The sequence below is a fragment of the Phyllopteryx taeniolatus genome, chromosome 16 (genome assembly GCF_024500385.1).
Source record: "Phyllopteryx taeniolatus isolate TA_2022b chromosome 16, UOR_Ptae_1.2, whole genome shotgun sequence".
Taxonomy (NCBI): domain Eukaryota; kingdom Metazoa; phylum Chordata; class Actinopteri; order Syngnathiformes; family Syngnathidae; genus Phyllopteryx; species Phyllopteryx taeniolatus.
In genome coordinates this window covers 17,869,718-17,938,150 of record NC_084517.1, presented here as the reverse complement: position 1 = coordinate 17,938,150, position 68,433 = coordinate 17,869,718, and the positions used below count along the sequence as shown (strand labels likewise).

Genomic DNA, 68,433 nt, shown 5'->3' with positions numbered 1-68,433 from the left:
TTTTGCCTCTGGTTGGTTGTTTTTTCCTTGAAAGCTGTTTTTATTTATTTACAAATAATGACAAAAAGTTCATTTTTTTAAATTGCAAAATCACAGTTTAAGGGTTTATTGATGGTGACAGTTTGTGCCTGAAATGGATGAATTCACTTTAGGTGATCTTCAACCGACAAAATTGGGTTTCCATTAGAACAACTCGGAAGTTAACCAGCACCATAGAATGTCCACGCTAATAACCCCCAGCCCCCATAAGGCGGTTGCCATTTCCACCCCGGGGCCGATCGACACGCCCATTAAAGCTGGGCGGAGGTGAAGGTGTTGCCACATTTCCTCGGACTCCCCTTTAATGGACATTTCAGTAGTACCCCGAAGAGGTAACAAATGAGAGGTGTAAAGTTAAACGTCCTGTGTAATCATCCCATCTCGAAACAAGCTGCCTTTACGGCCTCGGGAGGTTTCTGGCAGAAAATTATCTTCCCAGAACACACACACAGACACACACTTTCTGAGTGACTACAGGTTCGCTCACTTACAGATGTTTCCGCTAAGTCGGAGGCCAAGATGGCGATGGCGTCCCCCCGGGTGCCCCCTCCCTGCCTACCCGCACCCCTGCCCCGAAGAGACGTGCTCGCCAGCCTGGCTCACTTCCGTGCCGGTAATCTGTCCAAAGCACTTTGGATCAAATGAACGCAAGCAGGTGTGCACCCCGCGGTGGGCGCCCAGGTGACACCTGCTACCTCCCCTTTAATTCGAGCTAAAACAGCTGTTTCACCAGGAGGCTGCGCCGGTGAGTCGGCGGGCCTCGCTCGCCGCTTGATACCAGTCACATTCGATTAGGAGTGCAAGGCTTTGTGGTAATGGATGTATCAATACTTGGCGAGTTAAACAAAATTAATAAATAAAACATTTGGCAAGTAACCGGACCCACGCCCGGTTCCCCTCTGTTTTGACTTTCTATCTGCAAGAAGTGGCACGAGACCAAACAATATGAGCAGAGAAAAGGTGAAGATAAAAAGCAATTTTCACATTGTTACTCTAATCATGCCGAGCTACGAGCCAGAGTGGTGATTTGGGATAACTTTGATCTTGGGAAGAAGAAAAAAACTAAACAAGCGAGCACCCATCTTAAAACGCAATTTGAGGCATCTTTCAAGCGGCTCCACAGGGAAACCTTCTGGCCCCGAAGAGGTACAAGCTCATTGGTTAGAGGAATCTCCACAAAGTTCTCAAATGCGGTGAGTCATCGCAGCCAAAAGGTGGAGGATGGTGCATAAGTGTCATGGTGGTAACTGGCTTCCGGGACAAGATGGAACATTTCTCTAAATATTACCCCCACGCGGAAAGGAGAAGATCTCTTGATGTGCAAGCAAATATTATTGAATATGCTGTGGAGTCATTTCATGTCATGTTAGTGATGGACTATATAGTGTATGTTTGTTATCTGATAATCCATCTATGTCACCATTCCTATGTTGCAGTAAATAAATGCATTCTGTGTTAGTTTGGCTGTGGATTGAATTGCGTTCATGTACTGGTAATTCTCATGAGAATACGGAAGGATTCATGCAAAAGTACTGTAGTTAACAGGAATGTTACATATTATCTGATCAGCTATCAAAGATGATTTCGCCGTCTTCATTTAAATGCATAATAAGTTTGGCTTTGAAGTGAATCGGATTCATGCAATTCTCATGAGAATTTAACTGGATTTTGTACAAAAAGCACTGTATTAAGCTGTCAAAGATGATTTCACAATATCAAGTTAAATTCATGATGTTAGTTTGGCTTTGACGCGAATCCTGTTTGTGCAATTCTCATGAGAATTTAGCCGGATTTTGTACGAAAAGCGCTATAGTTTGCAAAAAATGTTACATATCCTTGAAGCTGTCAAAGATGATTTCACAGTCTTACGTTAAATGCATAATGAGTTAGTTAGCCTTTGAAGTGAATCCCATTCATGCAATTCTCCTGTGAATTTAGTAGGATTTTGTACAAAAGCACTACAATTTCCAGAAATGTTACATATTGTCTGATAGGCTATCGAAGATGATTTTACTGTATTAATTTGAATGCATTATGAGTCAGATTGGCTTTGAAGTGAATCGTGTTTCTCTTGAGAATTTGTTAAAAAAGTACTGTAGTTTGCGGATATGTAACATTATCTGATAATCTATTTATGCTTTCTCAATGCGCTCCAGAAGGTGGAAGCTCGTGCACAGGTTTCACGCTGTGAACTCACTTCTAGGACACGACGGAATATTTTTCTAATTCTTATCCCCTTGCTGTCTACTTCTAAAGCTACACAAAGGAAAGGAGATGATTGACACCAGCTGATGCACGTGCAAATATTGTTCAATATTCTACAGTGGAGCCACATCACTTCACGTTGATGCCAGGTCAGCAGTGTGTGTGTGTGAGTTCTGCTGGGGGAAAAAAAGTTTGTTTACCAGTAGAGTGCAGTGTTGTGGCAGCCAAGCGCTCCTCCATTGTGGATACACTGTCAGTATAATGGGATCCAATACAAGAGCTGTATGAAACAATCAGCCTCTACACTGGCTTGATTGACACTGTCAGACAGGTATTAAATCAACAATATGTTTATTATGGTGCTTGTCGTTTGCACGCACAACTGTATGTCATGAGGTGTGAGGGGCTGTGGGGAGAGGGGGAGCCTATTAGACATAAGGCATTTATTGGAGGGGGTGCCTCTGTTGGCACTTTGCCCCCCACATTAATTAATTGTGATACTAACTTAAAATGGCACATTTTACAAAATAATAAATAGTAAAGTTGGTATGTACAGTATATTTTATTAATTCATATTGCACTGCCTTGGTCACAGTACAGTTGAACTCAAGTGGTATTTCTAAAATTTTGGTTTGGGTTAAACAGAATATTAGATATACGATGAGACTGAGGTTGCACACCGCTGCGATTCAAAGTCACAATGATTCACCGATTGTTACTGTAAAGAAATGCATACAAGTCTTTGATACATCTTCAGGGTAACCGTAACACCTAACTCTAATTTCATTCCCTAACCCCAAACCCTAAATCCTAACCTTCTAATCTAAACCATAACCCATCCATCCATCCATTTCAACACCGCTTATCCTGGTTAGGGTCGCGGGACGCTGGAGCCTATCCCAGCTAACTTCGGGCGAAAGGCGGACTACACCCTGAACTGGTCGCCAGTCAGTCGCAGGGCACATAAACCATAACCCCTAACCCTAAAACCAAAACCCAAGTCTACACCTCCCAACACTAACTCCACACCAATAACCCTGACTCAAACCCTAAATCCAAACCCCTACCACCCTCACCCCCTAACAAAAACTCCAATTGTAATCCTAACCTCACTCACCACGAACACTAATCCCTGAACCATAACCTGTAACACTAACCCATTACCCTAACCACCCACGCCCCTATCCAAAACCACGAGCCTAACCATAAAACCCTAACTTCCCCAACGCCAAAAACTAACCCCTAGTCCCTAGCCCCAATCCTCACTGTAGCTATAATTTTAATAATCTTATGATTATATACCGTAAAGATGGATGCAACAGTCTCTCAACTTGTTGCTAAGTAATATTAGATGTAAACTGTCCAAGAAGTTGCTTAGTGACTGCGCCAAGAATGTTTTAGCTGTGTTGTTATTTGTTCATCTTGTGAGTCTGACCTTGGCACACGGCACCCACTTCAAAGTGGGTCGGCGTTGGCTTCCTTTGAGCGGAAACTTGAATTCAAAACGCTCGCGTTTGGGGGTCAAATACATCCTCCGGGATGTGTGGTGCACCCTCAGAAGCTGGTTCATTTTGGCAGCACCCGTGACCGGACATAAACAAATAGCTCCGCGGGTGGAAAGGGAGGCCTGTGATCTCCCCCCCCCCCCCCCCGCACCCCCCTCGCCTCCCGTCCCGCCCCGTCTTTCCGGGTATGCAGAGGCCCGCCAACAGGTAATGACGTGCTATCGATCTGGAAAGCTGAGGAGCTGATTGATGATGCTGCCCTCCTGGCCGACGCGCAGTAATGAGTTGCCTTCTCATTGGCTCCCCCACTCCATCCTGGACATGTCACATTGACGCTACACACAGGAGAAAGTCTCTGTCATTTCCGTCACCATATGCCATCATTCTTCAAAGCCCAAGCAATGCATATGATTAGTCACCTGGAATTAAGTCTTTACCACGTCCCCAGTCAGTACAGGACAGTGCAGACTTTACAAAGACATTTCTTTGTTTCCCTTTCCTTTCCACACACGCAGTCGGCCCATACTCCTAACACTTTTATCTTCACATTTGCTCGCCATCAGCACGCTCTGTTGAGCCTCACCACTCCGAGAAAACAAAGAACAAAAAAAACAAAACAAAGCCAAATACATGGTATCCTTGGAAACTGCAGACTTGTTTGAAAATGTGAAATAGTTCGCCAATTTTAAGATAATGTATCTAATTCTGATGAGAATTTAGTAGGATTTTCTATAAAAAGCAGGATAGCTAGCATACATGATACATGTTGTCTGATCATCTAAAATGAGTTCACTAATCTTAGATTAAATGCATTATGAGTTAGTTTGTTTTACAAGTAAATCCTGTTCATGCAATTCTCATTAGGACCTTGTTCAAAAAACCCTACAAAATTTGTTATCAGATCATCTGAGATCATTTCACCATTATTGAAGTCAGTGCATTCAGATTTATTTTGACTTTAAAGAGAATCACATTCATTTAGTAGGATTTTGTTCAAAAAGCAATATCATTTGCAGGCATTTTATCTTTCACCTAACATCAATTTAAATACATTTGACCTACAAGTTTGCTTTTTTTGAAGTCTTGAACTTACTAGACTCCAAACAAGAATGGCAGAGCATAGGGTTTCTCCAATTCCAATGAGACTTTAGTAGGATTTTGCAGAAACGCGTAAGTAATGGACTGTAATTTATAATTTGTAATGTAATTTGTCCATATTTTTAGGCTTACTCTTTGTCTTTTTTTGTTAAGAAAAAAAAACATCCATGGTAACCTTGGAAACTGCAGTCTTGTTTCTACTAGTTCAATGCATTGCTAGTATAATTTCGATTTTGTAGAGCCTTGTTGAACTTGTTAGGATGCAAATAGACAGACGAAAAGGGCTTTTAGAATAATTTAATAGGATTTTGTCCAAAACCTGTACTTTACTGTAAATAGTGGATAATGTTGGTGTTTATTTTAAATACTATACTTTTAAAAAGAATCAATAATATAATGAAAATGCCCATTCGTCCATTTAGCGGGTGAGCTGGAATCCATCCCAGCTGACGAGGTACACCCTGGACTAGTCACCAGTAAACATAGGGCACATAAAGACAACATATTCACACGTTTATACCAATGGACAATTTTGTTTTTAGAAGGTGGGAAGAAGAATCCAAATACCTGGAGAAAATCCACGCAAGCACAGGGAGAACATGAAAACTCCTAACAGGATGGCCTGACCTGAGATTCAAACCTAGAATCTCTAGACCAGTGATTCCCTACCACTGTGCCATGGCACAAACAGGTAGTGTGATGTGAGAGATCATCAGGTGTGCTGCAAGAAATGATAAAATTTTACTTAATCGGTCAGAAATGATTATTTACTGCAAATAATTTATCTTTGTTCATATGTCTATGCCAGCAACATATAGCGACTGGCAGAACAATTGAATGCTCCTTCACTAGATGGCAGAAGGTACTATTATCCTATTTATACCTCTTTTGTCATTCATTCAACAGAATTACAGCAATGTATTCAGCTAAACAGGCCCAGATTTTACACGAAGTACATTGAGATGGAATAATCATTATTTTTAACCTAACAACCACTAACCCCTTGTCCACCGTGCTGCCAGTCATGAAAATATCCTTAACCTCAGTTAAGGATGGGCATGACTACTTGGTGCTGATGATTCAGCCTCAACTATTTTGCTGTCTAACTACTTTTCCTGCTCCATCATCTTCTCCAATCTGTACCCAGCGCTTCAGTCATCCCAAACACGTCATCCCGACTCCCTGTCCGACATATTTCAGCCTTCCCCTCCATTTATAATCCTCAGCACAACACCAACACATTTCATTTCTCCCAGACGATGACACACTGGGGCGTGATCTGTGTGATGGAGACATTTCCCGTTCCGACTCAGGGTCCCCGCCTGCCTCCAATACGGCACTGCCATACATCTCGTCGGCATCCGGGCCGCTGTGATGCTCGGAGAGCCCGGGTGGGGGGTGGGGGGGTGGATGCTCGCCCTCAATCGACACTGCATCTTTTGTGGCAAGCTATCAACAGCAGCCTCACCTTTTTTAAATTCTGATTTACAGGGAGAGTCGAAGGGGGGGCGCTGATGATACGCTACTTCCACCTTTGAACAAAAGACACCGCAGAGACTGACTCTTGCGGAGACACATGAATCATCGCTGACAAGGCTCCTCCCACCGCGATGTTGTAGCCATGAATAATCCACCTCGGCTGAGGCCTTGATCAATTAGTCAATCTCTCAAGTGCACCTCTCAATTAACGAGGTGATTCCCGGCGCTGCCGACGCGCTGCTGCCCTACTTGTCTCTGCCAATTTAGGCCGCGGTCCAAGCAAAGCTCTTGGCTGCATGGAGATTCATGAAAATACGGGTTAGAAACAACTGATTGAGATTGATTTTTTTCTTGCACATGACCTTTCGCTAAGCCCCCTTAGTCACTATGTCTGTTAAACTTTCTGAATTAACAGTCAATAACGGCTACACTCCCTGGAGAAGTCACCACCATCATCATCATCATCATCCAGGTTTCGGCGAAACCTCCCAGATCAAGGAAATCATGCAAAACAAGCTGAAGCAAACACATTACATTGCCTGATGATGTAGATTATGAAGCAGCACTCTTGCAGGGAAAATGACTAGCTCACTATTAAGAGCTCTGTTTCCAAAAAATCTGCCCTGGACACCAGTTTCACCAAGCAACACAAAGTTAGGTGGACGTGTGTATCAAAACAGGATGCACCAAATGTTCTCAAGGACCCATGCCTGAAACTAAACAGGAAGTTGGCAATTTTGTTTTGAAGCAGCCATTCTGGGCGATTTTCAAGGGTGAGGGTGAGCTGAAGCCTATTTCAGCTGACTTTGGGCAAGAGGCGGGGTACACCCAGGAATGGTCACCAGCCAACCACAAAACATGTTTATGAAGTGTGGGAGGAAGCCAGAGTACCTGGAGAAAACCCAGCAACAAGTGGGCAACATGAAAACTCCACGCAGGAAGCCAAGGTTCGAATACCGAACCTTAGAATTAAGACAAAGGCAAACGGGACACTTTGCTAGAACCAGGTATCTTAGACTGGGTGACAATGATAATTTGACCAGCAATCGACCTATATCAGTGTCACAACCAGGAACACGTAGTAGCTAGCCACATTAGCTTAGCTTGAATAGTAGCTTCGTATTAGCAGCATAATATTATGATTTTGGTTATCGAGCAGACAGCTGACATACTTTGCTTACAATGGAGCATACGAATGATTGAACTGACTATGCGAACAACCACATACTGTGGCCTTATCCAGAGACTTTGTTTGACTTGGTTTGTTTCGGGTTTTGGAACCTGAACAAGAAAGACATTTCCCTCCAACTCCTCTGGATAAATTCTGCGTTTTCAGGGGTGTTACAGGGGTCAATTCGGGTGCCTATCACCTGCGCGGAGGCAGCTGGACACGCCCAATCTGAACTTAATCTGCGAGAAAAGAAGCCTGTAGGTTTAAGGGAGCGCCTGTTGGTCTTCTCCAGCCAACCCATGGCACTCGGCACTCAGGAGCAACACGCCACTACTCCAAGTCCTCTCCAGTAGAGCGTTGCATGTGTTAGTAGGGGGGCTGCGGTGCGTGAGGCTGGCTGTAATTGGAGAAATCCGTTCCCTTCGCCCCGGAGGCCCCAAAGGCCATTGGAATGCTGCCTAACCGTCCTCGGTTCCCATTCTCACTTGAAAAGCTTCCGAATGTTCACCGCCTCACCGTGACGACCTCTGACATTTGCTGTGCTGCAACCTGTCAGACGACTGACATCACTTCTGAACGCTTGGACCATCACTGCTTCCTGAGCGGTAATGTTGGTGCTTTTCAAAGAGCGTTTTTAAACAGTGAATAGTAGGTATTTTTAATGGACAAAATCCTCTGTCCATACCAATGAAAAGAAGAAAGAAAACATACTTTCTTTTCCTCAAAACAACAGACAGTGATGCTGTAACTCGGAACCGTAAGTGCCATTTTACCAACCAGTCAGGCCGGGGAGAACATGCAAAGTCCACACAGGCGGGGCCGGGGATTGAACTCCAGTCCTCAGAACTGTGAGGCAGACGCTCGAACCAGTCGCTCACCGTGCCGCCCGTACAGGTACAATAATACTTAAATATATTTATTTTTTCATTTGTACCTGTGGATGAAAAGGCAAACCATTGGAGAGTCCCTGTCGTAGAAATGCACGAATACAGACAATGAATGGAGCCATCAGGCTATGTAATAGCCACACCCTCTCTTTTTATTTTTCACCAGTTTCCTCTCTTTGCATTGTTATAGCTACAGCGACGAGGGCAAATTGCTTCTTACTTGACAATTGTGGCATGTTGTTTGAGCCTCAATAAGATAAAAGGAAAAATACAGTGCAGTATATGTGGCATATCAAACTACTGTATCCCAATTAGAAGTGGGGGGCGCAGTTTTTCCATTGCAGGGAGTTGGTTTATATGTGCAAGGGTCTGATGTGCGGTGGGGAGTCGTCAACTCTATTTTTAAGTTAAGTTACTTTCGGCTGCGTTGCTCGGTCTGTGGTGGATTTAAGATATGAAAACTAGGTATGTGTGTAAGCCGATCTGGATGTGGAAGAAAGTCATTTCACGTAAAAGGCATCATAGCAAATATGGGCAAAAGGGAACTAATCAGTGTGTGTCCTCCTTGAATATCACAATTCATTATAAAGTTAACAAAAGCAATAACAAAAGAAAATAAAAGCACACAAAATCGACACACAAATCCTGAAAAGTTGTCAAATTCTTGTTGTGATCTACAACAAAAATCTTTATTCTCAGGAGGAAGGCAAGAAATAAAAATATAAGGTTGAATACTGCAGGGTATGATAAGTGTACGGTAAATGCGAATTGAATCAGAATCATCTTTATTTGCCAAGTATGTCAAAAACACACGAGGAATTTGTCTCTGGTAGTTGGAGCTGCTCTAATATGACAACAGACAGCCTTTTGACAGAAAATGCTTTTGAGACATAAAAACACAATACCGAGAGTCACTGAGCAATGAAAGGTTACCGGTAATGTGGTAATGCCGATACAATTATTTATTTATTTTTTGACATCATTTGCACAATTGTCAAAAAAGTATGTCCCAGACATTTATTATGACACCTGGGAACTGTTTTAAATTGCGTAATGAGGTTCTCAATGCGATGTGATATGAAATTGATGGACGTTAATCAAAAATTTCCTCTACAGTTTGAATGTGCATAAAAGGCCAAAACGCATTGAAAAAGTAAAAATACATTAACAAGAAAGAACTGCATTTGTGCGGAAATGGCGTTATTATATATGTATATCCAAGATGCAACCCCAGAAAGCAGTATTTTCTGAGAGCGCTCAGCCTGAGGTGCTGCTTTCGCAAAGGTTCATCTCTGAATTATTAACCACGCAAACTTTCCTCATGAATATGTCAAAGCCAATCGGACCTTAACTGACAGGGGAAATAATAAGGAGGTGACTGTGGATTTACTTTGAACTTTTAGCATTTAAACAATCTGCGTGTGTCCTGTTAAGATGAACAGCAGTGTTTCCAGACAAATGTTATGAATGAGTGGCAAAAGCCTCGTGAAGGCTTATCACTTTTGTCCAAAAAGTAATTTCAGTCTCTCAAAAAGCATCTTTGTCTGCTTCAAGGTAAGAACTTTATTTTGAATATACGTATGTAAAATTATGCTTTGTTTGCAGAAATGGAAAAAAAATGATCAATGGCTAATGGAAGGTCTTAAAGACCCTGTAAACTGAATTTGGAGATTTGTTTCTGAATAAATTGTTAAATAAACAGTGGTTAACCATCACATTTAGTAGCTTAGGCCCACTGCATGCAGAGCAATGTGGCCGAAAGCCTCTTTGCTGCACACGAAGTGATTACCATCACACATCTACCGGCGCGCTGCAACACAAAAACTGTGAACCAGTATCTGGTTTTGAGGCTCCACATACAGTACAATAATGTATACTGTAGTGTATTATTTTTCATTGAACCATGCCAAATCATGGTGCAATTGTCATGTAAGTAGTGGGTGGCAACAAAGTTTGTTACTTCCCTCCACTGCATTTTTCCCACACCCAGGTTTGACAACTGCGCTCAGACTTGACCAATCGAAGGGTGAAAGGGAGCTGGAGTTCAATTAAAAGGGACTAAATGGTGCTAATGTGAAAGCAGGCCAAGATGCTGTTGCCATGTCGACAAATGGGCGCTCCGTAATTAGTTTCTTCACGGCAAACGCAGCCGCTTTTAATTGAATTAAGCAAACAAACCCTCCATTAGCTGTTTAGGGGAGGACCACGAGAGCCCCTGCCGTGCATGAGCTTGAGCTTGAGAGTATGGCACCGCTCTTGTATTGTATCATCCAAGCTGGCGTGGCCAGATGCGCGACATTTCCGGGCTCATCGGAAGCCTTTCTCTCGCCACTTTTCTTCAATTTAGTCACGCTTCGTCGGAAGGCCGTCTCCAAACAATTGCGGCGCTGAAACTCAAACGTTCAGCTGTCATTTCACATCGTTACCCTTACCAGCCCTTCCCGCTGAGAACATGCAGAGATGTTTGTCCTAGCGTTAGCTGTGGTCTTTTATCAGGGTGAGTCCAATTTACCCATTTAAGTTGGGGTAATTGCATTGAAGTACCTGGGCATTGCCGTCGTGCTGCGATACTGATAGGAGGATTAGCTTGGTCGTGTTCCCGCACTCAGACGAGTTGACACTAGGCTCAGCGGGATGCCGTCTGGATTTACCTTTACCGTTTACCTTGAAGTGGCCAGAGGGCGGAAGCGATCACGGGCCTCCCGTGGTTCTCGAAAGGACCGAGAACACTGTATGTGTTGTCTCGTGAAATCATCCAGAAATGTAATTGCTGTGTAAATAATACAGAGTGTATTGTGCTATTGAGTATCTATATGTATACCTTGCATCCACTGATGTGACTGTCTCAGGCTGAAAATATTTCAATATTTACTGTTAAATGATATTTTCTACGTGGCAGCACGGTGTGCGAGTGGTTAGCGCGTCTGCCTCACAGTTCTGTAGTTCTGGACTTTTGGAGTTTGCATGTTCTCCCGATGCTTGCGTGGGGTTTCCCCCCACAAAAAAACTTGCATGCAAGGCTAATTGAAGACTCTAAATTGCTATTTTGTGTCATGTGATTAGGAATACTTGTTTGTCTATACATGCCCGGTGATTGACCGCCGACCCGTCCAGAGTGTACCCTGCCTCTCGCCCAGACTCAGAGAGCTTTAATAATGTTTGCAAGCTGGGCTGTCTGTGGTAACATCAGAGATGCTTCTCAAATGGGTTTGAAGCTGTTCTTATATCCCAATGCTTCAAGCTCAGACATCAAGCACTGAAGAAAATTTGTGTGTTCTCATCCTCCCAAAAAGTGGACGGCCAGTTCAAGTGCCGGCAGAGTGACATTTAATCAGACTGCAAATGTTCACCAAGGCTGAGAATTCCCCCCACTACCCAAAAACATTGCAGCATGTTGTTATTTTCCCTCTTTTCTTTGTACTATGCGAACCAAACTAAAAATGACTGGACCAAACTGCATTTATTCTTACTGACAACAACAACAAAGTGGCGCACGGCATAAAGGTCACTAAGTTTTTACTCTTGAAGAAACGATAACTAGTGCAGAAAGAGCGCATTTGCCAACGCTCTGCTGGATGTTTTTCAGCGACAGTCCACGGGTATTGTATAACTGGAGACGACGACTACAATGTATCTCACCGGACCTTGTTTCCGATTTTCTCTCATGCATTCCACAACTCAAGTGGACAAAAAGCACAAAGGATAAAGGTTACATACATCATCTCTTTAAAATGTAGCTTTATTGGCTATAAATAGGCTTCTGATTATTTTTTTTTGTATGTGTGCGGGTGCGCCATCTTTGACGGGGTGTTGGCAGCGCATGGCAGCGCATGGCGTAAAATACTTCAATAACACTACAAAAAGTTGCTAGATTTGTTGTAAGTCACTTTTTTTTGGAAGATTGCAGGTAGAGGGGTTGGAAAAGTTGCCAAGTTGGCAACATTGACTAGCCGTTCACTTCATCTCAACACCCAAGCTTCGCCCCCTGGTCGTCATGGTAACAAAAGCCATACTGTGCATTTGCATGAGACAGAACCGACGACCAAACTTTTTTAAGTTGTGAAAAAAGCACGTTTCCTTTGATAGGAAATATGCTTTCATTTTTCTTTGACTGAAATTTCTATTGTAAGTGTACAGCAATGACTTTGAATATCAATCAAGACTTTTCAAACTAGTGAAAAGAAATTCGCTTGTAAGAAAAAGATTAAATTTAAGGGAATCATTTGGTAAAGTTACAATACCTCCAGGAGCCTCACGTAGAGGTTTTTTGTATAAAGAATAGTGACTTAACAGAATACAACTTTGGTAGGAGTTAAAAGTCACTTTGTCGAATATTACTTGAAGTGGCAGGTGGCCAATAGAGGGCGCCAGGGCACCGCCCAACTGCTAACCAAGAGTAAAACAAACAAACAAATGAAGTAAGGAAATATATATATATATATTTTTTAAATATATGTGTATCTATTTTTAGATGATCATGATAAATATTATAAAGTTAATGATGAGAAAAGTTTCATTTATCTGTGTTGTCTGGTTTTGTGACGTATTTCCCATCTAGGGGGCGCAAAAATCCTTACCCATAAACTTTTGTTAAAAGTTTTACATGCTCTTCAATACAAGTGATCGCAACAGCTCTTTGAACACAATCGCTGTGACAATATAATAATACAATACAATTGTCTGTGAAAAGCGACTAATATTACTGCACCTTACTGAGTCACATAGTTGTCAAACTCTTCTTCGTTTGTGCCTGTATGACTATTATGCTGCCCCCCAGTGGCCAAGGCGCACACACGGGAAGGAGCACAGGGGCTATAACAGATTAATGGCTTTTCCATTCATTTCATCTGGGAACATTTGTTTTAGGAAATGTAGTGGAGTAAAACTGAAAGTTGCCAGAAATATGAATGTGTGAAAATCCTACTTAAGTATTTGTACTCCGCCTCAAAACAAGACTGAGTTCAGGCAGCAGTCAGTGAGAGTGTTTTTCTCCACTTGTATTTTCTATTAAATGTTGCAGCTTCCTGCTTTGTTTCGTCACGCGTGGCTGCCGTCGTGTCGCCTTCCCGTCATATGTGTTCTGAAGTTTGCAGGCTGACTTGTTGGCCTTATGCTTTCTTTTCCCTTCTCTTCAGGTTGTCTTTCCGTAGCTGTGGGTTGTGTGTGTTGTTATTTCGCCCTCCTCTGTCAAGGCACATTACGCAATGTTAGGGCCGTGCAAACAAAAGCCGACCTGTCTCCACAAGGCTTTTCCGCCAGGAGCATCTCATGCCAGTGCAGAATTTACGTATAAAGGTGAGTGTGTGGAAAAAAAACCCCCAAAAAACAACAATTCTTAACAATACATACTTGAGATGTTGGCGATGAAGGCGTATTGAGGCCAAGAATTATGAGGGGAAAAAAAAAATTATGTTTGGGGAATTAAGGAGGAATATTACATGAAAAATGTGTCATGTTACGAGAAATAACGAAAATTACATTGTAATGCTATGGGAATTCTGTTAGAAGGTTATGAGAAAAAGATTTTGGTCATAAAGGTCCAAGAATAATGTAGACCCGAATTGAGTCATAATGTGAGAATAAACTTGTAATGCTACAAAAGTCCAGTTGTATTGTTATGACAAAATGTCACATAATGTTACGAGGAAAAAGTCAAAGTATTATGAGATAAAGTTATACAAAGCAAAACAATGTTATACTCTTCTATTTCCCAATCCAGTAACTTTACAAATGCATTTCATAACATTACAAATTTACAGTATTTTCATATTATTACGACTTTGAAATGGAGTCACTTACAAACTGCTGCAATAAGAGTTTGTAAGTGACTCCATTTCCTATGGCATGAATAAATCAGTCAGACAAATAGCGAACGGTGCTTTTTACGATGAATCCTCATTTTTGAGTGCTTTTGTCGCGTCTGGAAACGTCACATTTGCGACTTTATCTGAGCCCTTAATGGACCTCTGTGAATCAGCTCCAAGTATGTCTTTTTGCCTGCAGTGGAGTGTCAAAGCAAGTGTGATCAGAAATGATGGGGCCACAAACTTTTACTGGCACCACAAGTGTAATTCTCGCAGATCCTCTGCTGTCAATTTAAGCGGCCGTTGTATCATCATTACCGGCTTAATCGAGCTTATTGCACGACTTCTGAGGGTCCACTTTACGCCGCCTTGTGGGCCCACTGGTGCCCTAGTGTTTACCCCGTTTAAAACTCATTACATTTGTATCTAAGCAGCCTTAAAAAACACGCAGAGAATGAGTTCGGAAGTGGCTTTTTTTGACAGCGGGTGTTATTTACAGGCCGTGAAGCCGCTGTGACTAATAACAACGGGCCCCAGCTGCGCGACTTCAGCTCACATTAGCCGGTAATGAACATTAGTGTCACAAAGCGGGTCACCGAGCAGCTTGAGAGCCGAGAGCTCCCACGTTTGGTCGCTTCGCGCCTGGAGAACGCTCGTGTGCTTTCTCGCTCGCTGCAGTCAAAGTGAGTGAATGTCAGCTTTATGACATGCCGGTGAAACTGCATGCATTATGTCCTCCTATGGAACCCCTGAGACAAAGTGCTGGGTTCCCAACGCATGCAGGACTCTACTTTTTCTCAACAACAACTGACAGTAAATACAGGCTTCAGTTAGTAATATTCGAACAGGATCCATCTTACTAGGTAAGAGGAGGTCAAGTGTCATCCACATACTGTAGATAGAGTTTAATTTGTTCTGTTATGGAGCTAGTAACTTTAATGTATAATTACTTACAGTATATCAAATCAACATTCTCGAATGAAATGAATTGAAATGTCATCAATCCTGTCCAGCCCCCCAAACATAAATAGAAATAAAGTGGTTTAATAAATGTAATTACAGCACCTACTCTAATACAGTGTTGACTCGCTATGTCACCTGTTGTGGATTTAGTGCATTGCGAAATTGTTTGCATATTCATATGAATAATTCTCCATATTGCGGGATTTTGAATGTAGGCTGGCTCTTTTTTTTTTGTTGTAAAATAAACACTTCCTAGCCTAAAACAATAACTTAAATTAGATGTTTCCATGTTACTGTAAATGTGATACATTTAATAACAGGATATATAAATCTAGTGCAGCGCGGTGAACAAGTGGTTAACACTCACAGTTCTGAGGTCCCTGGTTCGAATCTGGTCTTAGGCCTTCCTGTGTGGAGTTTTCATTTCCTTTTTCGCCCACATTTAAAAAAGATTCATGTTACGTTTATGTAAGACTTCATAGATTTGAATATGAGTGCAAATGTTTGTGTTTCTGTATGTGCCCCTCGCAGAGTGGCCTGACAAAAAGTTCAGGGTGTACCCCTCCTCTCTCCACAAAGTCTGTTGGGATAGGCTCCTGCTCACCTGTGACACTAATTAGGACAAGCACTATAAAAAAAAAAATTACTGAATGGACATATACAGTAAATCTAAGATATTAGTGCCTGAGCACCAGGCAGCGCATAGGCCCTCTTGGAATTGTTGTTGCAGTGTAATTAAGAGCAAGAAGAAAAAGCAGAGAAAGTCCCCTACTGACCTACAGTAATAGTTGTTGCCATAGAGCAGAGAGAAGATATGCCTGTGAGTATTGTTGTATTCTCTGTTTGTATGTGTTGCTGCTCCGTGTGCGTTATCACGGCAGTTGTTTGAAATCCTCCTCAGATCTCATGGGATCGAGTTGGTTTGCATTGTTGGCCAGCGTGGCTGATCAAAAGGAGTCACATATCAATAATGGACACACAGCATCACAGAGCGATGTCGCGTGAACTCTTTCTTGACAGAAGTGTGAAAAGAGTCTCGGTGTAGTGCAAGAGCAGGAGCAAACTGCGGTGTTTTGGTGATGTCATGTTAGCTTCTCTCGCCGAGTGCTCTAAACAATGCATTATTTATGTGTGATATGGTGTTGTTGATTTTTTTTATTCTTCTTCATCTGACTGAGTGAGGAGCTTCGGCTTTATGTACAAACGCTTGAGGGAAGTGCCTCCTCACCTTGTCTCAAAACACTTTGTCTTGGCACATGCAGATTGTGCAAAGAGCGAAGGTGTGTAGCAAGAAGTTGAACACTTGATTTTTGCCTGGCGGCTATTTCACATAATTGGCTGCCTCTCTGCCTGGCTTCTCTGCTCATTAAATGGTAATTATAATTCAGCACAGTCCTTTTTGTTGGCCTTATGAGGGCTGCAATATCAATAAAAAGTTAGGCAGATATCTAAATTTAAATGTGTTCATTTAATAATTCAATATGTTTTCAAAGTACGAAATACACCGCCTTGCAACGCTGACATTCTTGACTTGCTTCCACCTGCTGCCACTGGATGGTGTTACACTCAGATATTTTTATAAAACATACCAAAACATGTTGTTTTCACTTCTGCCAATTTTTTTTTCATGTGTTCTATATTTTTCTGCATTTTTGTTAACAGGATTACATAAAAGTGGGGGAAAAAAATATATTGTTTTTTGATTAAAAAAAAATCACTCAATGATTTTTGTATTTTGATTAAAAGAAACCATCAAATTAAAGCTGCGCGCAGCAATAAACGGGCTCCTGCATCCCTTTTCCGCCTATGTATCAAGCACTCTATACCTGCTAGAATGCGTAGTAGCCTAGGTATGAGCCTTGGAATTCACTTAAAAATGTCTGCTTCAAACCTAAATGGCTGACTTCATGTTCAGCTGCAGGCATGGGTCCTTGAGGCGTTATTATGAATCCCACTTGAGTTCCAAGCAGGACACGCCCCACTGCAATATGATTGGCCGCTGCATCGCGGGAAGGGCAGGCTACACAGATTCAACGAGATTGCCATTTCAAATGTGTATCACATATGTACAAAGGGAAAACAATCAGTTTTGTTATGGTTAGTGGGCTTCACAACAACGTGTATTTGAGGCGTTTTCATGCGTCTTGTTATAGTAGACAATTCCACCCAATTTCATGTCGATTGGTGAAACCTGTGAAGGTAGGAAAAAAAAACCCAAAACTTTCCAGGGGACACTACCAGTGAGTTAACAAAAAAATGAAGCAAAATTACATACATTGATCTGCCATTTGTTGGGCGGGGTATGTTACAGACCCAACCGCAATAGGTGAAAATCCGCGATATAGCCACCATTTATAGCAGGGGGGCGGAAACGATGAAACGCAAGATAGCGGACAACACTGTATTCCGTATTTGCATCTGCAGTGTGATACAGCCTCAAATCTTGACACTTTAATGTGAGTCTTGATATTGACGCTGATATGAACACAAAGAAGGCAGAGTGTATAACATCTCCATTGATGTATGATCAAAGCATTCTCGCTTTTTCTCACTCACATCCACAGTCTATTTTACCGATAGAATTGTCATGTCTCTCTCATGCGTCGCACGCTGTGGTGAAAAACACCTCGTGTAATGATTGTGCCGACAGACTGTTGTCTTCGTCGATGAGACTCAAACGTTCACAGCAGGTAGCCCCAATGTCTGCGGCAAAAGCACTCAGCTCTTCTTTAACGCATGTTAGTATTTTGCAGGTGGCGTTTATAAATTAATATTAGAACTACCACTGACTACTAATTGTTAACAAAGCTACCTACAAAGTTAGCTAACTAGCTGGCTTACTAACTAACTAACTATTTGCTCACTAAAAAAACGAATTACCACCGACTAACTTTTATAAATTCAACTAACAAAGCTAGCTAACAGAGTACGACTAATGAAGCTAGCTAGCTAACTACAGATGTACAACTGACTACTAACTACTACAAACTAACAAAGATGGTTGGCCATCCAAATACTATTAAAGTCAGAAATTTAACTAACAATCTATTGTTGAGTACAAATGATTACGAACAAAGCTAGTGTATAACGAACTTAATGAAGCTAACTGACAAAGCTTGTTCACTAGTTACTACCAATAATGCTAGTTAGCTAACTAACAAACTAACTACCACTGTCTACGACTAACAAAGCTCACAAACAAATATAGCTTATTATCCAAGTATAGCCAACAAAGCTAGCTAACTTACACCTAATGACAACTGACTACTAACTTCTACTACTACTAATGAGCTAGTTAACTGACTCCTATGAATGACACTAGATAGTTAACTACTACTGACTACTAAGAAAGCTAGGTCACTAATACAAACAACTAACACAGCAACGAATACAAACTACTACTGACTGCTGACTACTGTTAACAAAGCTAGTTAGCTAACATAATTACAAAACTGATGAACTAACTGTAGTTACTACATCAGTGATAAAATGTCTTCTGTTTTGTCTTGAATACATTCAGTATAACCCCAACTCTACAATAATGTACGTCTGTGAGCATGTATACAAGTTGTGGTGACAGAAATGGTAGGAAACATATGAGCCTTCAACTTTAATCATGCTAGGGCTTGCTAAAACATCATGAAAATGTTTCCAGGGGCTGTGCTGTTTCTCATGAGATATGCATGGATTATTCACAGAGACATTACATTTGGGTAAAGGGTGCCTCAGTTATGATGCAATTGCGTTAAACGTGTCAAATCATATCGAATTTATAGTCCAGCGTGAAGGTGTGTGACACTCTGCTCGCCAGCAAGTGTCACTTTCGGTGTATATTTTCCCCATTTACACTCAGAGGGAAACAATTAACTTAAGATACTTTCACATCAGAAGCTACCGCTCATTTTTAATATGCTAACTCGTTTAGTACAGACATCATTTAGAATGAAAAAACTACACACGCACTCTCTTCAAACGTGACAAATGAGGTTGGAGATCTATTCGAGGCCAGTTGATATGGTGAAAAACACTTTTAAGCTATATCTTAACAATTCAGTATTAAATTGTTCTCAGTCTATGCAGGCTTTTAGCACTTGCCTTCAAACATATTTAATTTATTTAGAATCAAAACGCGTAAATGACTTTGAGCAGCCTTTGGACAGCACCATCTTATTACAGATGTTTAACAATTAACTAAATTAACTACTATAACTAAATGAAGAAACAAAAAAATCAATATGCTTACCATAAGCATTGTTAAATTAATTTATCATGCACAAGAGTAAAACCCAGCATGCAGTGATGTGAGGAAGCAGCCATTAAATTTCAGCAGAAATCCGCTTTACATTGCATTAAAAAAAATGCCCATTTTTAACATTGAATTGGACGGGAGTGTGTGTCCTCCAAGTCTCCCTCTCCCGGGGGGATTCTCAATAAGCCTGCGGCTTCGAAGTGGAATTCCTACAGGAGGCCCAAGTGTCATCGGAATTCTTGTTAGACAAAACTTTGGGGGTAAAGTAAAAAAAAAAAATAAAATAAATAAAAAACACACAAAGTCAACGCTGTCGGTGACTGGCAAAAAAACACCCACAGCAGTGGGACAAGTTTGGATCCTATAAAAACACAAGTTTTTTCAAAACACAACATACTCTTTATACACTCCTGCAATCTATCCCTCTCATCTTCTGTTGTGCTGTTATCCTCATTAAGGTTGCGTGTGAGCTGGAGAATCCCAGCTGACCCTGAACTGGTCACCAGTCAATTACAGGGCACATACTGTACATGCAAACGTGTTCACACCTATGGACAATTTAGAATGAACCTAACATGCATGTTTTTGGAATATGGGAGGAAGCCAGAGTCACCAAAGAAATCATACACAAACATGGGGAGAACATGCAAACCCCACACAAGAAGGCCAGGATTCCAACCCAGAATCTTAAAAGTCTGAGGCCGACTTGCTCACACTGTAACATTATTCGCAGATTGAATATTAACACTGCGCTTAGATATATTAAAATATAAAAACTGGGCTTTTATGATTATTTAATTAAAATATATTCCACATAAAAGTTCACGATTGTGCCTCAATAAATGTTTAACAAAAACAGCTCTTAAAAATTAAATGCAAACGCATTGAACTTAAAACTTAAGTACTGTACAACTGAACTTAGGCAGTGATTCTTTCATGTACCACTATAGGGAGCCCATGTACCACTAGTGATACGCATACCGCATTTTGAGAATCACTGGCGTAGCGAATCCATGCATGTAGCGCAGGCATCGCCGCCAAACACATTTTCAAAAAGAGGCAGAAATAGACTAATAGATAATAGATTTGCGTGTTTAATTTCACACTTAATAGGTGGGAACGCATTCCAGAGAGCCAAATATTTGGATACAAGCTATTAAAAAGTTGCCTTCACTGTACATAATTTGTTCCCTATAATCTATACCTGTTTCAAAGCGTCAATCAGAACTGAGTTGTCGAAACTGTGACCACACTTTTATTCTTTTATAATATCAGCTAATATTACACAAGGGACCAAACGTCTGCGCCTCACACCTCCGCATTGTCTGTAAGGCTGTAAAACAAAAGGCTCGTTCACCGCGGCAGCTTGGCAACAGAAGTGAAAACGTGGAGGGTCTGGGCCATCACGAGATGATAATGCCGTTTAAATTTCATGCAATGCAACTGTTGCGACGTGCCGCTCCACTGTATTGCCGCAGATTCACAGAGTCATGATAATGAATAGTGCATCCTTTGCAGGAATTTATTTCAATTGCCTCTTCATTAACATCCTGAAGTAGTGTTTTCAGGAATTACTGGTAGCTCTTGTGTATTGATGGAGAAAAGTTATACAAACGACACCTGAAGATGCTATTTTAACAACAACAACAAAAAAGAGGCCAACCTCAGGATATCCCACTCATTTATATAATTCATTTTGAAGCTCCACTGCATTAGAAATTTTCTGAGGGTGACCAATTCACACCTTTTGATTGATAAGCAATATACTGTAAACATTCTTCGTTTCCTATAATGACCTTAAAAGGAGAAGTACAGCAAAAACAGAGTTAATTTCCGCCGCTGTCTGTCCTCCAACTCACTTAATTCCGAAACGTGTTTGAAATATAAAGCTTCAATAGATAAAGAGAAAACACCATAATTATATTCCCTAGTCGTTTGTCCTGTGGACTGATAATTTAGTTATTTTCGTCACAGATTCATTGTTTACTTCATTCTATTTTAGTTAGACTACCTGCCGGTAAAGACGTGAGCGTGAAGCCAATCTGCGTCCGTGATGGTCATTTTGATTAATGACGAGCTACAGATTAAATTCTTAGCAATTAAAGTCGATTGGTAATTATCCCTCGACATCATTTGACACGCAAACTCCAAAGAGTGGCTGGGGTGGTTGGGGTGGTGAGAAAAGGAGAGTTAATTTAAGATTAATTTCCTTATTGATTAATTAACAGAATCCTATTAACAAGGTTCTGTTAATTTACAATTAACTGAATCCCATTATCAATTCCCCCATCCACTTCATGTCCAAAGGCAGGAAAACGATTTCACCTTGTTGATGGCGAAGCCCATACGCTCAGTGTTATTGTGCCCAGGAGGACTTGGAGAAGTGTGTGTGTGGGGAGGGGGGGAAGGGGGATTATAGCGCAACCATTAATTTGCCATCTCCAGAAAATGGCATCAGTGATCTGTGAAATCACTTTGTTCGTTTGAGGTGGTTGCACTTTCTTTTCATTTACGTTTGATAATGACTTAGATTATCTGAATCTGCTCGTCACTTCCTGGGCATCTGCAGGATGTCGGACAGCGACATTATCCGTTTAATTCCGCTCCTGACAAAAGCCTAAAGAGCCTCAACTCTTAAACCAAATCAGTCGAAGAACGGAGCAGGGGCGCGCCTTCTGTTGAGCGAGTCCCGGTTTTGTTTGACCTGGTCCATGAAATAATCTTTCAATGGGATAGGAAATGTTAAAGCACTCCCATCGATTCCATTTTTATTTATTTTTTTATTGTCAGTGTTCAGTTCTGCTCATGCGGTTTTTATGGCACCGCGGGAAGTCTCGGCTCAGCCATCTATTGTTTCACAGCTTCTGCCTCTGTGTGGGAAGCCTTAGATGTACACTAACTACTCTTTAACTGTAGCTTTCTGCTTTGGCAAGTGCGACTTTTTAAATTTCACACATGCAAATTATGTAATGTTCTTCTCATCAGGCCAACAAACCAACCCTTACTCAGACAATTCACTGTATGCATGTAGAATGTATTTAGAAACACATCTCTGAATTCACTTTACAATAACATGTCTTTTGTCAAAATACCCCAATGATCAAGAATTGTCACACACTTTACAGGTCGTGTCCTCACCCCACCACACTCTACTCGCGCTGATGCCGAGAATGGCTTTTGTAAATTTTACATAATAAGCTCCCTTTAGGCCATGAATTAAAGTATTGTACCGCACTGTTGGGCTCCAAGGTGACTTATATTACCTTTTCCAGGTATACTCCCAAGCAAGAATCAAGTATCAAGGACTTTTGAGGGTACCACAAGGGTAGCACGCGAGTGATGAATCACTGCACCCCAAAAGGTAGGATGAAATCCTTTTTTTTTCCCTCTGGGAGTTGTTCAGAAATTGGAGGAAAGTAGGTAGTCCATTTCTGAAATAATTAACAACCAACTTTGGACTCTAAGGTAACCGTGTGCATCGTTTCCAGTACCAAAAAGCATAAAGGAGCCATGCAAGTCATGTGTCTTAGGTACAAAAACAGCCAGTGGGCCTCTAAAACTATAACAATTTTTATTATTATTATTTGTCGAATATACTTGGAAATAACAGAACTGAATATGTCCCTTCAGGCACAGTTAATAATTATACACCCCAGAGGCCTAATTATTGTACTGTAAGGAGAATCATACTACCCCTTTGCAGGGCCACAGATGTACAATAAGTCCCCAAGCTGTTGGAGAGTGTCAAAAGTGTCAAGGGTTTAAAAGCAGCAACTTTGAGGGTACCACCCCAGTGACAAGCCCTAGAATGACCAACCATAATTTAGTAAGCGTCTCACAATCGCCTCTAATGTACCACAAACAAGCCAATGATTGAACTACAAGATAGCGATTACTACTCTTTCCAGTAGCAGAAAAGTACAGGTATGATCCCAGGCTGTACAAGTCAAGGGTAGAAAAGCAGAACCTTTTCAGGCTAACACTGCAGTGATAATCAATCAACATTAATGTACACCACGAGGCTAATTACATGATTGGACTCCAGGGCCAAAAAGGTACAGGTAAAGACAAGAGGCAGGCAGAATCTTTGGAAGATTCTTAAAGGTGTGATGTGCTCTCTGAAATTTGGGTAAATTAAGGCACAATCCACAGGAATGTACTCCAATAAGGTAATTGGACTCCAGGGTCCTGGCTGTGTCATTTTCAAGACCAAAGCAGTACCCATAAACAGATAAAACTATACATTATTGTAAGGTTCTACGATAATCTGAGTGCTTGTTTCATCATGAGGTGTTTTTCCCCTTTAAAGACCCTGTAAAGTGAAAACAAATTGACATACCACAGAGAAGAGTGTTGTAAACAAGTCTACAAAATTTTAACGAGTGAAGTCGAGAAAATGAGGCTCATTTTCTCGCCAAGTCGAGAAAATGAGGCTCCAAAATTGTGAAAAATAGAGCCCTCCTGCCTGCTCTCAGACACTGTGGACGTGTCCACTGAATGCGCTGAAAACACGCCCAGCTCGACCTTCACCGTCGTCGGTCTGCTCCTTAGCTAGCGAGCTTGCTAGCTCATGACCTAGTGAACGTAATCTGCTATATGCGTAACGTCAGGTGACCAAACCCAGAACAAGGATTAGCAGTCTTCCTGTTTATGCTGTGATAATGAGCACAACTACGGGTTGATGACATGATGATTATAGTCGAAATTTTCTTTCTTTATGGTGGGTGTCTTCAGACAAAAGTTAAATACTGTACATGTTTACAATATATTTATACCAATATGATATGATGTCTGCACAGCTACGCCTTGGATATTGTCATCTTTTGTAGCTCTTGAAGCCATCTTGTGTAAAACAAAAGACATTGTCGATGCGACGTTTAAAGTTCCTCCTGGTGCTTTGACGACTGAAATGGTGAAAAAGAGTTTAACTACATATCTCAACAACTCAGTACTAAATTGTTCTCCGTGTTTGCATGTTTTTAGCACTTTTTATTTAATGTGTTTAGAAACAAATCACTGAAATCCCTTTACCTGGGTCTTTAAATGAACAATCAAATGACACCATGTAATGTGGAAGATGTTCCGCCTGCTCATAAAACCGTGAAGATTTAGCTCTGGCTCTGTTCAACGTTTTTAATGCTCATTGTTTTTGCTTTTAGAGGGTGCAACTTTTACAGTGTTAGTACAGTGTTGATTTCCTCTAGCTGCAGTCACACACACAAAAATTGCTATAAACCAGACAGTGTGCTTTTCGAATAACCTCACAAAATGGCTCGAGAGGATACGATGGCTCAAATGCAGTGGGAGTGTGGTCAAAACATGACTCGGAATGAATATTGATGTTTCCGGGGGGTGTGGGAGAAGACATTTGCTGGGGAATGTGTATCAATATGCTTTGTCGCAATTTATCTGGAAAAACCTTTTGGGGAACTTTTCCATTTCTGTCATAATTAGTGAGATGTGATGTGTTGTACCTTTGTTCTTTTTTTTCTTTTACTGCCGTAATTAACAGAACACGTACCAACTGTACAGCTACCCAATAGAGCACAGACCTCCGTCAAGGGCAAAAAAATCCTAAACATGTCCCGTCTGACTCATTTTAATGAGCAAAATAAATAAATAAAACAAATCTCAAGTTCTCTAGGTGACGGTAAAAATTCTCTATCCCGTTTAATAGACAAAATAAATAAATAAATTAATTAATTACAAAATCATCTGTCTGCACTTCTATCCAGACCTAAGTTCTTCTGGGGATTTTTTTAAAGTGGAATTTAACATGTTGTGTGATCTGCTAGCTAACATCCTTTGTCGCATAGTGTAATTTATCAGTCACAACAACCAAAGCACAATTACATTCCCAATACCTGCTATTTACATTTAATTAGAATACTATAACGGAAAGGGGGTTGTCACATGTACCTATCTACAGTATTTACATATGTAGTCATTTAGGAAAAAAATGAAGCCAACCAAAATACTTTTATTTCTAGTCCAGTTAAGGTTTTACTCCTTTCTTTGGTTCACTAGTTCTCCTTGTGAACTCTCTCCATAGCTACTGCTTTGGATTATGGGTAAATGTCATTGGGTTGCTAGTTGGTACTGTCAATGTACTCACCATACTTGTGTAGTTTTGTGTGTCATTTGATTAGCCTACAGACTGGAGGAACTGCCAACACATAATATTGATTTCCCTTGAAAAGCTACCTGCGGAAGAGACCATTTGAAGTGTTTTTCATTGTTGTGAAACATAATGTGAATGCGTCCAAATATAGTGTGGAAGAGTAGAATCTTTTACTGAATGGAGCGCAATCCACCGAAAAATACAATACCTACTGCTCAATGAGTCGTGTAAAAATGTGTTCTTCTTAGAAGTGAAAGATTTGTGCATCATCCATTCCAAGTGTTTCCTCATCGGTTTTGTAGAATGCAAGTTTAAGGGAACCAAATACAAGTTTATCCATTACATTAAGAACCTGACAAGGGCAGTGACAGCGCGAGACTACTTAACAGTATATTCAAGTGAACACAAAAGGTGGGGTACACACATACCAATATTTACAATATTATTGGCTGTCTCTAAAAGTTTACCCTGAGTGATTATTCTGTAGTGTGGGGTGTGTTAAAGGGGAGGGAAAAAAATATGGAGGTGCAATAATATGTTGTATGTGCACCCACTTGATTAATATTGCGTTTGTGGAACAAGAATTTAACAGATAAATTCAGCAATTTTCACCAATCTCAGGAGGCACGTTGGTTTGAAAAATATTCAAGCAAGTTTTGGTTCAAACCATTATCTAATCAACCCGTAGTTTTGCTAGTTATCGCAGCTATCCTGAGTTCCGGGTTTGGTCACATGACGTTCGCAAGCACGAGGGTGATGTTAATTTCATTCGACAGCAGAGGGCGTGATTGCCCAACATGGCGCCCCTCTGAGATCAGTGAAACTTGATGAATTTATCTGTTTAATTCTTATTCTACGACCATAATAGTAATCAGAATATACTAAACATACAAAATATTCTTGCCCCCAAACTGTTTGCGGTTCCTTCCCCTTAGTTTTCTAATCCGTTTTTTCCTTCCCAATCTGTTCATAAAACACTTCATCATATATGTTAAACCTGTCCAATATTTACAGCCGCAAATCCTTGTGTCTGTGGTGAACACTGAGTTGGATCTATGCCACTGACTTTGTTATTGTCTATAGTTGACTCTGAACTTGCGCTGTTGCTGGACACAAATTTTGGAGCAACTGGTTGTGTTGAGTGTTTGTATAATATTTCACAAGTCGTGAAAAAACGTGAGTAATTGACACCCCCCCAAAATGTTTATAATTGCTTCTATTAATAGTTTAAAAAAAATATACAATAAACTATGATTCTAAAACATTTTAATATCATTTTAAACTCACCTTAAAACATTACCCTTAAAAAGACATGCCTTGCAGATTATTTTATTTTTTTAAAATGTATCAGAAGTGCCCACGTACATACACATGTAGCGAGAACGCTGCGTAACTTCCACTAAGAACATAACATCATATCTCTTCCCCAACATACAAAGATATTCTCTCAGTCGAGATGTATCACTTCAACAGTACTTCCTTGACACCAATTAGTACTTTGCTCTTAGTCATGGCTTCGGTGCCGTTTTATGGCGTTGCAGAGAGAGCACAAAATACCCAAATTGGTGAGTTTTTGAGCAAATAGCCAAGGATAGGTTCAACAGAAAAAACACAAATAGGTGAATATACGAATCTACGGGGATCACTGTACCAGTTACTTGCTTTCGTAGCCGGGAATCATGGTTTTTCAACAGGTCACTTCCACATTACACAAGAAATATGGCGGCACAGAATTGAGAAGGGGGTGAGGGGAAAATGGAGGCAATCTGGGACAGTTTCTTCGCTATTCCATCACCACTAATGGATATTGACGACGAAGTCACACTGGCTGAAGAAATGCTGAGGTCATACTCCACGATTGGCAAGATGACAAGGGCGGATAATTTAAATAGGCACAATGAGGAGGAAGCGGAATTCTGCTTTGGAAATAATATTTTAATTGTATGTAACTTGGACAACTTGACATTTTTTTTCAATATAAAGTAGCCATGCGCCAAACCCAGCACTTACCTCGGTTATTGTTATCACTTGCCAAAAGGTCGACATAAATATGGAGCATAAAGTTGTTTAGGTTCACAGGCCACAGATGGAAAACTGAAAATCTCCAAGCGGTGGAGACTTTTTAACAGATAAGAAAAAACGTGTACGCTTGCTAACATCACAATAAAGCAATTTTTACAACACAATGCTTGCCAGCTAAAGCTGAAGAAAGCACAATTAACCCCCGATGCTGCCGAGGAAAAAGTGCAAGCCTTTCGGCAGTATCCTCCAACAAGACTCAGGGGATCGCTCTGTTCTATTAAAGGGAATACGCCCTGATCCACCACACTTTTCTAATTAAAACCTTTGGGAATGACTTTTGCGCCTCCAGGAGAGAAAAAAAAAAGAAGCATACATGTTGGGAGAGAGGCCGAGAGGCTGAAAGGATCACGCGTGGGGAAAAACGTGTGCTGTAAGGATGAAGAGGCAGTGGAGCTACATAGATTGTCGCCGTGGTAACACATTGATTTTCTTTTGAATATTGCCACCTCAAACGGCCGACTTAATGGATGAAGAAGATGGATCAGCGTCTGCTGTTTCCAACGCTGTGTCGACTCGGTACGGAAAGGTCAAAGGAAGGAGTTTTATTAATAAGAGCGACTTCCCTCACTGCGGGACAAATAAAGGATTATGTGATTTTAGAGGATTACGTTACCTCATTAAACATGAGACGTTAAGAAGGCTTGCCTAGCAAGCTTAAACAGCATTGTCATCAAGTCAAATTAAAAAAGTTGGAAATAGGTGAAAGAGTCCTTTGTTTGAGAAAAAGTCTGATTATGTCAATGTACTTTTACATCACAATGCAGAGCCATGTTTACTATTATACATTTATATATTATATTGACTATTCTAGTAACTGTCTGACCTTCTTTTTGAAAAATACTATATACATATAAAAATACAACAGTGTTACTCAATAATGCAAAGTATACATGGCCTAATACGCTTTTGTATTATTATACCTTTCTTTGAGTGTGATGTTTGCTATTAGGTATTGCATGAATGCTAAGAATCCAACATTTTCATACATTTTCATTTCCATTCATTTAAATCTCCATTAGCTTTGACTGTGGCCATTCCTATTCTTCCTGCAGTCCAAATCCACCATTGCTATCTTTGCACAGCAGTACATGATTAGTTGTAAGCACAGTTCATAAATGGTCAGATGGATAGATGTGTATCAACATACATTAACTAAATACTGTACCTTTTTTAAAAAGGTGCATGTGGATGTCATCAAATAGTTTACATTTACATTCATTAATTCTACACAATAGGTAGCATCGACTACAAATCAGTATTCCATGTTACCATGGCTCGGTACATTACAATACTTGTAAGCTTGTTTGTTTTCACAATTAAGTAAATCGGCCTTCGGTAGCATGCCTGGTTTTGTACACGTCGAAATATAGATGTTTATATAATACTCTGGGTAACTTCATCATCAATATTTTCCTTCTAAAATTAGGCAATAAAGCAATAAATCAGTTTTTTTTTATTTCACTGAATTAACATTTAATTCTGGATTCATTTTTAGATTTTTTTTGGAGGGGAATAAAAATACAATTAATGAATTGTTCTAAAAAATGCTGAATGTTTATGCATTTTTTTCATTTTAATCATATTTTAGTGTGTACAATAAATCAAAAGACAATTTTTATGATACAATGAAAAATGTATAAATACTTCTCAAATAACCAGTTTTAGGGAAAAACGTACCAAAAATGAATGCACCATTTTTTTAAATTATGAGAGTAATTTACAACACACCTGTTTAGTCCTCTTTTCTATTGCTTTAAAGATGTTTCTTCATTTGATTTTAATTAGCATAAGATGAGTTTGGTCTTTCTGTTGACACAAATGAGCTTTTATAAAATGCCATAACGTCTTTGCATACAAACATAATACTTATCCAGGCCCCAAATCTCAGTTTATCCGAGTACTTATGTGTCTTATTTGCAACATTCTACAGATAGCACAATTTACCTGTCCATCTTCGGCAACGTGGAGAGGAGAAGCAAAAGAACATCAAAGGTGAAAGCGAGGTCGTCAAAGGAGAATTAATGAGATTGGTGACAGAAACATTTCCCGGAGAGATGGAAACGACAGATAGCAAACACTCAGTTTGACTGTGGCTTACTTAAGAAGGTGGCGGGAAAGAATTCATCTTTTCGACAGTCAAACTATTTTCATTGTGTCTAACCACTAGCTGTTTAAATCAGCTTTAATTGTACATGTTCACCACAGTTCTCCTGCTTTGGCAGTGTCGGCTGCACTTCTTCATCAAATGACTCCAAAACAATTAAAGACCAGGAAAGACGTAGTAGTTCATAGGATGTGTGTGTGTGTGTGTGTGTGTGTGTGTGCGCACGCGTGTGTGTGCGTGTGCTCTTAAAAGTTTTCAAATGAAATTGTCTGGCAGAACAACAAGTTCTCCCGGTGGAGGTTTCACATTAGCAAGTCTTGGGGTCAGGCAGAGGCACTGCGAGATGCTTTCGGCTAAATAACTGACTCACTCTAACTTGCAAAAAATACAGGCTTGTTACTGCACAACATATCAAAATAAGTGAAAAGTTTTGCCGCTGTTTCTAGGAAGCATCAAATGGATGAGCTCGCTGGATAATGAGTATTGCTGTTAGTTGGCAGAATTGCACAGACGTTATTTCGCTAATGACCTAAAACATTTTGTGAGTGTTCCTTCAAGGATGAAATCATTGAATTTTGTTGCAGATTTCTGATAAAAGAGCCTATTATGGAAATATGTTTTGACACAGCAAGATGGGTAATTTTCAAGCCATTTCTTAATTTCACAATCAATAATAATAATCATCATAATCATCATTAAAAAATTGATTTGCCTTGGTTGAGTTTATTTTTTTTAATGTATTTATTTATTTTCTTTCTTTTTTTAATGCATATACAGTACTTGATTGTGGGTGTGTGGGGCTCAGGCCTTCCTGTGTGGAGTGTGAATGTGAGTGTGAATGCTTGTTTGTTTATGTGCCCTGAAATTGGCTGCGAACCACTCCAGGGTGTAGCCTGCCTCTCGCCCAAAGTTAGCTGGGATAGGCTCCAGCCCACATGCAAGCCTAGTGTGGAGAAGTCGTACAGAAAACTATTGATGACTTAACAATGTTGACGTACTGCCAAAAGCTTATCATTGGCTACGACGTCCGCTAGCCAGTATCTGAGCTGCACTGTAATTGTTTGAGTGTCTCGAGCGTGAGGCAGTTACACTTCCTGTCACTTACCTAAAGTGTGGGAAACGTTATATTTATATTTTTTTAAATTTATATACATGTACCTAGCGTTTCACCGCTAATATTTTAAGGACGGTCGCACTTGGTGCGCTGTACCGACAGGGTGCTTCCAATGCGTCACCTGAAAAATCACCAGTTCATTTGCAGTCACACTTTAAGCAGTCCTTATTTAATTGTAGCAGCCAGTTTGATTTAAAGGTCGAACTGGGGATAATTAGGCTGAGTCAGCCCACATTCACGCCAATAGTGAGGAGGCCTATTGATTTAACGAAGATACGTGCAGGCAGTAATAGAGTGTCCTTTAAATACACACACACCCTCGCCACAAACCGATGTGGCCGGCACATCGTTTTCCCACTTGGTTACTACCTCCACAAAGCAAACCTTTACAGAAACTGTTTGTAGCTTTGCTTATTCAATACCAACCCAACTCTATGGCCCTATAAAGCAGTGTTGCATCTATCCGGAATCAATGTAGGGTGCTGTTTGAAAAACAGATTGAATCGCTGAGTTGTCAGAGCCGTCTGGAACGACAACTGGGAACGTCTAAAAATATGTTTCTGGCAACATTTTATTTTGATGTGTTTTGTTAGGAATGTATCTGTTAATTAGCCTACATTTCACAGTGTTCAGCCTTAAGAGATGATTTTTTGGAACATTTTGAAAATTGGGATAAAATGATGCCAGGATTTGAGAATTTTCAGAACGTTTTAAGGAAAGACATTTCCTTCAAAAGTACACCACCACTGTGTTTTGTTATTGAAGGGTGAGGCCAGGAGCAAAAACATTAACTATTGTGCATCTCAGTGTCATATAAAGGTTCATTGAACACATAAGAAAATACATTTCGGCGTTGCAATTTCTAACAGATTTCCATAATAATGAAACTCATTTTAATTCTTTCTTATATAATATAACAATTTCTTGAGATGGTGAATTTTGGGTTTTTGTTAGCTGAAAGTTACAATCATAAAATGTATTTTACAAATTAAATTATAATATACTGTGTATATCACTCTACGAATAGTGAATCTACATATTGATTTTTTATTTTTGAATTTAAATAAATCGAGTCTCCTCAATATTCTAATTCATTGAGTTGTACCTATATTTATGTTCTCACACCCCCAGCAAAAGTAAAATCTCATTTGAATATTTAATGTATATCATAAATTGAGCAAACAAATGTTTTTTTTATTATTATTATTTCATTCAAGACAAAAAAAGTTAGTTCTTGTAAGAATGTACGTAGATTTCTTACCAAAATTAATTTACTGTAATTACCACAAAAATCTACAATGTGTGACTGATTAAACCTTAGTTTCATGAAAATAATTATGGATGGGCGAGTACTGATACCAGGTATCGGGCCGATACTGATACTGACCTTATTTCAAGGTATCGGGTACCTGTGATGGCTGCCGATACCAACCACTGATACTTAAGGCAAAAATAAATGTCACATCGGCAAGTCCTCCGTGCCAGGACTTGATGCTACACTGCGGCGGTTTGACAAATCGGCGAGTCATCATGTGTGTCAGAAAGAAAGAAAGGTCGTTGTTCACAATTTCTGCCATTGAGATCATTTAAATTGTATGTATCAGTACTAGTGGTATGGTTACTCGCTATCGGTGAGTACTCAAGAGTGAATATTTTACGCAGAGTATTATATGAACATCTATATTTTCGACATGTATCCCTAAAACTACCCACATGACAAAATACCATGGATACTCTGAGGTCAAACACAATCCAGGATATCCATCGTAGTTGATTTTTTTTTTCACGATTAAATCTTTTTTTCCCCATAAAAAATAATGGAAATAGGTGATTTAAAGTAACATTTGACCATGCCTAATTGTGAACAGCTAGCGACTGCTCCTAAATCCTCATTGTAGTTAGGTATTGTACAGGTAAAATCCATTGAGTGAGCATTCCTCAAAGTAGACAAGATTATTTTATGCATCTAATGATCTAGATTTACACGTAGTCCCTTTTGCTGTATAAATCAACCACATCGCATGCGTTACAGTTGAATGGAGCTGACTAGGCCGTTGGCCGTGGGCCTTGGGAACGTTATGGATTTCAAATTTTCCAGAAGTCATTGTGTTTGACTCCCCGCTGAGAAACAATCCCATCCCATAAAAAGAATCTACTGGACTGTGCAATTTATGTCACCTGCTGCTCTCTAATTAGCCTCCTGCTTTCTTCCAGCGAGGTTTAAAAAAAAACAAAAAAAAAACTATATATATATATATATATATATATATATATATATATATATATATATATATATATATATATATATATACACACACACACACACACACACACACACACACACACACACACACATAACAAAAAAAGAGCGGGAACGAGAATTGTTGTTTTCCAAAGTGGAATTTAAGAATATTTACCGAACAACCAAGTTGACTGAGTTGTTTTCATTTTTTAGTTGTGGTGGATAAATTCTGATGACAGGATGAAATGACTGCTCTCCATGATGATGTATGAGCCACGGTTGCGCACAGAACAAAAATTGCAGAATCACTTAAAACAGGCTATTACCACCATACTTGTAATAATATCTCGATCCAGCGATTAAGGACTCATGGGATACGGGGGGCATTGGTTTCGGTTGACGTTTGCGCGGGACTAATTTGCCCAATGGTGTAAAAATACATAGTCATGCTGCACCAGAAGCCGCGTTCAGTTACTGCTGTAGTGACTGTTTTTGATATGATTGTCTAATATTCATGGCCTAGAAGTGTTTTCCATACAATTATTTACTGTAATTAGGATTTGACTGCTACGTTAGCATAGTTTAGTTATAGTCGAACAAATATGGGGTATGTCGCCGCCATAGGATTGGAACTCTGTCATAAACCCAGGACCTCCTGTTTACATTAATCTCCGACGAACCGCTGAGACCTCCTGTAAACTGCGAAAATTCGCCAATAATTGACGCCCCCTAAATAGTTTAGAATTGCCAATAGATGCCACAAGATGACGCCAAAGCATTACTTTTATTTTAGCCAGTTTTTCTTTTCCCCCTGTCTAATAGATTCGCCTCCCTTCACTTTTTTTCGATCACTTTTGCCCCCCCCCCCAAAAAAAACCCAGAGCCATGTCTGACAAGCTTACAATTCTCCTTTTTGATTTGCAACCCTTTCCCCAAAAATGTGAGATGCCAGAGTGCCATCTTCCAGTTAACACCGATGCAATGTCATCGCCAGGCACACGGACACGTCCACCTGTCACTTGCTCACCTGTCCGACACAAATGTTTGATCAAAACATCACAGCAATAACTGTAATTTGAATGAGAGGTTGTCATATCTATCATTTAAAATAAAACCTTTGTAACCTTTAGAATTCTACATCTCAGCTTACGTTCTTTTCTTCAAACTCTGCAGAACTCTTTTTGTCATTGTTGAATTATTTATAATGTATACTTATTTTGATGAATGTCAGGTCAATATACGCCCTAACATCTAGCCCTGACTATAAACTTCGAAAACTACTTCAAAATAAATGGCAACGTCTTGCCATTTATCATTTTTTTAGTGCTGGTTTTGTTTGAAAATTATGAAAAATATACAGGGGATTCAATAATTAGTGTAATATAATCGATTTAAATAAAACTAAATATAAGAAACAAAACCCTGAATAATAAAAATAGATAAAATCAATCAAATCCATCCATCCATTTTCTGAGTCGCTCACAAGGGTCGCGGGAGTGCTGGAGCCTATCCCAGCTGTCATCGGGCAGGAGGCGGGGTACACCCTGAACTGGTTGCCAGCCAATCGCAGGGCACATACAAACAAACAACCATTCGCACTCACATTCACACCTATGGGCAATTTAGAGTTTTCAATTAACCTACAATAAATTAAATAAATCAAATAATTTTTTCAGTACATGTTGCACCTAAAAATTCTGACAATTTCAAGATCATTTATTTTCTATTAAGTTTTGTCTATTTTGTAAGAAAACCTATGAAAATTTCTCTAGCACACAAATGCGCTAAAACAATACATTTTCCCACAAATAATCAATTTCAAAATTTCAAAAAAGATAAAGTTACAGAAATATAAAGCAAACTTAACCACCAAAAATGTAAGTTTTCTATTAATTACGCCACATTATGTTTGCACACAAAATTCTCCTCTACTGCTGTGCTTGTGAATGAGCTGAAAAGTAAAAAGGCAATTTATGATCTGATGTGTGTACAACATGGATTGCTCATTAGGAGTAGATTGTGTCGGCAAGTGATTAATTGCAGCAAACGGAAAAAACGTCTGTTTGTGTCAACCTGATGTATAATGCTTTTTTTCTTTCTTTCCATTCTAATGAACTGAAGTGCATACTCTGCATCTGCGAGGCCTTGACTCATTTCAGGATGCATTGTGCTTACACAGGGACATTTTAGAAGGTATTTTACTTCATTGAAAGGGACATCTGGTGATACCATACACCGCAAACACAAATATTCTACTAACTTTTCTTTCTACTGTAAGTAGAATATTTGTATCCATTTTGTTTTACAGTTATCACCACAAATTTTAGTTTTCCTAAAAAGAAGCATGCAAGCAATGCAATTTAAATGTTAGGGTTAGGGTTAAATGTTATACAAAAGAGACTTTTTTTGGACTCTTAAATTGTTTAAATATAATTTATTGCATGTCAATACAACTATTAAATCAACAATGTGATTTATGTTGCCTTGGACCTTTAACAGTCAAAGGTCATTGTAAAAATTGCATTTTAACTTTGAGTATGATATTTTTCACAAAATCAAAATATCAAATATGTATATTCTATAAAGACCCTGTAAAGTGAATAGAATGTTTATTTCTAAATACATTATATGTTTGAAGACAGTTGCTTAAAACATGTAAAAAGAATGAGAACTATGTCGTAGTGATTTGTGGCGAGCGTTAAAACTGTTTTTCACTATTTCAGTTTTCTTGATTTTTTTGCGGGGGAGGGTGGGTGGTGTCGTGGATAAAACAGCACCCAATGATGTACTTGGGGGTCTTGCATGAGTGCCTCTTTTTCCTTTTATTTTTTCCTTAAAAAAAAGATCAATGAACGTTATTGGTATACATACAGTGGGTACGGAAAGTTTTCAGACCCCCTTAAATTTTTCACTCTTTGTTATATTGCAGCCATTTGTTAAAATAATTTAATTCATTTTTTTTCCTGATTAAAGTACACACAGCACCCCATATTGACTGAAAAAAAACATAATTGTTGAAATTGTTGCTGTTTTTTTTAAAAAGAAAAACTGAAATATCACACAGCCATAAGTATTCAGACCCTTTGCTGTGACACTCATATATTTAACTTGGGTGCTGTCCATTTCTTCTGATCATCCTTAAAATGGTTCTACACCTTCATTGGAGTCCAACTGTGTTTGATTATACTGATTGGACTTGATTAGGAAAGCCACACCCCTGTCTATATAAGACCTTACAGCTCACAGTGCATGTCAGAGCAAATGAGAATCATGAGGTCAAAGGAACTGCCTGAAGAGCTCAGAGACAGAATTGTGGTAAGGCACAGATCTGGCCAAGGTTACCAAAAAAAATTCTGCTGCACTTAAGGTTCCTAAGAGCACAGTGGCCTCCATAATCCTGAAATGGAAGATGTTTGGGACGATCAGAACCCTTGCTTAGAGCTGGCCGTCCGGCCAAACTGAGCAATCGGGGGAGAAGAGCCTTGGTGAGAGAGTTAAAGAAGAACCCAAAGATCACTATGGCTGAGCTCCAGAGATGCAGTCTGGAGACCTGTCCAATACAGTCCCAACAATGAAGCATGGTGGTGGCAGCATCATGCTGTGGGGGTGTTTTTCAGCTGCAGGGACAGGAAGACTGGTTGCAATCGAAGAAAAGATGAATGCGGCCAAGTACAGGGATATCCTGGACGGACACCTCCTCCAGAGTGCTCAGAAACTCAGACTGGGCCGAAGGTTCACCTTCAAAAAATACAATGACCCTAAGCACACAGCTAAAATACCGAAGGAGTGGCTTCAGAACAACTCCATGACTGTTTTTGAATGGTCCAGCCAGAGCCCTGACTTAAACCCAATTGAGCATCTCTGGACAGACCTGAAAATGCTGCCCACCAACATTCACCATCCATCCATCCATTTTCTGAGCCGCTTCTCCTCACTTGGGTCACGGGCGTGCTGGAGCCTATCCCAGCTATCATCGGGCAGGAGGCGGGGTACACCTTAACTGGTTGCCAGCCAATCGCAGGGCACATAGAAACAAACAACCATTCGCACTCACAGTTACACCTACGGGCAATTTAGAGTCTCCAATTAATGCATGTTTTTGGGATGTGGGAGGAAACCAGAGTGCCCGGAGAAAACGCACACAGGCACGGGGAGAACATGCAAACTCCACACAGGCGGGGCCGGGGATTGAACCCCGGTCCTCAGAACTGTGAGGCTGACGCTCTAACCAGTCGTCCACCGTGCCGCCCGTTCACCATCCAACCTGACTCCAATCTCCAATCTGCAAGGAGAAGTGCAGCTGATCCCCGAATCCAGGTGTGAAAAACTTGTTGCATCAATTCCAAAAAGTCTCATGGCTGTACTAGCTCAAAAGGGTGCTTGTACTAAATACTGAGCAAAGGGTCTGAATACTTATGGGTGTGTGATATTTCAGTTTTTCTTTTTTAATAAATGCAAACATTTCAACAATAAAAATAAATTTCTGTCAATATGGTGTGTTGTGTGTACATTAATGTGGAAATGAACTTAAATGATTTTGGCAAATGGCTGGAATATAAAAAAGAGTAAAAACTTTAAGGGGGTCTGAATACTTTCCGTACCCACTGTAATAGGAGGGTTAATTGAAAAAAAAAAAAAGCACTTAAAGTCATTCCATCGTCCTCGACAATGTAAAACCAACACAGCTATACCCTTAATAGACTTTGTTTTGGATGTTGTGGTGCATGGCTTAAAAGGTTTGGGAAAGGCTGCCTTCAAGCACATTTATGTTGGCCAAGGGTAACTGCTTACTAATTAACAAATGTGAGAGATAAGTGTAGTTTACATAAAGGCAATCTTATCCAGCCTATTAAAAACTTTTGTTAGTTTTTATAGCCACTCTGCCAGGATGCCACGTTTTGGAAAAGGACCTTTGATGACAGACAGGTGGTGCTGTGCCCAGCTGCATCTTTAATTCAGAAAACAAACAGTCCAAAGTCTTTTGTGTTTTTTTAAATTGCCCTCACAGTGCAACTATGCCTCACAGGAGGCATAAATGCAATGAAAATACAGACACCAAATAATGAAACATCTCCGTGCCTCTCTGTGTGTTATGCAAAATGATTTGACTCCAAAATCTGCGCAACGGCTTGGGCAAATCATGTTAAGCACTAAAACAAATTACAGTAACACCCAGCAAAGATAAGCAGCAATAAATATCCCGTGGTTCCAAGCATCCATAAAAGTGAATAAATGCCAACATCATTAAAAAAAAAGGCACAGACAGTTGACCAACAATAATTGAATGGCTAATAATGGAATATAATAAGATAAAAAGATAGAAGACAATAAAGGAAAGATGGTAGAAGTATTTGGAAGCAGACGGCAAACGACGGAAATTATCCAGATGAGAAAAGATTTGTTGTGCCTAATTGCATGACATCTGACTCTTCATGCCACATTTTAGAGCGACTGCTGTTAAAAAAAAAAAGGGGGTTGGGGGGATGGAACACAAAATTGGCAGCAAGATCAAGAGAAACCAAACTAACACTGCCGCTTCCCAAAGCTGGAAGACATGCCAGTTCATAAAAGCTCCCCTCTGCACTGTAATTTCACCACCTAATTTATTGGATTCGGTTGTGCTTGATGTCTCTCTAAATAGACAGTGACAAGCTAAATATAGTTTAAGGTAAGAGCAGGATGACTCGGTCAAAGGGACAACAGTGCATTTGATGTGAAAGTGTCATTGTAAGCCCAGCATGACCCTCGACAATGCCAAAGGCGGTCAAGTGGGTTTTCAACTTTGACCTTGGACTCCTACTCTCCCGCAGGTCCCAGGTCAGTGACATTGGCCATAGCAATACACAACGGGGTTGGGTTCCGAGTTCAGACATAATGACTTTGTCGTGGTCATTTGAGGTAAAACTTTTTTTTTTTTTTTTTTTTTTGGAAACATCTTAACCGATTGAAAAAATGTCACAGACCCCACATTTGATGAGGAAGAAACAGGTACACACTGTACATATAGCTGCCTCTGAAGTATGGCTAATGAGGAGTTATTGTCATGTTTGCACAATTTCATGAAAACATAGTATTGATATTTTACATTATGATCAGCATAATTCAAAGTGAAATTTAGCCACCTGAATGTGACTTACATCAGACTCTATCAAATTATTGACATGTGTCTGCTCTAAACAGAGCACTTAGTGTCCAAGGTTGTTGATGTTATTAAAATAAAGTCAGGCTTTAGTCTTCAGCGTCTTTGCTCGCCTTCAGAACAAATTGAACAGTGGGGTGTGGTGTTTGAAGGACAGATCTGGCAGCAAATGGAAATACTCTAAACACAGCCTTGTAAAACATGATTGCCTTGATTTTTTTTTCATTGCATACTTTGATTAGATCATGCATGAGAGTTTTTCAGTTTCCACTGTCAAAGAGTGTCAACATAACATGATTTATACACATAAACCGCAGAAAAGGTGAACATACACATTAGCAGGAATCATACGTAAAATGAGATCCTTGCTGGAATAATGTTGAAATTAAATTGTCGCAGTATGGATGAGAGTGGAACAGAGAGAGAGATTTATTTGGAGTATAATTGTTGTCAGGCATATTTTGATTAGTGGTGCCCATCCCTGGCCACTGGGGATGGTGGTGACATGAAGAGAAATGAGGGTGTGATTGTGAAAAAGGGGCATCATTTAACACAGCCTCGGGCGCAAGATGCCTCCTCTGCAACTCTTCTGGCTGTTTCATTATGATGAGGCTATTGGCTAAACATACCCAAGCATGTCAAATATCCTGCAAACATCCACTGAATAAATAATTTTTTCCTCCCCTCCATTCCATCAGTGGTTGATTGAGCTTCCTTTGGAGAACAAAACGGTAAAACTTTGGCGTGGCTTGTAGCCTTTGCTATACTTTTATTGGTTAAGGGACTTTTTTCGGTTGACGGCATCTCTTGCATGGGTTGCTTTGGAATATACACACAATGCTTACAAATGGAGAGGTATAGTGAGACTAAATCAAACTGGCCCTCGCACCCCCTTTTTCATCCAATTGCAACGCTATGCTCCACCCGTATTAGCAACATAGGCAAAGAATCTTGGCAATTTAGCGTCATCTATCTGTTTATTTTACCTGCTTCTGATTGGGGTTCATTTTGACAATTTCGTTGTCGGAGATGATCAAACTACGAGTTCTGGAATTTGCCCCAAATGACTGCATCAAACCAAAACCAAGTCCTTAAGCCTTTTTTGTGTGTCCTGTTATGATAGACATGTCTATCCAATTATGTGTTGATCTGTCGCTCCAGAGAAAAACTCTAGTCAATTTCCCATAATATTTCCCCTTCGTAAATGTTCTCCTGTTTCCCCACAAAGTACTTTTTCCCCTACTAGCTCTTGGTCGTGGAAACGTGTCTCTTTAATTTAAAAAAAAAAAAAAAAAATCTGGAGGTGACACTTCCTACATGTTCAGGTGCAGCCTATCGCAGCATGGCCCGGCACCACGGAGGCTGCAGGGGGGATTGAATCAGACAGAGGTGTCGACCCGTTAAGCTTGAGGGTCACCCGTAAAGAGGTCGAGTAGCAGATGTGACGGACGACACTCCCAGCATGTTAGCAGATGTTTAGCACTGTCACGCTTGGCCCAGAGACATGCCAAACCCAAGAATGCAGCAGAGAATAAAGTGTATGATGATGAAAAACAGAAGAAGATTTTGGACACATTGCTAATGAAACATAAGGTCACCTAAGATTATAAAAAAAAAAAAGAGTTGTACTTTCAGGACGACTGCTAAACTGCTGTAGATTTTGTAGTTATCCTTGGTTTTAATCCGTATGAGGTTTTCATCAGAAATCCTACATTTGGAGGCTTGTTTTGGGGATTTAATTGAAAGTAGACACAATTTATTGGTGCAGCACATTAACAATTAGTTTCATTGTCCCCTCATAGGCTTAATTTACGTATATCCATTAAACAGTCTGGTAATTTGTTACAAGGGTTTTAAATTGGTCCAACACATCTCTTTATGAGGCAGTACATCCACTTGTTTTTTCCTGCAGAAAAAAATAAAATAATGAAACACTTATACATTACAATATTGGGAAAAGTCCCAAAACCTGAAATATGAAGAGGTAAAAATCTACATTTTAACGTAAATGCTCAGCAACAGTCAGAGACAATGCAACTGTGCTTGAGAAACACTGCTGGCTAACAAGGATGAACACAAACTCAACTGAGAGAAAACAGTTTTAAGCCCCCCCTGCAAAAAAAAAAAAACCTTTAAAAAGCGAGGACAAGGCTCAAGGACAAGGTGTGGATTTTGTCATTAGCATTTAAACATTTTCCTTAATTTTTGAGTGAACAATGAGACTTTCTGACATCCCCAGGTGTACAATTTGATGCTGATCCAAATTCTGAATTGTTTGGCCTTGGCAGAGGTCTCAGATTTCCCGAGCCCTGTTCTAGTCTGTTGTCATGTGCTGATGAATTTAGCGACTGCCATTGTGACATTTCAAGGTTAACGCTTAATGGCTGATTCAGTGCAGGGTGGCATTGAAACATCTAATTGAAAAGATCTCGGCTTGTCGTCACTGCGTCAATCAAAGGGAGAGCTTGACACAAGTACAAACAGCGAGCGGTAAATGAACTATTGTTAAAATCAAAGTGGCTTCCTCATTCTTTTAGTTTTCCGGGCGGCGTCACAAAGGATCACAGTAATGTCGCTGAGGTCACCACAGGCCTTTCATGCTCACTTTAGTCACCATTTTTTGCAAATTATTCATCACAGACATAATTAAATGGCCTTCCCCTCTTTTCTGAATGATTGTGGAGTTTTAGACTTTGAATAAATTACAAGGGCATCAGTAGAAAACGCAAAGCTTCTCTCTCTTTTGAAATTGCCGTGACTTTCTGGAATGCTAATCACAGCACAGCAGCTTAATAACACTCAAAAGATCAGCCTGGCATTTCTTTTTTTTTTTTAAGTAAAATGATCGTTCTATTAATGGTTAAGAGTTATTTTTCATTTTCCCAAGACTATAATAATAATTGTATGCCTCCAAATATGTGAAACTGACAGAAAGGTCACTCCACGCTTTTCAGATTGAGGACCATGGCCTCAGATTTGGCAGTACTGATTCTCATCCCAACCGCTTCACACTCAGCTGTGAACCGCTCTAGTGAGAGTTGAAGATCGCAGCTTGTTGAAGCCAACAGAACCACATCATCTTTAAAAAGCAGTGACCAAAACGGCCCCCCCAACGGACACCTCTCAAGAATACTGTTACCAGAACCTGAGCTGTATGCCGAGAGCCCAAAAATATCTAGTTGGAACCTCGCACACTAGCTCAGGCTCTTTCCCTGTCAGACAGGTGATGTTCTACAGTTTTACGGCGTATTGGAGTATCATTATTTTCAATATATTTTCAGCAATTGTATGTTTCCAAATTGATCGGAACAGATTGGGGAAGGTCTGTAAGGCTTGAATGACTTTGGTGCGGAAGAACTTGACCATAACAAACACCTTTGGGGTGACATTATGCAGCCGTTGAATAGACTTGCCCTTTCACAGATACAGTATTTGTGTACTCGGCTGGCCGGGCCTTGGGATTAGAGAAGCAACGCACCGCGTTGCCATGGTTTCAAGTTCGGCTCTGCCGCTCTCCCAAGACCGAGGATAGGTTTTTTGTTGGCCTTAAGTATCACACTAATTGTAAGTGGGAAAAGCCGAGAAGTACACGCTTGCGCAATACAGAGACAGATCGTGAGCTGTTACGCACAGTTTATTGACCATTACAGCTTCCTGCGCGCACTCACCGCTTTGCAGCTTTTTAATGGGGAAAGAAGCAACAACACGTGAGCTGAACACTTCGTCTTATTTTCCATTTAATATCATCTTTCCTTGTCACTGAATTTGAATAATTATATTCATCAGCATCTCATCTATTTAGCCATTTCCCGAGCTACTTTGCTCTGTGTTTTTGTGATTTAGCTGCAAAGAGGTCTGCTTAACTAATTATTGTTTTTTGGAGGAGAAACACTGGTGTGAAGGTTACGTTGAAATCTAAAGAAATATAATGCGGCACAAGGTTGGTTGTGATAAGAAAAACAATCTTTCGTGATTTGCTGAAAGCCTTCATTAAATTTTTACAAAACTAAGATGCAAAGAAGGAAATCAGACCAAGGATGATGAGAATGGAGTCGATTAGTACAGTAGTAGACCCTTTTTTTCTTGTTCTTGTAGTTAAAAAAGGAGGAATTAAACAAAAAATAAGACACATGACTGTGATTTTACAATATAAACCTTAATAAAACTGACCTTAATTGAATTAATTTGGCACTCCAATGGCACCAAATGTAGGTGACATCCGGTTACCAGTATGTCCAGTATGTTTTGGCTCTGGTAAACAAACCATTAAAATCTTAATGCGTCCCTGCTAAATACTCAATCCTGTAAGTAAATCACATAGCAAGCAGCTAAATTGAAAACAAAAAATGCACATAACAGAACCCTGAGCAGAACTTTTTCACCTTGTGAATGGTTCCTCTGTTGAAAGCAAAAATGTTACAGATTCAATTGACAACGTTCATACAAATCAAACCAGTGGTCAAAAATTTCAAAGCCATTGACGATAATGATTTATCCTACCTTTTGACTTATTTGCAAATATTATTGATTGTTCTATAAAAAAAAAAAAACCCAAAAAAACAGGGGACTTTCTGATGAGCTATCCTGAAATAAAAAGGGGATACAGGCAGTAGCTTTGTTGGGACTAGTGATTATGTCAATTTGCAGCATTCGACTTCAAGTTTTGTAAATGGTGGAAAGAGTTCAGGACGTTGCTCTACTTTAAGCATGCAGTGATGCGTCGTCTGATTGTCTGAAAACATGTCAGTCGTCCAAACTGGCCAATGACTGAACGATAGTGGCGTCTATGTGAACAATGGAGCAAATACAGTAGATCAAATTGTCAAATTTATGCGAATACTGTTTTTAACTTTGGGCAGAAAGGTGTACTATTAGTTAGCATGTCTGCTTCACAGTTGAGAAATTCCGGGTTCGAATCTGGAGTTGGCATGTTTTCAATATGTGTGTATGGGTTTTCTCCAGGTAGCTTCCTCCCACAGTCCAAAAACATGCACGTTAGGTTCAATGAAGTCTCTAAATTGTCCATAGGTCTGAATTTAAGTGTGAATGCTTGTTTGTTTATATACTGTATGTCCTGTGATTGGATGGTGACGAGTTTTGGGGTCGAGACAGCCTCTCCCCTGAAGACAGTTGGGCTAGGCTTCAGCTCACCAGTGACCTTAATGAGGACAAGCACTATAGTAAATGGATTTTTAATAACTTAGAATATCTCAGAATGTTCTGAACTCCTGCTTCCAGGCTAGTGCAATATGGAACAGAATGATGCTGCCTGAAGGAGTTGCTCCCTTGCCTTGGATGTATGGCTCAACTTCCCATACCTGATGTTGTGTTTTATCCTTCTTTAGGCAGCACAACAAGTTGAGTGATTGAGCAACGCCAGCATTCTCAATCAATGGATCGATGACTATGGCCATCCCTGTTCTCGCTTTGTATTTATTGTTTGAGTTGCCTCGTTAACCATGTGGCAAGAGTCTAGCAGGATTTACAAAAAAGAAGAATGACAGTGTTAATGTGAAGAGCATGTTGTTTTTCTTAGACACTGGTGTACAGTTCAGTAAGGTACCAAAAACCCTCAGTTCCATTGAGAAAAGTGCAGTGGTTAAAAAAAGGCAGGATTAAGATCAAAACCAACAAAGGGCGTCAAGATCCAACAGAACGCTCGCTTCTGTGGCCGAGACAGTCCCAAATAAGCTCCCGAGAGCAGTTGGCTCTCCTTTACAAAAAGACATCTGGAGTACTTTCACAACCTGTCAAAAAATCTTGCAACCTCTTCATGTCTTTATTTAGTTTGATGTCCATCTTCAACGCTTATTGGATTTATTTCATATCCTCTCTTCTATTCTCGTGCTTTTTATAAGGTTGCTGGTTTCTCCCCTCGCCCCCAGAGCTCCTTCCTACAGCAGAAGCCGTAGACAAGCCCGATGTGGGTTTCACCCGCGCTGCAGAACACGCTTGCAAGTACTGTAAGTCCCCCCCCCCCCCTCATACAGCATAACACTGATGAAAATACAAACTCTGTAATATAATGTAGCGTTATGCATTTTTACTTTTCTCAGCCCTCAGGGGGCAACTCACTCGGTCAACGTGGTGTTGACTTGAACATATTGAAAGGCTACTCTCTTGAAATGTTCACTCACTTTGTTAGCCAATCTGCAGGCGGGTCCCTGCACCCTCATGGAGCCCCGCTGAACTTATTACCATCTAAACTTGAGACGAGGAAGACGCGGGCCGAGGTGAAACAAGGTTGGAAGTAAGGATAGTCGGGCTTACTTGGATCCATTCTGGATCGATTAATTTGGGGTTGGAATCTCGGCTCAGGCTTGCCTCCCACAGTCTAAAACAAAAATGCATATTAGGTTCATTGAAGACTCCAACGTGTCCCTACGTAGGTGTGAATGTGAGTGTGAATGCTTGTCTGTAATGTGCCCTGCGATTGGCTGCCCACCAGTCCAGGGTATACCCAGCCACTTACCCATAGTCAGCTTGGATAAGATCCAGCTTACCCGGCCGTGAGCCTAGTAAAGACAAGCGCTATAGAAAATGGATGTATAGTGTTAGCACAACGGTTGACTCTTGTTCCCATGCAGAATACAGTCATGCTGCCCATAGACATCTTCGTCTTTCTTCAATAGACAGCAAACTAGTTATTTTATTCAACACTGCATCCATCCATCCATCCATTTTCTGAGCCGCTTCTCCTCACTAGGGTCGCGGGCGTCCTGGAGCCTATCCCAGCTGCCATCGGGCAGGAGGCGGGGTACACCCTGAACTGGTTGCCAGCCAATCGCAGGGCACATAGAAACAAACAACCATTCGCACTCACAGTCATGCCTACGGGCAATTTAGAGTCTCCAATTAATGCATGTTTTTGGGATGTGGGAGGAAACCGGAGTGCCCGGAGAAAACCCACGCAGGCGGGGCCGGGGATTGAACCCGGGTCCTCAGAACTGTGAGGCTGACGCTCTAACCAGTCGACTACCGTGCCGCCCAACACTGCATATGTTAGCTTATTTATTTTATTTTTTTTAGTGGGCTCCCTTTTGCCTCAATTGCTTCAAGACTCAATTAATCAACAATCAGTTCTACACAGCTGACATGTAGTTCTACATGATTAATCAACCGGTTGATTGATTATTATTCCCATCCCTAGTTTTAAGTGCATCTTTTTTCAGACTACCAATAACTGACAATAACTAGCTTTGGTTTAAGGATGGCTGACTGGAACACATGCATCAACAGTGTCAAATATGAAAAGTCGGTGGATGTGTAACCGGTAAAAATCAATATGGCGCTGTGACGAGCAACAGGCATACAGTTTTCTCCTGCTATGTTGCAATTATGTTTTGTTGTGAGAAGTGAAAAAATGCATACATAGCTGTCAATCTTTCATAAGCTTAATAATGTATTCATGCATGAAGACCTATAAAGTACAGCTTTCATTCTGAAAACAATTAACAATAAAACTTAAGGGAATGTAAACCAGTAAAAAATTGCAACACTGTGCATTTGCACAAGGGAGTAAGAATAAAAACAAAGGCTAATCCAGTGAATGGGTAAAGGTTGCCCTGGTGTTTAATAAATTCAAATAGAATGCATAAGAGAGGGGAATAATCTTTGCAGCTAATCACACGGAGGAGATGCCCGCAGGTCCAGTAAAGAACGAACTGATGTTGTGCCAAGTGGAGTCGTGGATGGCTGCATCTGCATCACAGAGCCTGCAGCTACGCTTCCACGCTAACAAGTTCTCTGCTGCACAAGTGCTCCACCTTCCTCCTGGAGTGTCTTGTACAGGTGTCATAAATGTGACCTGAACATTTGCCGCTCGTTTTCATACAAAATGTGATACAGGGGCGACACTTATCGATGTTGCTTTTGTTGAAATTATCAAAACGTTTGCGCCAACTTTTCTTTGAAAGCTTCTGTGTGGGGCCGTGGAGATTTGTGTGTGGTCATGTGACTGCCTGGCTCCATTTGATTGGTGGAATTGAGTCAAACGTTGCTAGCGGTTACACCGGATTGGTGAAACAGTCATGTGGCAGCATCCGAGGTGGATTCTCTGTGAGAAACCGAAACAAATACTTTGCGAAAGAGCAATAATAGATTTAAAAAAAATTCAATAAAAGTAGCGAGCGGAATGTACCTCAGTGTACCAGAGTAAAAGTAGAATTTCTTCTTAACAAAAATATTCAAGGCAAAGTATAAAGTATGTTGCATTAAAACTACTCTTACAAGTGCAATTAATCCCAAAAGTAAGTAAATGTAGCGCATTACGACCTACCTCTGGTCCTAACACATAATGCTGTGTTAGGCATGCTTTCACGCCACCATTTCAGGAGCAAGGACAAACATACTGTATTGTACAAATAAGGTTTATTTTATTGTTTTTTTTCCTTCCAATATTTGCTTTTTAATATAAGAAATTAGTGAGCATTCACTACAATCAACAGAAAACAAATAAGGAAACCAAACTTGCTAATAGTGTACAAAATGTATGAGAAAAACAAAAAATTACTAGACATTACCTTTAAAAATGTTTTTTTTTTTTCAACATTCTTAAACTTCAAAACAGGTCAATTTAACCCGCAGCTTTAAAAAAGTGTATAATGTTGAAACAGCCACAAAGCGGAAATTATTATTAATATTTTTTATTTCCTTTGCTCGTATCAATACCTATAAAATATTATAGGTATTATACACTTTCCTTGCTGTTAGGTGTCTACCAGGCGTCTTTACATGGTGAGTAGTTTTATGTTGAGTTTTATTTGGTTATATTTTTAAAACAACCAACTATATAGTAAAGCTTTTGGTATAAACTACAAAAAAATTAGTGCTTTGCACACCTGGCGTCCTCCCGCTGTGAACAAGCATGTGATCAAAGGCCATTTTTCTTTCCCTTGTCGTGCTGGCATTGCCTTCCCCCACAAAGGTGGCCTATTTCCAGGTCTGTGTACCCTCGCTCGTGTCGCACCTGCGCCCCCTTCATGCTGACGGTGCACCAATCTCCTCTTTGTGCTTGCTCATATATCACTTCTCCTGTGCACAAATGAATCATTTCTTGTAAATCTTCCCTTATGCTATGCACTATTTATTTATTTATTTTTAAAGTCATTACATTTATTGCATATAAAGGTCCTCTCTGTGAGAATTCAGGTCGAGTTCACAGTGGTTGAATTAATGACATGAACTTTATTTTCCACAAATATATTCCGTAAATGTAACCTTAGATGCTCCCAAGGGAGCAGTCCAAATGCTGACAAAGGGAATATATTTTGTTGGATGTTAAAGGTGTGATTTGACGCTGAAAGTTATGCCGCAATCCCAGCAGAACCGCGAGGCCAGCCGTTTCATTTTATCCAGCCAAGGCCCTCGCTTTTCCCCCCGTCAAGTGCTAGAAGAAGGTGGAAAGTCTTTGTTTTGTCTCCTTATTACCGCCTGTCCTAATCCCCAGCATCCTTGTCGGAGCTTTTTGGGGCTGGACATTGTCAGCTGTTTGACTCTGTAAATAACACACTTCACCTTGTTGCAAAGGATCTGTAGAGCATCTGGAAAATACAAAACATATACAGGGGTCCTCGGTTTATGACTGTTCCGACAGACAACCATTTAGGGTTACGAATCGTGCTAAACGAACAAGTTTGCGCATCAGCGTAAGAATTAGGAGGCACCGATATGGAATGTTGATACTTGATAATGCCATTACGTCTTGCAGATGTGATGCTGTGTTTCATTTTAGCTAAATATTGTTCAAAAAGACAAACCTTTCCTGAACATGGCATGTGTTTCACTCAAATCTTACACTTTTTAAGTCAACAACTTTTTGGGTGTGTTCAAATAACCTCTTAAACTGCCTAATAACCTCCGGTCCTGTTTGCTACTCATCCCTTCCTACACTTCCTAGCAGTGTGTAGCACTTTCTTCTTAGTCCATATTTAGATAAAATCCTGTGTAATGTTACTTTTTTAAATCAGTTGTTGTTATGCTGTTGTTGTTCTTTTGTTCTCTTTTCTCTCCATCTATCACCTTTCAGACCTCTTTCTGCATTTCCAAAACATATCTATCTCCAAACAGTCTGCAAGAAAAGGAGTATATCAAACTCTCCTGTTGCATAGCAATAACTGTTCCCTCATGATAAGGTGTACAGATCCACCGTACTGCACGACTAAGCAGCCTAAAAAAACAAAAAAAAAAAGAACCTGTTGAACTGTCGGAGAAAATATAAAATATTTTTTTCATGCTTGCTACGTTGTGAAAAGATTGCGAACCCTTCTTCGACATTTTTCATGATTTGATTAAAAAGAAAAATGCATGAATCTCAATGACAAAAATGGGTCATCTGCGCAAGGTTGGTATCTAAGATGCTGCTGATCTAGAATGGGATTGTTTGGCCTTGGTGGAGGTCAACACAGAGCTATTCTAGTTTGAAGAGCTCTCAGGTTGCTGAATATCGTCCAGTAATTATTGTGCTTAACCTCTTGTATTGTTTATTGGAAGTCTCTCAGGAAGATGTAGGCACCCACATAAACATTTCATTCATAATAACACATCCTTGACATCCATCATAACACATCTTTCACGTTTATGATACAGCAAAAGTTACGATTGAACATTCTGTTGGTTCTGTGTGAGGCAAACTGAATAAAGCCTTAGAAACTCGACGATGTCATTGAGGAATCCAGCTTGATATAAAAACAGTTTTGTTGTCCTTTCTTATCAAGGTCATAAACAACATTTTGGCAGGCGGTTTTTGTGTAGCTCTATATGATCCGTGTGCCAGATCCTGCAAGCATTCTGCGATGTAAAAAAAAAAAAAAAGTATAAAACTTTGGATGAGCTCGTTGGATTCATTGCCAAATTACTGCACAGGCAGTCTCACAGGTATTGCAGTGTTTATGCAGTTTTTTTGTATTGTATACGCAACTTTGTCAGTGTTTTTAATTACTGTATGTTGTTGTCATGTGCTTGTGGAATGACTCATGTTGGACCTTATTTATCATATTTGCAGTCACTGTCGTAAAACCACAATACAATTAAAACATAACCTGCGGTCCGAGAGCAGCTCATTTTGCACCATACGTAAGCCTCAATTGTTGTACGTCGGTACCGTCATAAACTGAGGACCCCCGTATAGGTTTTGTATTTTCCAGGTGCTCTACAGATACTTTGCAGCAGGATGAAACGTGTTGTTTACCGAGTCAAACAACTGACAATATCATCTCATTGAAATATATAATCACTACCATAAAACAACATAATGCAATTAAAACTTAACCTGTGGCCCAGGAGCAGCATCATGTAACAACAAACTAAATCTCAGGAGATGACAAAACTTCTGATATTCTGTTAATTTCTCCATCCATCCATTTTCTGTACCGCTTATCCTCACGAGGGTCGCGGGCGTGCTGGAGCCTATCCCAGCAATCTTCGGGCACCAGCCAATCGCAGGGCACATAACCATTCGCACTCACATTCACGTATTTGAATATGCATCACATTTTACATAAATTTAATTATGGCCGTCAGAGGACTTAATAACGATAAAATGGTAGGAAATATGTGAATGGGAAATACGCCCCATGAAAACAACATTAGAAATAACATTTATATGAAAAACATTTCATTAATATAATAACTACAAATATATATTACTGAAATTAGGATGTTGTTTTTATTAATCCTAAAAAAATATTGATTACAATAAAATGACATTATTATTACATTTTTAAATAATTCTTTATTTTTAAATTATTTTGTCATGTATTATTTAGTTATTGTTTTTCTTTTTAAATATAATACAAATTGCACAGATGGATTGAAAATAATATTATTACTATAATGACAAATTTCAAAAAGCAATTGTTGAAAAATAATATTGCAATAATTATTACTTTCACCGTCTTATTTCTTTCATTAGTTTTTTTTAAATAAAAAATATAATATTAAAAAAATACAAGAGTAGCTAATGGCCAGTATGTACTGAAGTGCAATATAATTGTTGTGTTGTAAAATGTTGACTGAAACTCATCATGCACCTGCAGTGAACCGTGACGACATCAAATGAGGCCCCGTTCTGCGACGCAGGCTGGCTATTGAGCGACTGTAAATATTTACCCTCAGTAATTAAACAAGAGACGGCTGTGAATGTGTTGTGCGCGGCACCGGCAGGAGGTCATCTTCAGAACACACCAGCAGGAAGGAAAAATAGTCAGTAAATCTGACGGACGATGATACGTGCGATACGTGTGTCAAAGTTGTGAATTGCTTTCTTCTGCTGCGCTGGACCTGGTCTACGTGCGCTGGACCTGGTCTATGTTATATCTCTCTATATAGCTCTCTTTTTCCCATGTCACTGTTCTGTGTGAACGGCACCGACACGGAATGTGAGTATGAAGGCGATCTGGCAATTTCCCCGGCTTTGGTGGTAGTTTCAGATTCATACCGATGGTGGGATGACTCCTGTGTAAAGGTAGACGTAATCCGACATAGTGGGGTGTGACGTTTAACAACCAAAACTCACTTCTCCCTCGCTCTTGTGTTAAAAGCCATATTGCTGTCAAGCACAGGGTTTCATTCATTTCATTTGAAATAGGAAAATCTGAGTCACATGTCCTTGGCAAACCAAACAGAAAAAAATTCTGAAAACATGAACTTAGTTTGTATATATCTCATTAAAGTGTTAGATCATTTGAGCAATAATTGGCTGTGTTTGGTCCATGAAATTATGTCATTTTTTTTGGGGAGTATCTTGAATTATTATACTTGGCACTGTAAACTGTTGAAGATCCCGCATCAAATGGCCATTGCTTTTCTTCACAGAGCCCAGCAAAGTCGGGAAATTGCCGCAAGTGTGTGTGCGCGCTTTTGCAAAAACACCATCCCGGAGTTAGACAATTAGATGTGCCAGCGTCGGACAGCGCCGTTGCTTTTTAGTGACACAGCAAGGTTGGGCGAAGTGAGTGTTGAATGTGAAACTTCAGTCGAGTGCGTCAAGCCATTCTGACATTTACCCTTTACGCAGGCATTGTCCCAGCTCAGTTACGGCTCTGATGCTACCTCCAAAGGCAAACTGCAGCTGTGATAACTCAGTCCGATGTGATAACCCAGTCCGAGCCCATGCTGTTCATACAGAACAGTAACAAAGAACAAAAGCCGGAAAATCCAGGGTTTAACTGCCTGTCTCAAAGTGTCTCCTGTTTTTTTTAAATATAAGTAACAATATAATGCTACTTTACAGTATGTATACCTGTGCTATAACTACTGTATACCATAACTGGAACACACAGATGCAATTATATACAAACATTTATTGTTATGAGGTCAAATTAAAAACCATTTAAGTGCAATAAACCAATGTTTGCGTTTAAGAAGCCATTAACCACAATTTTCTTAATATGGAACATTTTTAAAGAGGATATTAGTTTCACGTTTCACAAAACAGAATGCATTTAATTTATGATCCCATATACCTGATACCTTACTGAGAGTGGTCATTACACAATAAGGAAATAGAAGGCTATATTTGAGCTATTAATAGACATTTAATATGGTGCTCAAATGGTTTATTATTGGATTTTTTTAATAAGGGATTTTTGAATAACCTTTATGTGCTTTAGTGCACCATATCTGAGTGTTTCCCTAAGATCGGCTCATAAATTAAAATGGCAGTCAAGCAATTACTGGTGTGGTGGTCCAGCCAAAGACAAAATGCTGCCAAGAAGTATTCACAACCAATTAATTATTTCATATTTCATAATTCATTTGCATAACCACAACTAGACAAATCATGCGGGGTGGCACTGGACAGTTAGTCACAGAACATAAAATTTTTAATGTGTCATTTCGTTTTCAATACAAACATTCACCCTCCTAGAATTGTGTGTTAAAAAACATTTATGGCCTTCATATTTAGTTAAATAATTTTACCATTATATAACGGCCTATACAACTTTCTATGTAGATGTATGCACTGTATTTCTAACAAGAGACAGCTGCTGAATATTTGATTTGCTTTCTGCCAAACCGTGTTGTTATGAAGCTTCTGCTCATGCTTTCGGAGTGCAGAAGAGAAAGTGGAACGAGAAGTCAAAGCAATTTGGCACAGTCTCCTATCTCCTCCATCATCACGCATGGATGTCAGTTATTTTGGAAAAAGCCAGGAAAGCTCCCAGATTCGGAGCAGGGATCGTCTTCGGGCCTATATGTGGCCGCCCCAGCTGTCAGGAGCTGGCTCACGCCGCCGACACTGGACCCCCGCCAAAAACGTTGGATCAAAATCGGTTCATTTTAGTGGGAAATGGAAAATCAGAGCTTTGACATTAAACTGTGAAGATTCAAACAGTTAACATCATTCTACCTCAAGGGTGTTGGGTTGGGTTATGTCGTAGCACGTCAAACCAAGAGCAAAGTGTTAATCTCTAAATCCTACTTGACTTGGCATTAGACACCATCCTGACTGGCATTACCACATACACAGCAATGTCCAATACAGCACATCTACCATTCACATCAGAAACAGCCAGTAAGTCGTGCTAATTATTGAACTCCAAGCTAACTTTGTATTGCTGTAAAAACAGTTTGTAAATCCATTATTCTGGGTGCAAATCCGCATTAATTAAATCATAAGGATAATTATTGGACCCCATGATCGCTGTTTATTAGTTTTCTTTTACTTGAGATCGTTCTTCAGTCCTCTTTAGGGTGTTTTCATCTTGGAATTAACAGTTTTTACTATGCTTTGTCTCTGACACGGACGGACAAAGCGGGCTCTGGATTTGTGCTCAAGGCCAAAACTGAGAGAAAGAAACACTTCTCCTATGCATTGTATAATTTCTTTGTGAATGTGTCAGCCTTAAGTTGGTCTTGAGCTCGATTTACCTTGGTCTTGTTCCCAATTCAGTCCAGATCTTGGTCTTGATCTGCGTTGGACTCGTTCTCGATTCAGTTTAGATTTGCCTTGGTCTCGTTCTTGATTGGGTCTGCATCCGTCCTTGTCTCCTTTCCCATTTGATCTGGATCCGCCTTGTATTTGTTCTCAAGTCAGTCTGGATCTGCCGCGGTCTTGTTCTCAGTTTGGTTTCATTTCCTTGGTTGTGGTCCTAACTACAACACTACTTTACCAAGGGCCAAAGAGTAATAGAAGTACTGTAGTAGATGATCTATGTCCCTAAATGTAATGTAATTACCAATGTAATGTAATCAATTGCCTTAACTGGATAAATAAAGGTTAAAAAAAAAGTACTGGACTCCAAGGTAAAGTGTTTCCGACATGAAGGTATAGTACAGGTACACAGCAGAACCTTTGAAGGTATCACTGCAGTAATAAGACATTGTAGCCTTAAAAGTACAATCTACACTAATGTCAACACATACAAGGATGTAAATATCTCAAGCTGTAAAAGTCAAATGCCAAGGGTACGAAAGCAGAACCTTTGAGGGCCTAGGAACAAGACATCTTCCTTTACAGGAACAATGGTTGTTTTTATTGACACAGTAGGAGACAGTTTCGCCCCCTAAAGATAAAATCTGCTACCCCCCTGGGGCTTCCTATTGGATTCCCAGGTTTAAAAAAAGATACATGTTCCCAAGCCATTTTAGTAGCAGTGACAGTCCATTAAGGTAGCTTAACTTGCAATGATTTCTTTGTGAAACGCATTGTGTAGGTTGTTGGCAAAAGGCAAGGACACTCTCCTTTTATAGATCAACAAGAATCCAAGCTAGATGGATTTTATGCACTCAGTAATACGGAGAGTCTGCCTGACCGGGAAGATAGATTTTTCAATATAAAAGTGAAAACGGCGTTGACGAGCCTGGACGCCGCGAGCTAACGTGTCCTTGCGAAAACGTGAACACTAACGACGAGGAACACCGGCGGCCCATAAAGTGCAGCGGGAAACGCAAAAACATAAAAGTCCTGCCAAGACTCTCCAAAAAATAATGGAGCCATCAACTGTAATGACACGGCCCCTGCCGCGGGATGCTCAGGGAATATTCAATCTGAAGGCCGTTAAAAAAAAACCATTGTCAACCCAGTTAACAGCCAGCCCTTAAAAGCAATGTCCGGTTACATGTTAGGACCAGAAGGGTGGAAGCGCTTCCACTCTTGTGCACTCCATCTACCCCAAGGAGATGGAGTGTGAAGATAATGCACTGAGAAAGATGTCACAGCTTTGGCCTGCACTCCCGCACAGGCGTCGTTTCTTACTACTCAGAAGACATCAACAAGGTGTAGGGACAAGGGGTGATAAATCTAATACACGTTGACTGAAAGCCCGGTAGTCCCTTGCCCCGCTTGCTTTTCGCCTCTCTTTTACATCACAAATGAAGCGCGGTTTTCCTGAACAATCATGCGGAAACTATTTTTCCTGTGTTTCAAGATGGAATAATGCCTGGGAATTGTGTGCTAACCATCAATAATTTTGAGACGTTGCATTAAAATTGCAGCAAAAGCCCCTCATGGCCCAGCATGTTTGCAGCCTCAACTCGTCGACCTTGCTTGACTGGGAAGAAAAAGACATGACGTATGGATTGAAATGTATTTTTGTCAAGCCTATTTCATTTTAATCACATGGGGGGAAAAGGAGATGTCAGGCAAAACATATACTTTATATGCCTGTCAAAGTGAGGCTAACCTCAGGAGGATGCACACTTGATTTCGATTTAGGTATATTAGCAACATGCTTTCCTTAACCTTACGGAGAGCAACGCTGAAAATACCTTCTGGAAAATTAGTGGTATTTTAGTATAATATTCGCTATTATTAAAAATATTGCAGTTTTTTTCCACGGACTCTGGCTTTCTTCCACATTTCCAAAAAACATGCTTGGTAAATTGAAGACTCTAAACTGTCCTTAGGTGTGAATGGTTCCCCTGCAATTGGCTGGAAACCAGTCCGGGGTGTACACTACCTCTCACCCCAAATTAAATGAAATCTCACCTGTAACCCAAGTGAGCATAAGCAGTATAGAAAATAAATTGATTTAATATAGCCATATAGTAAATGTGAATATTAATTTTATGCGACTATCTTTCTACAATAAACCCCCACTATTCGCGGGGGACAGGCACTGAGTTCTAGGGTCTGAGTAATTGACGGCGACGCAAAAAGGTTTGAAATAGGCTACAGTTGGCACAAGATAGCGGGAAATCACTTTTTTTGTTAGACAAGGATATGACTTGATTAAATGTAGCTCCTCCCCTCACTTCAACGTGGTTGCTTGTCACCAGATTGCCACAAGATGGAGCCAAAGCAATATTTTATATCTGACGTGACTGGTCTGAGCACACTAGCCGTGAATCAGAATCAGAATCAGAATCATCTTTATTTGCCAAGTATGTCCAAAACACACAAGGAATTTGTCTCCGGTAGTTGGAGCCGCTCTAGTACAACAGACAGTCAATTTACAGAACACTTTGGAGACATAAAGACATTGACAAAAAACAACAACAAACAACAATTGTGCAAAAAGATGCAGAGTCCTCTAGCACTTAGAGCAGTTCGAATGGCTAATATCGCAATAGTCCGGTGCAATGACCATTGTGCAAAGGGCACTGAGACTTCAAGGAGTGTATGCGGTTTAAAGTGACAAGTAGTGCGATAATCTGGGACAATGGTTGTGCAAATGTTACAGATACTCCTCAATCAGTGTGCAAATGGAGCAGATGCTACTCTGGCATGAGTGGCCACTATATGCAAATAGTGCAGCACGGCGAGACAACTACAGTGAGTGCACGAGTAATACATAATTGGCCCCACAGAAATGTGACAACGAACTCAAGTCAAAAAAATTGCCAGCTTGTTGTAATGGAATTATAAGTTAGCTGTTTAAGAAGTTGATTGCAAGCTGTAAGAAGCTGTTGGAATGTCTACTAGTTCTAGTTTGCAATGATCGGTAGCGCCTACCTGAGGGAAGGAGCTGGAAGAGCCGGTGACCGGGGTGGGGAGGGTCCGAGAGGATTTTGCACGCCCTTGTCTTAGTTCTGGCAGCGTGCAAGTCCTCAAGGGTGGGTAGGGGGGTACTGACAATCCTTTCAGCAGTTTTGATTGTCCGTTGGAGTCGGAGTTTGTCCTTTTTGTAGCAGCACCAAACCAGACTGTGATGGAAGAACACAGGACTGATTCGATGACCGCTGTGTAGAACTGTCTCAGCAGCTCCGGTGGCAGGCCGTGCTTTCTCAGAAGCCGCAGGAAGTACATCCTCTGCTGGGCCTTTTTGAGGACGGAGTTGATGTTGGTCGCCCACTTCAGGTCCTGGGAGATTGTAATTCCCAGGAACTTGAAGGTCTCGACGGTTGACACAAGGCAGCTGGACAACGTGAGGGGCAGCTGTGGCGGAGGATGCCTCCTGAAGTCCACGATCATCTCTACAGTCTTGAGCGTGTTCAGCTCCAGGTTGTGTCGGCCGCACCACAGCTCCAGCCGCTCCGCTTCCTGTCGATATGCAGACTCGTCACCGTCCTTGATGAGGCCGATGACAGTGGTGTCATCTGCAAACTTCAGGAGTTTGACAGTCGGGTTCGCTGAGGTGCAGTCGTTTGTGTAGAGAGAGAAGAGCAGCGGAGAGAGGACACAACCTTGGGGCGCCCCAGTGCTGATGCTGCGTGTGGATGAGGTGGCCTCCCCCAGCCTGACCTGCTGTGTCCTGCCCGTCAGAAAGCTGTAAATCCACTGGCAGATGGCAGGTGAGACGCTGAGCTGGAGAAGCTTGGATGAAAGGATGAAATGGTTGCATTGTTCAGCAAGTAACGGAAAATAGCAAAACAAAGCAAATTTATTCATATTGTGCTTTTCATACACAAGGTAACTAATAATAATAATTAAAAAAACACACACTGTATTATATTATTATTAATTTTACAAATATTTTATAGCGCCCCAAAAAAGAAGTTTTTCAATATGCACCATGTTGGGTCAGTTGTGACTCAAGTAACCAAATGTCGAAAATAGTACTGGAAAAAGTCTTTACCCATTAGCACAATTCGCAGCTAGCTCAACTATCTTTGTGGTTTAAAAGACCTTGAAAACTATAAATAATATGACTGAGGGCAGACTATTGCAATTAATACAAAACTGATTTTCATGAAAATGTAAGATTTTAGTCAGGATCTGGATATAACGTTTTCATAGCACTGTCCTTTGCATCCATACACCAGAAACTAGCCTGCTAACTAATAAATACAACGCTGCGCAATTATTTTCACTATTGGCCGAGGTCTGCGGTCTACTGTCTTCAGCTGTCCTTCGCATTTAAAGGTGGCCTTTAATTACCACAGCATTGTTTAAGCATCACAAAATCCAGTCTTATAAAATAATACATAGTTGCTAAAACTCTTAAGTTATGTGCACTGAATACGTTTAGTGTGAATAAGGCATTGCGGATCATTTGCAGGGCCCACGTCATCCGCCGCATGGCGATGGCGTCCTCGTATTAGCGATGAGGACTGTGTACTTTAAGGCTGACACTAATGAATGACTTGCTCTTTATGGACAAGCGAGTCGCCTCGATAAGCGATGGCCTTTCTTACCAATTTGATCGACGCGTCCAGACGTGGTCTTTCACCTTGCTAAACGACACATTTCTGCAAAGCAACAGTATTTGGGTATTGGGTAATAGAATAACAAGGCGATCTCAATATGCTAGGTCTTTTATCTTATTAGACTAAAAATATTTTTTTTCCAGGTTGAGTGTTGATAAACTACGGTAGAATACAAAAAATTATATATATATATATATATATATATATATTTCCCTCACAGTGCACGCGGCCTTGAGTTCAGAGAAGTACAGTGGACAGTTACCTGCATTTGACTCACTGATTTAAAGTAGGGCAGTACTGTGATTGAGTAATGAATAAATCAGTGTTTTTTTTTAAAAGTGTTTATTTGTGTTGTCTGGACCCATGTACGTGTATACGTCCATGATCTGTGTATTTTGTTGATGTCAAGCTAGCGTTGATGTGTTATGTCCGATCTGTGCAGTTTACGTTGCACCCGCGTTAGCGTTAGTCTGGTAAATACTGGATTGTTATCCACATTTGGAAGAGGCCTCAAGCTGAATCTATCCTATTCCATGTGTTTTTTTTTTCCAATTTATGCTGCCATGACACATATCCCAATCGTCCCACTTGAGAGCAAAAAATTGGAATTGTCACTTAAGGCATGCCGTGTAAATCCAGTATAATAGGCAACAACAGTCCTGCAGTCTGTCCGGGTTTTTTCTACTGTACTAATAACTACTGTACTCTACTATATGCCTACACTGAACATTTAACATACATGCATATGTCCTCCATTCTCCATCGTTTTTATTCTCATTTTGTACAAGCGACCCCTAAAATTCCCAGTAAAGCTTGGACTATTAACTTTTCTCTTCCAGCGCACAGATGGGATTTATTTACAAGAGACGATTGGCACATATCGTCATAAATGAATTCGGCCTACGCCCAAATATGTACCCTCTTCCGCACCCAGAGGCTTCAGCCACCTGTTTTAATCGAGGTACTGAAATTTTCATCGATTAGAAATCCAAGCATGCTCGCAACACGTGTCCTTGTATTCATGTTTTAATCCCTGTTTTCTTTGGTAAGGAAAAGATGACTCACCAGTGAGGACATCTCGGGCCACGTCGGCAGCAGCGAGCTGCCTGTTAATATGGAAAATAAGTGTCTCATTAATTTTGCCTTTCATAGTACGGCTCGGACCATTTCAATACAAGGCGCTTTGTTGCCGCAATTGCGCAAGTCAAAAGATAATGAAAAACTTGATGCCGATTTCAATTGCTATGTATGGGTTGATTTTCTTTTTTGAACGGAGGCCGGCTATCTGGCTCCGGGGGTTAACAAGGAGCTTCCGTACCCTGCTTAACGATTCCATGCAGGCTTGGGGCCCACGTGACGTCGCATGCAATAGGCCCGGCACTTGTTTATATCCCTGGATGAAGCATCCCACTGGCCGTAAATTAAGTATTCAGGCCGGGCTGCCTTGTTGTGCTCCACCGTGACGTGTCTGGAGTACCAAATCTAACTCGACCGCAATCTTGTACGAAAGTAAGTTCTGAAGCAGCCGTATCTTTTGAAATGACACCACTGCACATTATTTACATTTGATAAAGGTTTCTGTTCATCTGCCTCAATGGAACTAGGATGTCAGTTTACCACTCATGAGTCAATAAACATTATAGTGATGCACATTTATCAGGCAGAGTACATTTTCGCGCCATTGACAAATTGTATTTACGGTAGAATAATATGGTCTATGTGAGCAGGGGCAGACTTACCAGTAGCCAAACCCAGGCAGGGGCCCTCAAAACTAATTAGTAAAGAAGATTCAAAAATATAAAAAAAAAAATCACATGAATAAAACTAATCTTTAGACTGCATATAAAAGATCCTGAAAAGAAAATGCTGCACAAAGACAAAGCTACCAACTAATTGATCCTGTTTTGCATGCTCAACAGGGGAAATGGAGCTTTTAAGTCGTCACATTAGCATTATTAAGCCTGAGTCATATTGAGAAGTTAGTCCCATTCCTTTACTTTATATTTGTAGTCTTTTCACCTGTGCACAATGGGGCGATTCAAACCCTGACAATCTGTCGCCCAGCTGATTTTTATTGTGACTCCTCTCCTCAATTAAAACCCCCACATTTGACACAGATCAATACGGAGGAGTCTATAAAAAAATGTCAATACTTGAAACAAGAGAGTGTGCCATTTGAGACCAGTGGGAGATACCGCTGCATCTCCCGTGTGTGCTCAACTAACAAGTTCCCGCCTTTGAATTTATCGCGGAGGTTCTTTGTGAAATACCAACGCATTGATTAATCCATCTGTACCGATCTGAATTTCCTCTGAGTTGCGCGCATCCCTTTGAAATATTCAAAGTTGAGCTCTTGGAATAACCATTATACAGACCTCTGCTCTCCTTGGGGGCACGCCATGAAAGTGACTGCATACAAATGAAGCCTCAGCCCAGCGTAAAAAAAAAAAAAAAAAGGGGGAAAGAAGGAAACCTCGCTTGCATAATTTCACTGTCAGAAATAGCTAATTTGATCATCGTAGGGAAAGTATAAACAAAGTCTCTTAATTGGTAGGGACACGTGTGTAACAGTCACTCTACGAAGCTTTGTTACGATTCACACGTGCACATTCTAATCAGATCCAACAAATACAAAATGCAGTCTGTTTATTATTGTAGATTGTAGACAGTGGTGTTTAATTGCACTGCATTATATTGATTTTAACCCTTTATGGCGCCAACTATTAGGGCCACCGTACATCGAGCGACGCAATCAAAAATACCGTATTGCATCACATAATCTTTCAACAACAAAAATGACATTTCTGGGTCGAAGCGAGATCCGGCCTGTGTCCAAAAAGCGAAGTGTGGAGAGTCTCTGGCGTCAATATGCACAAGTGCAGTCAATAAATGGGGCTATCATCGCCAACAGCCTCTGATATGAAAACACTCTCCTTTATTTCTCACTCGTTTCCTCTCTTTGTATTATTATGATTATCATGTTTCATCGGCCAGGGCAATCTGCGTCTTCCTTGATAATTGCACCATGTTGTTTGTGGTTCAATAAAAACAACAACAGCCTCAAAACTTTGTTTCTCTGTAAATTAATCATTGAGTTGTATTTATTAAAACGTAAAAACATAACACATTACTAATGCAATGATTTTCCTGTTTATGATTTCTAATCACGTGTGAGACACTCGTTTCAGTACACAGTCATACAATCCTTATAAATTTATTTTGCTTTCGTCAGGTGCCTTCTTTTATCATCCCGCTATCCCCCTTCTCGACTAGTTGAAGCAGATGTCCGCCCCACACTGCTCTGTTCCCGGACACAAGGGCTTTCCCTTTCTACTTGTTAATGTGTCTTCCGTTGGTTCTCTTTCATGTATCAAGAAAAAACTGCTCCGTAGGAAAAGTGCCTGCAGATTTTTTTATCGACACACTTGAACGCCTAAAGTTCCCCCGTAGCCTAATCTCCATTACCCACGAAGCATTGCGTGTCCATGCGATGGTGTGTAGTCTGAGCACACGTGCATCCACACCTTGTTGGACCATCTGCGGCCCGACCCCCCCTCCTTCCTGCTCCTACTTGCAGTCTCAGCTGCTCATCAGTGCTTTATTTTGTCTCCCAATATGCATCGGGTGTCGGCTGTTGTCGGCGTGTCTCTGTGTTTGACTTCACCCGTGAAAGGGCAACAGGCTCACAGCGTTGTCCGTGGCACGTGGCCAGGTTTACAGCAGGCCTTGTGTATTGTAATACATTGTAAACATACAGCAGCGCAGTTCAGCTAGGGGTTAACATATCTGCCGCACAATTGAGAGGGCCCAAGTTTGAATCTCTGCTCGCTTGTGTGAAGTTTGCAAGTGAAAAAAGTCTAAAAAAAATCTGAATTAAAAAAAATATATAAATTCATGATAATAATTATAGTACATGAACACACGAAGCACATTGCCATAGGTATAATACATGTCATGCCAGTCACCTGAACTGGAAGGAAGTGCTTTGACCTGTTTCGTCAAATCTGGAAGCTGGTTGGTTGGTTGCCATATTAAACAATATTGTGCAGCTTGCTTTAATGCTGTAATCCAATTCATTGTGCAGCTCCTTCCGGTACAAAATGACCAATTGGTTTCTTTCATCATTTTGTATTTGGTTCACACAAGGATGAACTCATGAACCTTTGGTTGTGTTTTACTTTTCACCGCTACAGTCAGCCTTGATTGGGGCCAAGTGGAGCTGCGTTAAAAAAAAACTTTCCTGTGTGCCACTTTTGTCAATACATTTTAATGCCTTTCTGTCTCCTGAGCTAAAAGTTATTTACTTTACCTTTGTTGGCACAGTAGCTATTTTTGATTATCATACACAGAGCTGCATGAGTTACAATTAACACACACGTATTCAAAACATGTGGTCCAAATATGAAGCACACAAGGTGATTTATGTAATATATTGACTGAAGCGGCCATTGTTTAATATGAATCAAATTATCAAATGTTGCCTTGGTGAGGAATATGTTGAAGGTTACCTCCCGTGTTTGTTCTGTTCATTAAAACGCACAATTTTGCAAGAGTTCTAATTAAAATCTCTAATTAAGACTGCGTGTTGACAACTAGTAGATCCACTGTAAGAGCCTCTGGGGGCAGCTGCCGCACTGCTATGAAATACTAATGAACGAGGCACGGAACCGTAGCAAATAATCTGTGCTCAACTTTATTTATAGAGCATTAACAAAAAAATAAATTGAGTAAATAAATTGAAAATTATTATTATTATTAATAATATGCAAATACATAGTCTTTAAAAACAAAACCAGTTGGTGACATCAAGACAATCCTGAAGCGGTACCTCTGTGTCTTTGACCAAAGCGTCACAGTCCTTATGTTGGCCGCCTACTCGTTGTGTGAATTTGTTGTACAATAGATGAGCGAGAGGAACATGACTGAAGACTCCGCTAACCCGTATGACGCCAGTGTGCTTAAATTGTAACGTCGCAATCACAGCAGTCATGACGTCACTCACTTGGCTGTAGGTCATTGGTTAATGTAAACAAACAACTGCAGTTGTCTAACAGCCGTTGTGTCATCCATTGATGAGTAACCTTACGGCCTCCTACAAACTTTCTCTCTCGTTTGTCCATTTCTTTTGGCGGAGGGGGTTTCGAGTGTTGCTTCCTTAGATTTCATTTTGAAATTGAAGTTATATGACCACCACACCAAACTGTAGACAAGGTGTACGTTTAACTGTATTGAAGTCCAGAAATGCTTTATAATTTATTTATTTATTTTGAGTCAAGGCAGGTTTTGGTGCTTCAATTCAATACATTCTTTAAGCTTTGTATTCGACTGCCTTGTCTTTTGCTTGACAGCACACACCGTAATCGAAGACACTGAAAGTTGTTTTTAAAGTTTCATTTATTTAGGAAGGAGCCAGACGTAGACTTTACAAAGTGCAGAAGCGTGTTGAATCAATATTAAGAACGTACGTGACGGACTGTCAAGGAAGTGATGTACTTAGCGTCTCATGCTGGACTTTTGTCACACTACTGTTCACTCACCCCTAAATTTACGAAGGTGTCCAGATGAAGAAGAAAATGAAGACGAAGGAGGTGGTGGTGGATGGACTACAAGACTGGCACCAGCTGCGCTAGGTAGTTGTGTGTGTCAGAGGAAACGCTTTAATTGAGCACAGCCTCCCGCTTCACGGACGACGGCAGCAAATCAAAGTGATCCGTGTTGACACCTCCACCGAACCACCGATTCAAAGTTGTTCTGTTTTATTCTCGTTTTGATTTGTTTTAATGTGCGAAAGAAGAATAAGAGCAGGTCAGTGGGAAAATGGTAGTTACTGGCAGTACAACGCTGCTGATAATAACATCCGGTTGCCTTTGTTAAAGTAGAATTTCTTGATATAGTTTTCTCACTAGCTCACAGGTCAGGGAAAGGAAGTCTACCTGCCTTGCTTTCTAACTACAACCAATTCCCAAACCCATTCCGCTTAGCCTCTGCCTGGCGGACATCATGGCTAGCGATATGCTGTCACAAAAGCCATATTTGAGTGTTTTATAACGTAATAATTCACACTGTTGCTGTTGAACTTGTCTGTATCCTTCATTTAAAGACAAACTATTAGTGTTGCACTTTCCTAAAAAGCACAGATTTAAGCTATTGGGTGGCATCTGTAAGGACAGTCCCACTGCGGACAAATGTAAAATTGCAACAATATTAAACTAGTTTCCGTGCATACAGGGTGTAACTGTCCCTGTTTACACAAAAGAAAAGCAGTATTTTGTTCCCTTACTGTAATTTAATGTGAATGAACCATGACCTTAAAACCAAGGCAGATACTGAAGTGTGATTTTTTTTGGCATTCCATTGCAACCCTACTAATAATGTACAGTCTTGGCCCTCAAAATCCAAGAAGAGCCAATAATCAAAAGAGTTCAAATGGCGCGTCTATGCCAACCTAAATGTGAGCGTGGAACACCAACAAACCACGTCATTTTTCAGTTTTATCAAAAAGCAACCGGACCGGAACCAGCACCTTCCCCTCGCCATCCCGGCTTATTCACGGTGATTGACACCTCGGATGCGGTTATACAAATATTGTCTATTTTGTGGAGTCGGAAGTGGAGACGATCACATTTCAGCTCGTGAATTTATTCTGAAAAAGGTGGAAGGATGATTGGCTTCCAGCGAGCGAGCGTGACGGAGCTGACAGGCTGTCCCATCACTGCCAAATGCGCTGTGATTTGCCCGCCGGCTAGCCGTCAATCGTAGCACCGCATGCTAACGCCAAGTCGGGCATGGCGGCTAATTGTGAACGACTTGATCTCTCGCAATCAACAAGCGGAGAGGGGGTTGGACTCGTTTGTGTTGATTGACTGATGACCGGCCATTGTCGAGATGAAATGAAAAATGAGGATATTGTACAAATGACTCCATATTTTCTATATGTTATTGTTTAGGGTACACGGTCACTTTATGAGCGGTTCTTTAGCAACAGAAATCTTTTATGTTTTGTCTGAAAGCCTTATAACTTTGGTATAGAAATATAATACACAGAAGCTGACTTTTGATGAATGTACATACAGTATTTTGCTTCAGTTTGTAATCAAAGTTTACGCTAATGTAATATTAACGTTGTCCAATAGATTGCAAATCCACGTTTATCTTAACAATCAGTCGTGTTTACATGAGTGTGTGGGCGGGTGGGAGTGCGGGGATCTTCTTTATGAAGAACATCTTTTATTTGCAGCTGGGGTGTCTCGGTTTGAGGTCTTCCATTTCCACATAATAAAGATCAGTAGTGTGCGGCAGCGTGCAGCCACAGAGCATCCGGGCAACGAGTCCTCAGCCGAGCGGACTCGCGTTGCGCGAGGAGAAGAAACGAGCCGGCCTCAGTAATTCTAAAGTAGAATATTCACAAGCGGGCGAACAAGCGGGAGTGGGGGTGGGAGCTCTTCTTTTGTGTTTATTTGAATACAAATAGTAGGATGCAGAAATCCAAGCACAATATTATGAAAAACTGACAGTGCAAGTCAAAACTGAGCTAACTATTTTTGTAGGCAGTTTTATGAGTGGAGCTCATTTGATTGCGCAGTAAACATAGTAGGAATATTTCAAACGGAAACCTGGGTAAAACGGTTAAGGTAACAACAACACAGCATCAAATGGACACTATTCTTTGACCCACTGTTTGAAAAGTGTCTTAATACTGTAAGTTTTACTTTACGCTCATAACTGGACTTTTGAGTCATCTTTAATGTCTTGAAGTCACACATTTTACACGCATATTAAGACATTTGTCCTCTGCATTTAACCCGTCACAGAGGTCAAGACCTGAGTTCATTAAGCATCAGAGCCTTAACTGGATTGTGGTATGTTGCACTTTATCTGCTACATCTTTTGTATTTTCTTCTTTTCAAGGGCACAGAAGCTGAGGACTGAGACTCAGCCTGTATTATAACCAGGGACCTCACCTCTCATACCCGAATCCCAGCGAGTCACGTATTGAAGGTGTGGTGAGTCCTTCAACAAATATGGCCGATATGTTCAGCAAGCAGATGAACAGTTGTTGTCCACTTGTGTGATGGGTTACTGAGATGCACAAACTGCATCTGATGCAATGCCAGCTGCATCCATTTTCATACATTTACAGCATTGAAAACCTCACAAGTGCTGCTTGTGTGTGTTCCTACCTACCCGTGTGTGTGTGTGTCGAGAATGAGTTCATTCTTTTCAAGGGGGTCAGTATGGCGACAATTTTGGCCAATGATGTATCCTCGGCGGTGCGGCCCGGCATTTCTCAACTGTCATCACCATGCCGCCTCAATTACTTTGAAGGATTGTCCGGGACAAGGTCGTTGGCTCACACACACGGCATTAGTGTGAGCTTAATTGCCTACTAGCCACTGGATACTTTTTCAGGTACACCTGCACTAATAAGTCTCAGTTTTGATCCCGTTGATTTAACAGTATGTTTATTAGTGTGGTTGTAGTCTTAGTGTACTCGGTTTAAGTATCTCCCATAGAATGTTCATTACGTTCAAAAAAAGGGTAATCAACTGTCAAGATAATGCAAGGAAAGAGAGATGGAGAATCCAGGGCACGAGCTAAATTGTGCAAACGTCAAAACTGTCTTTCACATTGCGCTCGCCTTTCTTCTGGGTTCATTCGAGTGTTGCATGCAGCAATCCGAGTTCAAGCACACTCGGGAGGATTGCACATGAAACGTTAAGGCTTGTTCTTAAGCTTTTGGGCCAGTTTAACTTGGAAATAAGGAGATAAGAAACAGGAGATCTTTGACTATATGTATGAAAATACATGTCCTACTACTTGCTATTTATATTTATATTTTGTGTGCGAAATGTAAGTAATTTCTTGTGAAAACAGATTCCTAGGATGCTGTGTTTTTAACAGTTCTATTTTTTTTTACATTCTACATAAATGTTATATTAGATTGTATTTACATTATTTATTCTTGGAGGTCATTTATTTTCATTTATTTATTTTTTATTTGAAATATATATTTTGTATTTATTGTCTTCAAAATATCTCCATTGTCTACTATGTATTTTGTATTGTTTACTATTACTTCATTTTTTAGCGCAAAATCTAACAAAATCTTTGCGAGAACAGTCTCTTCGTATACTGTTTTTCAATTAATAAGTTGTTTTTTTTCTATTTTTTTATTTCACTTTTTGTATTAATTTCTTAATACATTTATTAAAAATGTTATTTTTTTGACACTTTGTTATAATTTAAAAGGTGTCCATTTTTATATTTATTAAAGAAAATTCAATTTATTCAAAACATATCTGTTTTCTACTATTTATTTATTTCTTTGTGCAAAATCCAACTAAAGTCAATTGCTTTTGTTTGTTGTATTTTTTTTACTTTGTATATATTTATGTTTTTCTTGGGTTTTATTTAAAATGAATATTAATTATTATTTTATATTTATTATTATTAATATGTCAATTTGTTTTTCATGTTGCATGATTTTTTTTAAACTACATACATGATTTATATAACTATATACTATATGTTTATTTGATTTAAAATATGTCTGTCTTCTTTCTACTTTTATTCCCATTTTTTTGGGGCGCAAAATCCAACTAAATGGCTGCAGAAACTGGTTCCATGTAACCATGGTGAATCAATACAAGTTTTGGTCAACAAAATCTCGAAATCTATTGTCACTCCTTGGAGAATTCATT

The 68,433-nt window shown here is 40.2% G+C and overlaps 1 long non-coding RNA gene across 1 annotated transcript; it reads left to right on the top strand.

The window, feature by feature from the left end:
• The first annotated feature begins 17,217 nt into the window (after nucleotides 1-17,217).
• Nucleotides 17,218-67,502, top strand: LOC133466561 (uncharacterized). Its single transcript, XR_009784964.1, has 3 exons — nucleotides 17,218-17,350; nucleotides 22,673-22,761; nucleotides 66,641-67,502. It is a non-coding gene; the product is annotated as an uncharacterized LOC133466561 (long non-coding RNA).
• The last annotated feature ends 931 nt before the right edge of the window (nucleotides 67,503-68,433 follow it).